This window comes from Lycium barbarum, chromosome 10 (genome assembly GCF_019175385.1).
Source record: "Lycium barbarum isolate Lr01 chromosome 10, ASM1917538v2, whole genome shotgun sequence".
Taxonomy (NCBI): Eukaryota; Viridiplantae; Streptophyta; class Magnoliopsida; order Solanales; family Solanaceae; genus Lycium; species Lycium barbarum.
In genome coordinates, this window is record NC_083346.1 from 121,350,256 (window position 1) to 121,422,344 (window position 72,089).

Here is a 72,089-nt window from a genome sequence, read left to right on the forward strand (position 1 = left end):
ACATTTTTCTAGAATCAAATAAACACAAATTATTCATGTAATAAAAAGCATACAACTTTTATACAATATATATACAGATTTTTTTCTTGAACCAAATCATGTGTTTTTTAACAGATTGTATACATAATATATTCACAATTCACATATATTTACATGTTAAGTCCCATCTTCCCTGTTGTTGTATATATAAAAATTGAATGGAAAATGCTATCCACCATTGATACTTGATGAAAGCTTCAATCCGTACTATTTTGAAATTTCATACAGTGGATGATTTTGAAGTTGAAATTGAATGATTTCAACGGCGTACAAGATTGTGTATAAAATCTGAATTCGCATATATTTACCTGTTAATTAGTCTCATCTTCCATAGTGTTGAATCAAAATTGACTGAAATATGGTTTCTGCCATTGCTGAACGATGAAAGCTTTAATCCGTTCTATTTTGAAGACGAAATTAAATGATTTCAATGAGCTTCTATTGTACATCGATTTTGAATCTGCGATTCTTCAATCACATTCAGTTCCTCGACAAAAAAGTCCAAAAGGGGGGGATTAAACAACCTACTATGCTCATTTTTTTACCCCACAATGAATAATTGTATATCTCTTCTGAATTTGAAATCTGCTTGATTGAGAATCAGAGTATGTAGAAATTGCTTGTGTATCGACTTTGATTCGCCAACGTATTTATTCAGTACAAAATCATGGAGAGATTAGGAAGAAGTGAGAGAATATCGTAAGTGACAAATTTTGGGAAGAAGATCACGTAGAAACCGTTACTTGCGTGATTTTTGGGTTTTTTTTTAACCATATTTTCATTTTTTTACTGGATTTGCATAGATTTTGTAACTATCCTAATGTTATGTTTTGTAAACTGAAAAGTATCGTTATGTTCTGTAAATATACCTCTTGTGATATATATATATATATATATATATATATATATGTTTTTTGCCCAAAAAATAAAGGTAATGGGCTGGGTCTGCGTAAATTTTGGGCTGGGGAATTGTTAATTGGGCTGAAGGAGAAGCTGCTTTGAGAATTAAAAAGTGGCTAAAAATTACTTTAAAAGGTAACCTTTTGTGTTTCAATTGTAAGAGATTAGGCCAATTTGAGACAAAATGAGACGAAATAACCACTCAATTAATTAATTAAGCTTTTTGATTTGAACAAAGTAAAGTACTTATTTTACACAAATACGGACTAATTATCGCAATTAAATTGTAAGTGACTTTGATTTTGACAATTTTAAATAAGTACTAAGTTAAACATTTATTTTGAACATAATTAATACTTAAAATTTACGTAAAATATACATAATATATATTAGGATATTTTTCCAAGTGAATGGCAAAATAACACCAAAACTAGTTTAAAAAAATATATATTTTTAACTTTTCTGAATACCTATTTCATTTTGTTTGAAATTCAAGAAGCTCGACTAATTAATTCAAAATGTGATGGGTCAAAATTGGGTGTCAACAGTCCTATTTCACAATCGTAGAGGTTACAAATCTCAATCCCCTAATGATTCTTTAATTGCTTTTACTTACTCTGCCGCAGATTTGTTAGTATTAGGTTTAATTTTTATACCATCAAGATTAATATATTTATTATATATTATCAACTTACTAAAATAAGTCAACTATAAATACTCCCTCCACGTCAAATTATTTGACCTTTTTTTAGACGCCCCTTAAGAAATATTAATTAGGAGGCAGGAGAGGTATTTTCTAAATTCACCCTTATTTATGTCTAAGTTATAATCTCTCTCCATTAAAACGTTTACTCTATTTATGTGTCATCTCCATTAATGACAAAATTCTACTACGGGTAAAATGGAGAAAAATAATTAATTGTGCATTGAACTTCTAAAACGACAAATAATTTGATACAACTATTTTTAGTAACCGTGATAAATATTTCGAGACGGAGGGAGTAATTGTCTATAAGTAAATAAATTATGTCTGAGATTTTGTCTTGTATGACAGATGTAATTTATTTTGATTTTCACGAGAAATATTTTCCTAAAAACTGTTAATCCGTGTTTAGTCGGTGAATGAAAAATACATATTACAAATTAATAATAATATTAGCACATCGGAGAGTTTCTTGATGAAATTTTTAATACTAATGATTAGTAAAAATGTCTCTGTGTTAGTTGGAGCAACTAATATGAAGTTAAATATAGTTTTATGGACAATGACTCACCCTTAAGTGAGGAAGTCATTTTCCCTATTTTGATGGAAGATGACTTCCTAGTGTCAAAGTTTTTCCTCGAAAGTGACGTTCTTCGTACCAAAAACAAATTGAGTTTTATTGGAAGACTATTATTTGGTTTCCACTTGATATTGCCCCGATAATATTAATCATTAATTTAGATAATTGATAAATTTGTTGTCTTTTATTGAATACTAATTTGTCACGACTTGTTTTCTAAACAAGCCATGACTGGCAATCAGTGCCTTGACCAAGCGAACCAGCTTCACTATTCTAACCTGTACTTTTTCATAACACATAACTCACGTGCATTTAAATAAATAAATTAACTCTAAAAACTCTAATGTAAACAATCCTTAAAATAATCAAAATGAATCTCGAAATCCATAAATACTGAAACGTACTGAAAATTACGCCAAGTACTGTTATCCACTAAAACACGTCTATAAAGCCTCTACTGAAGTACTAAAGGAAATGCACAGGACATAGGGTTTCTGGCTAATCCCAAAACACATGCTAAATAAAGGAATAAATGAATAAACATATACGAGTCCCCACCGAAAGCAAGAAGTGGAGCTACCAAAAGCACTGAGAGCGATGATCTCTAGCCTGAAGCCTGTTTGTCTGCAAAACTGGCACCTACGTTGTACCGCAGACCAACATAGGTTCCCAAAAGAGAACGTTAGTACAATCCACCGTACTCAGTGAGTCTCAAGATTCTTCTCACTAAAGTTCGAATAAAATCTAGGATCAAAATCTGTAGATAATGAAGACGTAAGAGAGGAAATAAGTCATAATTTATCATAAAGAATCATACAACACTGAAGCAGAAACATAATCACTTGAGACTTATAACTTGATTCATTAGGTCCTTCTTTCACTTTCTTTAAACTGTTCTAGTCGACCGAACGACACTTAGTAACTCTTTATACGGTTACTCGTAGCCCTTTATATGGCTATCAAATCATTTACATCATTATGAAAATATTAACAACCCTTTATACGGCTGCTCATAACCCTTTATGCGGTTACCATTCATGTTGCACCTCATTATTAAAAAAAAAATGTTAACCCTTTGTACGGTTACTCGGAGCCCTTTAGACGGCCACCTAATATGTTATGCCTCACTATGAAATTATTAGCAACCCTTTGTACGGTTACCATTAAATTAACGTTGGAATTAACTTCAAGCACATCATGACATTCTTCACCTTAAACCATAAAAAGAAATCAAATCCTTCCACATTTCACAAGAAGTATAAAGAAAACTCCAAACTTACATAATTGAGCATGACTTTCATGAGAAAAGAAAGACAAGTCTTATCTTAACTTTAGTAAGTTCACAAACATAAACCACCCCCTATAATTTCACATCACCTTCTGCTAGCTTTGTCACTGGTTGCTATAATTAGTGGCATATAAGTTACACTACATAAAACCATCCCAATTTCCTATATGCAAGCTATATGGAAGCTTTGTCATTGGTTGCTAAATTTAGTTGCATATAAATCACTTACTCCAAACTTTTTGTAAATTACAGATGCTCCTATTAAGAACTACTGTTGTTTTCCACTAAAAGCATAATAAAATATGGAATGTATTTAAGAAAATGGTACAACAGGAAACCCCAAAAGAAAAAAAGTTCTTTTTTACTTTTTGTTGTTGTTCAAGATGAACTGATTTTTTATTGTTGGTTTCTTTACTCGACGTGCATAGCGTCATGCCAGCTACAGAGGCTAATTTTTCCATACTGGGTAGAGTTGATCAGAATAAAATATGGATGGGCTCCCTTCTGCCTCATATCTAATTTGGGAATTAGAGGGCTGCTAATATGTTATTGTTTCCGTTTTTAGGTTACGTTTATTTCTCTTCTCTTTGATATGGATCACTCAATTGTTTTATCTGTCAGTAGGTAAAAAAATCAGCATTGCAGAAAACAATTGAATCGTCAAAAAAAATTGCTTGAGGAGAGGTAAAGCCCAAAAAACAAAAAAGTTGTTTGCATATTTGAAGAATGTACAGTCATGCCCTTAAGGAATGAAAAGCCAACGACAGCAAGAGGCGGGGGAACTGATAAGAACAGATACTACAGTTGATCTTAGCCAAAAGGCCGACAAAGGTATCCAACAAGAGTTAGAGAAATAAGTTTAAATGACAAATGCATGAGGAAAAGTGAGTTAAGGTATAGGATCAGAAGAAAAACACACCTTGAATATAAGGTTTCTGTTCGGGCAATCCCAGAGTGGTGACAACTGTGTGGTTAGGCAGAATCATTCCCGCAGAAGCTCTATATTGTATTCGTTACAGGGGCTATCAGTTTATTTTGTTTCGTTATTCATGGATTGAAAATGCTAGAACCACTGACATTGAGAGCAATTAGAACTGATATACTTGTAATAATCGCTAGCCAAAACAGGGCTGATTCTGCAAATAAGAATGTTATTTAGAGATGCAAGAAATGAGAAGAACTCTACGCATTTCCAGCAAAACAAAGAAACTGGGATTTGAACTATCTAGAACAATTCAATGTACTTTACCTCCAAAATTTTCAGGAAAAGTATCAGACTTTTGCTCTACAGATCTAGCAGGAGTATGTTGTCTTGATGTTGACACTCCAGTTTTAAACTCATCTACAAATTTACCATTGCCTGTTTCAGATGCCACAATCCCTTGGAATTCCTCGCTGACAATTAATGCTGCTAATAAATCCATAAATGATTCTTTATCTGTTCCACTTGACATACTCTTCCCAAGCTGCTCATAGACAGCAGTATCTCGTTCATCGAAGTCGGACAATTCATCATCTGAAGCATCCAAATCCATGGATCTTGCTTCAATCTTTTCATCCTCCTCATCTTCGACATAAGCTTTATATGTCAGTCGCATTATAATCTCTCCTACAGGCCTTGGTCCCAGTAGTCCCCAGCCTTCGTGGACCACAATTACGTCTGTTGGTACAGTATCTTCGAGAGATCCAAGATCGACCTAGAAGCAGTATTCATTAGCAGGATACCTTTTTATACAAATATCTACCCTGATCATCATTAATAATAATGTGCCTCATAGAAAAAAATAAAACGCCAAAAGTATCCTTTTCCAAGTGTAATCATTTGCATTATTAGAGGCCTAGCCTTGCCACTACGGTAGAGTTGCTCTTTGTGACACTAGATCGCTGGCTTGAGGCATGGAAACAACCTCTTTGCAGGAAAGAACGTGACAGGATATGTACAGTATAACCAGTCTCCTCCACCCCTGCACTAGTTGGGAGTACTTTGTGCACTGTATAAGCCCTTTATTCATTTCCATTTTCCATTTTGTGTAAGGCACATTACAAAACCAACAAACTTAGATGGATTGCCTTTCAGAAACAAATACAACAGATAATATTTTCATGTACCTCTCTTGAGCCGATACTCAAGTCTGTAAATCCAAGGGAATCCTTAGCTTCTATATATAGCTATTGTCTCGTGGGGTTTGTGACAAACATGTGAAAATCCTGTAAAAAAGGAAAAGAAACATGGGAAAAAGATGTATAAGTTACAGGCTTACAGCAGAAGATAAAGCAAGCCACCACCAAATAAATCCTATCAGCATATTAGGCCAACAGATTTATATTTAAATCACCTGATTCCATATAGGCTCTCCAGGAGGTCCAATAACAGTAGTTTGACTGTTTCTTTTGCTCCGTATTACCTTATCTCCAAGTTTTAGAATAACATATGGATCAGTTTTGCCTGAATGATAGAGGCCAGGAAAAATTCACAAAGATTAGACATGGGAAAATAAAAGAGGAAATTACATGCACAGCAAAGCAGTACTATCTATCATCCATAAAACAGAGCAATGAGGCCGAAAACCTTTCATTTAGAAAATAAACTTGCAGCTTAACAGGAGACTTATACCAACTAAACATCAATTTTACTACTCCTATTTAATACTCGACGGGGCCATAACATGGGGAGTTCCTTGGCCGTCCAAATTAATTTTAAATTTTCTGGGGAATATGTACGAACAATGAATAATACTGTAGTTGCTAATGTCAATCGCCATTTGTTGTTATTGTTTTACTTAATCAAAAAAGAAGAAACTAAACTAAAATATACTTAACTCTGTAGTAAACACTACACAAATACTCAACAAGAGGGAAGATGATTGTATTTAACAAACTGAAATAGGAAATTACAATCGGAAAACTAAGAAATGAAACAGTAAACAAAGAATGGGGATGACAAGCTCAGACTCGAAGAAAAGAGATAAGAAGTTCGCATAATCCCAATTGCTCCCACAAGGCACTATTTATCACCCTGGATCCCAATACACTGGCCCATTTACAAATACTGGTTCAGGCCCATTCATAACAAACTCTGCATCAAACTTATGCAACCTTTGATTTGACTTTCTCCTATAAAATCAAATGATTGTCTAGAAAGATGCTTTTCAGGTCTCCCACTCCAAACAAACCAATTATACTACTACTACTACTATTTAATACTCGATATATAGTGACGGACAATAACATGGAGTTAAATTAATTTCTGGGGGATGTGTACAAACAATGAATACAAATCCAGCTAATATTAATCCAAATTGGAAATTATTGTTTTATGTAGAATGATTACGATCAAAAGTAACATTCGTATCCAACAAACATCAATTATTGAGCGTGGATTGAAGTGGCTGGTCAAACTTGAAACAATTAAAATATAAGAGTAGTTAAATGACAACTAGCAACATATTAAAATATACTTACTTTGTATCAACTTCTTTCTGGTAGCAGTTGCAGCCAACTTGATTTAAAATATACTTACTTTGTATCATTTTGCCCATTATTTTCCAAACAGAATTATTAGGTGGTGGACCACTGTACAGCACATATTATTCTTACTTTTAACTTTTCCCCACATATTTTTCCACAAGCCCCCTGTTCATCTGTCGGATTTTTTATGCTTTAATCACTTTATTAATGGACCATCTTAAACACTCAATTCATTAACACAAAAACAGTATTCATCTCTTATCAAACTCACAATCAACGACTTCAGTTTCTTCAACTTGATCTTAGTTTTATCTCTACTGTTTCTCTTTCTCCAGCTTTCTTCCAATATTTTCCATACAGCCCCTTTTTTTTCCAGCTCGGAGTATACTAAATATCAAGACTTTTGAAAATGGTTGATGCCTTTGTGTCATTTGCAGTTGAAAGCCTGGGGAATTTCCTCATACAGGAAGTTAACCTGCGTTTAAGTCTGAGAGAGGAAGTGCAGTGGCTTCGAAATGAGCTTCTCTTCATGCAGTCTTTCCTCAAAGATGCAGAAGAAAAGCAAGTTGGAGATCATAGAGTTCAACAATGGGTGTTTGATATCAACTCTGTTGCTAATGATGCTGTCGCTATACTAGAGACTTACAGCTTTGAGGCTGGTAAACGCGATGACGATGGATTTGCTAGTCGTCTCAAGGCTTGCACTTGCATCTGTAGGAAGGAGGCCAAATTCTACGATGTCAGCAAGGAGATCCAATCCCTCAAGCAGCGAGTCATGGATATCTCTCGCAAACGAGAGACTTATGGTATTAGAAATATCGATAATATTGCAGGAGAAGGGCCAAGTAATCGGCCAAACAATCGGTCTGCCATGGTTACAACACTGAGGAGAACTACCTCCTATGTGGATGATCAAAATCAGATTTTTGTTGGCTTTCAGGATGTTGTAGAAAGATTGCTAGCCGAACTTCTCAAAGCAGAGCCTCACCGAAGCGCCATCTCCATTTATGGTATGGGCGGACTAGGCAAGACCACTCTTGCGAGAAACCTCTACAATAGTCCTAATATAGTCTCTAGGTTCCCAACACGCGCTTGGATTTGTGTTTCTCAAGAGTATAACACCATGGATCTCCTAAAGAATATCATCAAATCCATCAAAGGATGTGACAGGGAAACTCTAGATCTGTTGGAAAAGATGACGGACGTGACAGATCTAGAAAGACACCTTCGGAATCTACTGAAAGAGAAAAAATACCTTGTGGTGGTCGATGATGTATGGCATAGAGAAGCTTGGGAAAGTCTGAAAAGAGCATTTCCGGATAGCAAGAATGGCAGCAGAGTTATCATTACCACGCGGAAGGAGGATGTTGCCGAAAGAGCAGATAACAAAGGTTTTGTCCATAAACTCCGTTACCTTAAGCAAGAAGAGAGTTGGGACCTCTTTTGCAAGAAACTACTCGATGTTCAGGTAATGGTTCCAACAATGGAAAGGCTAGCTAAGGATATGGTGGACAAGTGTGGAGGCTTACCTCTTGCGATTGTTGTATTAAGTGGACTCCTTTCGCATAAAAGGGGGATAGAACAATGGCAAAAGGTGAAGGACCACCTTTGGCAGAATATTAAAGATGACTCTGTTGAAATCTCCTACATACTATCATTGAGCTACAATGATTTGCCAACTGGGCTCAAGCAGTGTTTTCTTTACTTCGGTATTTTTCCAGAAGATAGTGTGATCGATGCTGACAACATAATGCGGCTGTGGATGGCCGAAGGTTTCATACCAAATGGAGAAGAAAGAATGGAGGATGTCGCTGAAAGCTTCGTGAATGAGCTGATAAGACGAAGTTTGGTTCAAGTGGCAGGTACATATTGGGAAAAAGTTGCGAGATGCAGGATTCATGATCTACTTCGGGATCTTGCCGTAAAAAAGGCATTGGAGGTAAACTTCTTTGACATTTATGATCCAAGAAAGCACACCATATCCCCCTTATGTCTCAGACATGCCGTTCATGGTCAAGCACAAAGGTACCTCTCACTTGATCTTTCTAACTTGAAGTTAAGGTCAGTTATGTTCTTCGATAAGTTGGATATTATAAACTTCCGTAATGGTTTCCAACATATACATGTATTGTGCTTGGAGAATAGTTCTGCAGTACCTGATGGCATAGGAAGTTTGCACCATAGTTCTGCAGTACCTGATGCCATAGGAAGTTTGTACCACCTTAAGTTATTAAGATTGAGAGGTATCCGTGTTCTTCCCTCCTCCATAGGCAACCTCAAGAATTTACAGACACTTGATGTCCAAGACTATGGAAACCCGTGCCAACTACCTCCTGAGACAGCTAACCTAGTAAATCTAAGACATTTAGAGGTTCCATATTCAGAACCTCTGCAACATATAAACAAACTCACAAGTCTTCAAGTTCTTAGAGGCGTTGGTTGTGATCAGTGGCGAGATGTTAACCCTGTTGATTTAGTCAATGTTCGAGAATTAAGCATGTATGGTATTAAGAAATCTTACTCCCTAAACAACATTAGCAGCTTGCAAAACCTTAGCACTCTCCAATTGTGGTGTGAACCTAATGAATCATTCCCAGCCCTAGAATTTCTTAGTTCTTGTCAAAAGCTCCAGAAATTGGGGTTACATGGGAGAACAGAAAAACTGCCCCCATTTCCAAATTCAATCACAATGATGAACCTTTCTGGCTCACAACTCAAGGAAGATCCGATGCCTATTCTGGGAATGTTGCCAAACCTAAGGGATCTCCAATTAAGAAGAGGATCTTATTCAGGAAAAGAAATTACCTGCAGTGATAACAGCTTCAGTCAACTGGAGTTTCTTCATCTTGGACATCTTTATAACCTAGAAAGATGGGATTTAGCCACAAGTGCAATGCCTCTGATTAGAGGTCTTGGTATCCGTTACTGTGAAGAGCTAAACGAGATTCCCGAGAGAATGAAACACGTGGAGAGGTTCAAGCATATATGATATCCTCTTTGATAATAGGAGAGGTAACAAATCCCAATCCCTAATCACCATTTCTTTTAATTGCTTATACTCATTCTGCCGCTCATCTCTTACTATTAGGTTTAATTTTATTTATTTATTTTTTTTACATCACAATTACAAATAATTGGCTATAAGCAAATTAATTATGGCTGAGATTAAGTAAATTAATTATGGCTGAGATTTTGTCTTGTATGACAAAAGTAATTATTTTGATTTTCATAGGTATACTTTCCTGAAAATTGTTTGTTGGTGTTTAGTCGGTGAATGAAAATAACTTCAAAAACATATATCTTACAATTACAAATTAATCACAATAATAATAATAATAATAGCACATTGAAGAGTTTCTTGATAAAAATAAAAATAAATATAGCACATTGAAGAGTTTCTTGATTAAAATTTGATTAAATATAATTCTATAGAAAATGACTCTCACCGTTAATTGAATATTATAATTACTCTTTAATTTAGGTAATTGATAAATCTATTGCCTTTTATTGAATGCTAATTATTATTTATGTCTTACAATTTGGGTGAAACAGGAAAAGCAACTAGCTGTTAGTGGAAAATAAAAAGGCAGATGCGGGTACTGTTGCGAACCACTTGAAGACATTCACATTGTAGAAGCATTAATCAGATTTCAGGGTTGTCAATGAGAGTTTATCTCAAACTTGAATATTTTGCTTTGGTTTTCGAGTGTTTAATTTCCTTTTATTTTTGGTTTTAGTGAGTGTGTGGAATTGGTTTGAATAGAATTGTTTCTGAGATTCTATGCAAGAACGATTTCGTGATGTTTTAATTAACTGTTCTGCAAATTGTGATGTTTTAATTAATTGTTCTGCAAAAATGGTTTCATTTACTCTCTTTTACTGCTTAAATGCAGATTCTTCATCTAGCTTATGCTTTTTAATTCTTAGACTTTACTTATCATACTGTGTCTGGTAGAGATTCTTAGATGTTTCCATTACGGGTGATGTACTGGTTGAGGATTATGACTCAGCATGGGAAGATGATTAAGATATTGTTATCCTTATTAAACTTCCCCTGTTGTTTAGTTATCGATTGGCTAATGAAGTTAATTATGATGTATCCTATGGGTTCGCTCTATCTCAGGGTAGTTGGATGATGGTCACTGCCACTGTCTGCCTTCGTTTCAATTTATTTTAGGAGTCAACGAAGTAGTTCTTTGATCACGTTTTTCTTATATATTTTTTTAAAATTATTTGAATTATAAATTATCATGACTTATAGTATTTTTTTATGTAGTTTCTAAATACATAAATTTTACTTTTACAAACTTGAAAAATCTATGTCAAAATTTACGATCAAAGTTATAAAGTTTGACCCTTGTAATCCGAAAAGTTTCACATACATTGAAACGGAGGGAGTAATAGTTGACAGCATAATAAATAAATTCATTAAGATTAATTTCATAAGGCGTCGTTAAAAATAAGGGTATTTTAGAGCCAAAAGGTTGACGGCGAGGGCATTTTATTTATCTTTTTTCGATATACCAAAAAGGTATGAAATTATGCCATGACCTTTTTCTTTCTTTCACATTGTACTATTAATTTATCATTTCAGTTACATATATCACTCGTTTAGTATCGAGGAAGTTTCAATATTTTTGTAGACCCACTAACTTTTTCGATGGGGCCAATTCCAACCAACTTATAATAAAACAATCCTATGACATTGGCTCCGTACAGTTTCATTTAGCAACAAAAGTTTCCCTAATGATATTCACTGTTTGCTATATCTTTTTCCATATTTTGTACAGAAGACTTCTGTTACGGTCTTCTTTTTATATTAAGGGGGAACTTCAATTCAATGATTTAAGCTAAAGCTGGTGGGGACTGCAATTGATCTAATCCATTAATTAACAATTTTCCCTTTTTATCTTTTGGTTAGTGCTCTCTATATTATTCCTTTGATTGCTTTATTGTTAAGAAAGAATCTCTTTGCCTTGCCTTTTCGGCTTTTCCTACAATTTAAGTAGCATTTTCTCTTTAAACTAGAAATTTTTAAATTCGAATTAATCGAGTACTAAAGTTAATACTATACACTGAATGGGACCAAAAACACCAATAGGAACTTGGCACTCCGGATGTACTTTCCTTTGTCCTGTATAATATTTCTCTTTTCACTTGCTTCGGTACAAAGGAAGGTAGAAAGACGTAAAATAAATAAACAAACCAAAAGTTGGAGTTTCAATTACCTATCTAGGTTTAAGTAGATCAATTAAGGTGCATCTTCTTTTTTATATACTACTCTATCTGTCCCAATTTATGTGACACTTTTCGCTTCCCGAGATTCAAACTACATAAATTTTGATCAACATTTTAAGATGTATTTTTTACCAAATTGATATAGGAAAAGTTACAACTTATAGTACTTTTCATTTAGTTTTCAAATATATAAATTGTAATCTTAAAATATTGAGTTAATTAATCCAATTTAGCTTCAAAGTTTGGTCAAATTGACTCTCGAAAAAAGAAAAGTTCCACATAAATTGGGACAGAGGGAGTATCAAATTACTTTAACCTACAATGTAGTGGCAATTAGTTACTCTATGCTTATTAGAATATCACTAAATGTATATTATAATTATATCAATTGTGTAAATATATTTTACATTAAAGAGCATAAACTTCATATGTATTGTGGTAACCAAAATTTTTTCGTCAATCAAATTGGTACCACAGTCTAGGATGCATGCCACTCATGACTTAAAATAGTGGCGAAATCATAAATTTTGTCAATTTTTTTAAAGGAATAGTATGTTTTGATCTATATAACATTAATATATTTTGATCTATATATAGATATAATTTCTTTTCACCGAAAGTGTTTAAAGTGACCACCCTTTGATCTATGTGACTGCTCCTCTGGCTAAGGACAAGAATCAAAATCATGGTCTTTGTTAACAACCAAATATTTTAATAAGTTCTTCTAACAAAAAGATTCAATGAAATTTTCGCTAGGAGATAGAGTGTAAATCTTACCCTTCTCTCAAATCCACCACGATAAGTTAGGATTGGTGGCACTATGGGTGGAGACGTAGAAGTAACTGCAGATTCTTCAAAAATCGGGAAGACTGGTGGTGTTGTGGATAGAAATGTAAAAGTAACAGTAGATTCCTCAAAAGTAGGTATAAATAAGACCTAGATATGTCAGAATGATAAGAAGATGATGTAAAGAAAGGTTGAGACTCAAAAAATGTGACATCAGCTGATATAAGGTACCGACGAAGATCATGTGAGTAGCAACAATATCCCCTTTTAAATCCGAGAATAGCCAAGAAGACACATTTAAAGGCACGAGGGTTAATTTATCTTTCCCCAAAGACACGAAGGGAAAGAGAGTATAGAGGTGATTGAAGAAACACTATTGAATAAGGAATTTGATTCTGAATGGAAGATGAAGGCGTCCGATTAATTAAATAGCAAGATGTGAGAACTGCATCTGCCCAAAAAGCGTAGCATGAGACTAAATTAGAAGAGTGCGAGCAGTCTCAATGAGGTGCATGTTCTTCGACTCTGCTACTCAATCTGGCTGAGGAGTGTATAGACGGGATGTCCGATGAATAATTTCTTGGTGAGTCGTAAATTGCTGAAACTGGGAAGACAAACATTCTAAGGCATTATCACTACGAAATGTACTAATAGAGACACTAAATTGATTTTGTATTTCAGCACAACAACTTTGAAATATAGAAACAACTCAGAAGGATCTTTCATTGAGAAAATCCAAGTACATCTTGAATTTTTTTATCCTTTTTTATCCCTACTTGAAATTTTTATGACTTAACAAATTGTCACACAATTTTGGCAAATTTTAAGAACTTTCAGGCATTTTTATGCCACTAAAATGATGATGTCATGGAAAATGTTATGGTGGCCCCCACAAAGCAAACTCATACATATTTGAGTCTTTTATGTGGAAATATTATTAAACTTGTTTCAAATTATATTTTTCCTTAAGAATTTATTATAGACATGTAAATCATTAAGACATGTAAATAATTATCTTGTCATTCAAATTCTATCTTAATATAGGATTATTTATAAATTAAAATATTATTCTTATAATAATTTTATGTCGTGCATAATGACAAACACAAATAACTAAAAAAGATTTCACTAAAAAGAATAAACACAAATAATTTATATCATTGTTAAATACTTTTAAAATGTATAAAAATGTAAATTATAGTCCGTCCATTTTAATCGAAGATTGAATTCCAATGTACAACAACAACAACAACATACCCAGTTGAATCCCATCGTGTGGGGTCTGGGAAGGGTTAAATGTACGCAGACCTTACCCCCACCTTGGTAGGGAGGCTGTTTCTGAAAGACCGTCGGCTCAAAAGAAAACAAGAAAATAAGGGGAGAAAAGTCAGATACCGACAAGCAAATCAAAGCAATGCAAAAATGAGAAAAAAATAAGGGCAAAGAAGTCATGATAAAACAGCATGGAGAGACAAGACCCAACACATAAAAGCAGGAAAAAAAAAGGCCAATAAAAAGTAGAGCAAAACTACGCCTACTACAACAACAACAACAACAACAACAAGCCCAGTATAATCCCACTATGTGGGGTCTGGGGAGGGTAGAGTGTACGCAAACCTAACCCCCACCTTGAAAGGTAGAGCGGTTGTTTCCGCCTACTAGTGCTACAGAAAAACAAGACTACCTATTAGCCTTCTTTCCTAATCTAAGCCCTCCACAACCTCCTATCTAAGGTCATGTCCTCGGTAATCTGAAACTGCGTCATGTCCTGCCTAATCACCTCTCCCCAATATTTCTTTGGCCTTCCTTTACCTCTCCTAAAATCGTCCATAGCCAACCTCTCACACTTACGCACTGGGGCATCTATGCCTCTCCTTTTCACATGCCCAAACCATCTCAGCCTCGCTTCCCTCATTTTGTCCTCCACCAATGCCACTCCCACCTTGTCCCTGATGTCCTCATTCCTGATCCTATCTCTCCTAGTGTGCTCACACATCCACCACAACATTCTCATTTTCGCGACTTTCATCTTCTACACGTGAGGGTACTTGACTGGCCAACACTCTACCTCGTACAACAGAGTCGGTCTAACCACCACTTTGTAGAACTTGCCCTTAAGTTTTGGTGACACTTTCTTGTCACACAGCACTCCGAAAGCGAGCCTCCATTTCAACCAACACTGATTCTCCTCTGTGATCTACTACTTGAATTCTTGATTCTCCCCTTGTTATGTAGAGATTATGTTGTGTGCATTGTTGTAACAATGGGGTGCGATCATGGAATTCTGCCCATTTTTTTTCCAATTCGAATAATAAAGAATTGATGTTAGTACTTGTCCCCTGCTTTAGAGTGTTATGAAATTACATAATTGAGATTATAGAAGAACAACGAAAGCGTGCGGTGACGCTTTCTCAAAAAGAGTTTTAAGTTCTATGCACTAATGCTGCAGAACGAAAACTTCAAATCTCAATTTTGGACTTCTATAAAAATTTCAGAATCCAACACATATGTATACTTACTTTTACTAGTTAAATTTGGTGTCCTTATAGTAAAGTTTCTTATGTAATGTTCACCAAATGCCAAGACAGTTAGCAAACTTATTGTTGTCACTTCAATAACTAATCATAGAACTCAGATTGCTATTACTCCCTTGGCTTACGCTATTTTCTTATTAGTTTGTTCCAAAAAGAATGACAGATTCCTATATTTCCTTCAAGTAACATATTGAAGTTAAAAAGTTTAACACTCACCACAACTGCAAAAATCTAACAAGTCGTCGTATAAATGAACAAATATATTTTCAGGGAGGAGCACAGACCATTATGTCGCTGCCGTTAACTAATCATCCATATCATCATCTATAGCTTCCATGTCATATCATCTGCCATGTATTCAGCATCATCCCCTGGTTGGTGGGACAAATTTTATTCCTATTAATTGGCCTACAATATCATTGGTGAAAGTTAAATACACCAGAATTGAGATATTGTGCAAGGATATGTATATCCAAATCTTACATTATCTGACACACATTGTGCCTAAAAAAAATTACAGAAAAAATGGAAGATACAAAGAACCAAGGAGGCATGTAACAATACATCATCTTCTTCTCTCTATCCAGGCATCTAACAAAAAGGAGCTACTTGTCAAATTCAATTTCATCCAGAGGAAGATTATAAGAAAGGTGAGCATTGGGAATATAAATACTTAATCCAATTTGCATAAAGGATCATAACAAGTAAACTACAATTGCTGAAATAAAATATTCAACTCTATTTTAATATGGTTCAAAAGGTAGAGAAGCCTTTTAGCCTAAATCAAAATAGCGACTAAATTCCCTAGACAAACTCCAGTGCCCAAACTCAGTACATCTTCAGCAACAAACAAGTTGATTTTCACTCACTAACTTGCAGCAATCACGAATCTTGATCTAAAACTGGAAATTTTGGACAGAAACAATTTGCTGAAGTTGCACATTTTTTTGGTATTTCTGGTAGCTATTGGATCAAGCTAGACAGTAATACGGTTAAGAAACTGGGCAGGATAGTCACATGTATTAGAGATTGTGTAAGAAAGTTGAAATTGTGCAATGCTGAAGTTACTCTGCTCAGTTCAGTTTCTACTAGCTTGATGATTCTAGTTTAACCCAAAGCAGCCCCAACTGATTTTCAGAAAGATATGAACAAATTCTTACACCCAATTCAGATGCAGCTCTTAAGTTTACGCTTCAGATAATACTCATCTTTCTTGTTAAATAATAAAAAGCTATTTGATCGGGAAAGGTCTTGTTCGTGGTGGCAAGAGAGCGGGGATTTAGTAAAAAGGGATAATGGCCCTATCTTGTTCCACAAATTTTCAAACAAGTTGCAGGTTTCACATATCGAAAATCAAAACAGTGAACAATTCTCAATAGCTTTTAACATTAAACGACAATCCAAACTGAAGCTATTAATCAATTCGTAGCTCTTAATTTCAGCTCAATTGCCTAGTCACGTTAAGACACTTAAATAAACTTTAGACCATGTGGTCTTGCCAGTTTGCCATAAAAAAGTGGTTATTTATGCAAATCAAAGAACACATAAAAACTGAATTGTGAGTGCATTTACTGATGATTTGTCTATGAATTATTGCTTAATTGTGTGGCTCTCTGTTGATTGTGCAGGAAGTTTACTTACAATCACTTAGCGCAGATGAAGTTTCTTTTACCCGATGTGATTGAGATAAAAGAGATGCTTGTGTTCGATGAACGAACAAGCTGAGCCTGATCTTCATATTACGTTAAATGCTAACAGAGTTGAAGTTGATGAGAAGCTGAAATCCTCTAGCGGCAATGTACAACTGTGGGACATCGTCCGCGATCGGATTTTGGATTTCTTTAAAACCCACCCTGAGGTAAGACATATTTTTTAATTTGAAGCATACCAATAACCCTCTAGACATTCTGATATCTCTTTTCATGCAATACATTCTTGATTGGCAAAACCTAGTGTTGTTAACAAAAGGGCTCTAGCCAAATTATTTTAGTGAAATTCGTCCCTGATTTCTTCATTCAAATTGATAATTTCTGTCCTCAAACTGTTTTTCGCTACTTCTCACGGGTTCACGATTTTTCGATTTTGGTGAGTTATTTTGGATAATTTTTGTATTTTGGTTCTTTGGGTTCGTCATGCTGTGCGATTGAGTTTGGATTTTGTGATTCACGAAGCTGATTTTCATGGTAAGGGCGTAGATCAGACGTTTTGGGAAGAAGAGCTTATGTGATATTCACTTTAGACACCGTAAACGGGAACGAGCTGTTTTAATATAGTTCAGGCAGCTTCTAGGAGCATTTGCTTGAAAGTCGTAAGTTTACTTTCCTCAATTTTATTTTCCTGAAGTTCAGCTATGCTTGTATGTGTGTCATTTTATTTGGTAGTTTCTTTCTTCGACTCACTATTTTAGACTTGATTTAATTTCTCAAATTTCTATTTTAGACATGCTGGGTTTTGCTATTAATGCTTTTGGGTTTCACTTCATTTCATTTAAGGACGCAATGAGTGATTTTGGGTATTTATTTTCATCATTGCACTTCATTTTGTTGATGGATATATGTTATTCCTGTTTCTGCTGGGGTTATTGGGGGCTTATTTTATAATGATTATTATACTCATATCAAATATGATTATTAACCACCCCTTTATGTACTAAAAGAAAGATTTAATCAGCAGGCCTGTACCTATAACCAATTGATATTGATGAGGTGCTTAACTGAGTTTGCTAACATAAATCAAACATGTCTTTATTAAACTGTGACAATTTCATGTAGTGGAGAAAATTGTTTGTTGCTCGCGCAGTAGTAGACAGATTGAAGTTATACAAAAAGTAGAAGATTCATTTGTGGACAGTTTTTGTGAAAATGTAGAATTGGAGTTGGTAAGTTTAGTTTTTGGTTAATGGTTCTAAGACATATTTTTGGGGAAATATTGGAATCTCTTTCTTGTGCGCGCTTTGGGAATGTGGTATATTATAGTTGAACACGTTGAAAGAGATACTAAATGTTGTTGGTTTCTCCTCAAGTATGTTTCTTGAGTAAGTGCATCTGTTGTATTTGTGGTTCTAATAGAGTTTATGAAGATATCTGACTTTGATGCAGTGGTTGTCAAGGTTATCTTGTGATGAAAGTGGTGGTTGCTTCATGAGGGATGTTGCCCCATTGAAATGATATTCTTTTTATAATCTAGATCAATCTTTATATTTTCATTTTTCTTTTTATCCACTTATAGTAATTTCTATGCTGATTTCACGTTTTCACAAAGACTGTCCACAAATAAATCTTCTACTTTTTGTATAACTTCAATTTGTCTACTACAGTGCTAGCAACAAACAATTTTCTCCACTACATGAAATTGTCACAGTTTAATAAAGATATGTTTGATTTATGTTAGCAAACTCAGTTAAGCACCTCATTCCCAACTTCTTTACTTTTCCCCCATTTAGGGTGAGGGCTGGGACGATTTAAGGGAGATACTAGATCATGAATAGTGTATAAATTGTCTAGTTATGCGTTGTTCCTGTTGAGTTTGGTTTTCTGGGATGTGAATTGAAATTCATCTTTGTCCTTCCGTTGTGAATCGAATTTAGTTGGAATGTGAGGTGAAGTTAAATTCTCATTGTTGATGATACTTGGAGCTTAATCTTGAGTTGGGAAAAACTGAACTAGGAGTTGACTGAACATAGCTCTCTAATTGCTATTGAAGTTCTAATTTGCTGCTTATATATAGTGGATTGAGGAATTTGAATTGAAAATCTGGAAAAAACATAGGAACATTGATAATTTCGAAAGAATTGATAATTGGCTGTTGGATTACTTGTAAAATTGGCAGATTTTTGCTGTCGAAGAATGATTTAGTGATTTGTCTAATCACGATGTGGCTCAAAAGGTATGCAACTATTCTTGCTAATCTAAATATATTTTTTGTCTCCTAATATCATATTTTATCTTGATTTTATTATGTTAATATTCTTATACGAGCAACTTTGCTGACAACCAAACCCCATAAAATAACTTATTTTCTCAAAATAAATTTTATCACACCAAACACACCCTAAATGAAAATTAGTAAATTGGACAATAGGGCCCAACCTAAATGCTAATCCAAACATGCCTTTCTACAAATAAATAAATAAAAACCATAATAGGTGTGTTGCCACACATGGAAACCTCTTTCTCTCTTTTTTTTGTTTTTTGTTTTTCCTCCTTTCATATTTCCCTTTCCAAATGTAGCAACACCTTATACCTTCTTAAATACTACGTGTCTAATATATTTAAAATACTTACATGCATTTGTTAGAGTTTGCAAATTCAATTTTGAATTTTAAGAAAAAAACATATTTTTCAAAAGCAAATACTTTCTCCGATAATTATCTGTGGCTTTGTGATAACAAAAGGAAAGGGGAAGGAAAAAAGAAATACATAAATCATAAATAAAAATGACTGATTTTATTCTTCGTTTGCGCGATCAAACTTGATTTTGAACTAAAGAGGTTAATTATAATTGTTTTTATAGCATTTTCATTTATTAAGGCTCAATTTTATTGTGTTTTTGTGAAGCATAGAACACGTATTGGCAAGGTATAACAGGGCTCCAGAATCAATTGAAAATGTTGCAGCAAAGGTAGTAATTAAACACTTGTTTCTCAATTTATTGATTGTTTTTATTGTTTATTTATAAAAAAAAAACATTTCCAATTTAATTATTTTCAATTAGTTAAGTTAAAGATCTTGATTTTGTTAAACAATCATGAGTTGCAGCCTGAAGTGAATGTTTTCTGAGCTGAAATTGTAATGCTACGTCAGTGCAACGGTAAGTCTTTATTTTAATTTTTGTCAAAAAATAAATAAATCGGGGATCTACGCTTTTAGTCTCTAAAATTTCAATAAAATCTGATTTTAATTTTTATAATATCTGATTAAACACATATAACTTTAAATTAATTAAAATGTACAGTTTTGATCACAAGAGATGGATATATTTTGAACCTTACACACACATACAAACCCTTCTAAACACAAGCCCAACCTATTATTGATAATGGTCACCTTGGTTCTAGGCTCGAGCTATGGCTCATTTTCCAGCTTCTTTAACTAAAAAAATAGCCACTGAAAAATTTATACTCCAAAACATTATCATGGAGACCTCCATGAGTAATTATTTTTCAATTATAGGGTCAAAAGTGGTGGGTGCACGATATTTCTACCTTTAAAACATAGAAATAACTCGCAAATTACTTTTCAGCTCGGTCTTTAGAATATAGCCATTGTCCCGGAGCATCAGATTTCATGGGTGAAACTCCATGGCATTATCCTGTTTCACTTGTAGAATTTGGAATCCAAGATAATGATTTTTTTATTAGCTAAAAGTGGCTCTTTGTGACAATTGTTTCTTAAAACGCTTCCTAATGTCTGAAAGCTTGCTTTCATATATATATATATATATATATATATATATATATTCAGCATCTTTCCTGTATTTACTCAATATGAATTTGCTATGTTTAATTTTTCATATTGGCATTTTAAAGAACCTTTATGCTATTGGACTTACTTTTAAACTATATTTACTAAAATATCTATAAGAATTATTGATAAGATTTATTATTGATGATATCAATAATTAATATAATGATATTTTATATTATTTTGCATAGGGCGGACTTACATTGTAGGTTCCAGTGCTCGAGCACCCATTAACGCCGACATGCAACGTGTATAGGTAGATAGAAAATATTGAAAAACTGATATAATGAACTGTTGAGTCATAAACAAAAAGGCTGGATGCGTGCTTTGGTTCTGTAGCTCATAGTTAGGTGCCAGCATAGTTGAATTGAGGGTTCGACACTACTATAAAAAAAAAAGGATTTTTCGACCTAAAAAAAATGGCTATTTCCGACCTCATGAGGTCGGTTTTGGTCAAAAACCGACCTCAAAATTAGGTCGGAAAACAGTGGGTCGGTATTCTTACCGACCTCGCAAAAAATCGACCTCACGAGGTCGGTATAATTTTTTACGTCGGGTATTAATTACATAAAGTACCGACCTCATGAGGTCGGTAAATTATATTAATAATATAATGATATGAGTTTACCGACCTCCTGAGGTTGGTAATTTATATGAATATATAATGTATTGTTTTAGATTTTCGTCATCGTGAGATCGGTATTTTACAATTTTTGCAAAATATTTGTCGAAACCCGACCTCATCAAGTCGTAATTTGTAATTTCTGGGAAAACTTTGCATAAATCCGACCTCATGAGGTCGTTAATTTTCAATTTCTTGAAAATATTTGCAGAAAACCGACCTCATGAGGTCGGTAATTTGCAGTTTCTGGGTAAATTTTGCAGAAAACTGACCTCATGAGGTCGGTATTTTGCAAAAAAAATGGTAGGACCTAGCTGCTATTCCATGCCCCCCTATCAAGATGAAAACAATTTTAGATTCAACTAAAACCAGATCAAATAGCTGCCAACAATTCACCAAACTACTACAAATACATAAAACATTAAGCTATTTCAATAAACACATATATTATAATCACCAATACATCAAATTCAATTCGAAACTACTTCAAAGTTAAATCAAAATGTCATTCAAACATTCACAAGAGACATTAAACTACTTCAACCTTTGCAAACATCCACAAAACATTAAACAAGTATAAGCACCTGGCCTTCAGAAAGAAAATGAAGAAGAAGATATCAAGGTCATAAGGTACTTCAGAAGTAGCAGGTCAACGGACAAACAAATACATCTATTACTCTACAAATTTCTCACCCTTTATATGAACACTCAAAAATGGGTGCCTTATTTGTTAAGTAATGATTCAACTTTAAACTTCTCATTTTACCCTTAATAAGATGATTTATAGCCGCATAAATATCTTTGGTTTGTTTTAGATCACAAGTTTCAAAAGTCTTCCTTTGATTCTTAAATTTCGTGTCCAGTCAAACACCTTCACATAAACTGGGACGGAGGGAATATTTATTTTGGAAGAAGAGATATCATAGACTTATCAAAACTGATGATATTTTCTGGAGGAACTAGAATAGGAAAGATTCTTACTTAAAGCAAGAGATCAGCCAAAGCCAGGAATGACTGGGGAAAGCTATGAACACACAAACTGCAACAGTTAACCAAGCAACACACACGATCCCAATGGAAGTCCTTGAGACCTTCTGGTTTCCACGCTGTAAAGAAAGAAATCAGTGCCAAAGTGAGTATAAAGGCATTGATAAGGGTCTCAATCAGCCTCAAATAAAATATACAGTCTCCATGAACTACCTTTCAGATATAGAAAAAAGAAAAGGAACAACCTTTACTAGAACGCATTCACCTCATTTGAACTGAAAAGGGTAAATAAGAACGGTCCACTTACATCATAAATAACAATCTGAAACAGGGTAAATGCTGTCAATAGAACAGCATGGATTGAGAAAGCAACGTCATTGGCAGCCACAGGTATCATCTGCAGTAAAATAATAAAACAGAATAAGCAAGAAAGTCACTAAACTACACGGAGGCTGCTTCCTCACATAATATCAATCAAGTTAACAATAGATAAGACGCTAACAGTTCTTAAGAAAAGGAGACTAGACAAAAGTATTAGTATTATGACCGGTTAGTTATGAAAAAGACGCTGGTTTTCTTTCCAAAATAAGTATTTCGTTTTCAGAGCAGCTGTCATACTTCTTATTTCTTTCCTTTTTTGGAAGATAACGGTGTCTGATCAGCTTGCCTGCCTCGATCAATCAACGGACAGCTAACTACAAGTATACAACTCAAAAGCATAGGTGCCAGCTAAATCTGTCCACAAAGATGGGCTTACACTAGTGTTTTAGTACTCCCTCCGGTCCATTTTAGTTGTCATGCTGACTAAAAATAACTGGTCCGATATAGTTATCATTTTAGAAAATCAGGATATAATTAATTATTAGTTTTCACCTTTACCCTTACTCACTGATCAATTTAGAAAATCAAGATAAAATAGCCAGATAAAATAGCCAAACTCCTCTACGTTTCTTATTGATCAATTTAAGCTACATATCAGTTTAATTTTTAAACGGGCTGAGCCAATAAGTTTGGCTGGTCATGTTTTCATGGGAATATTGCCACTCCTAGCCTCAATCACTCAACCATCCACTGCGGAGTTTGTTCTAACCCCAAAATCAACTGAAGATTACCAGGGCATCCACTATTTCTTGGTCACCATATGTACAAATTTAAAATGAGTATCTATCTTAATTTTCTTTCACATATATGTGACTGTATACAGCTTACACAAGGCTAGATTCGCTCATGATTCAAATAGAAGCAGTGAACAATGAGAAATTAAAATAGAAAACCACAAAAAACAAAAATGCTAACCTCATTAAGGCCATATTTCTCAAGGTACTGCTTCTGAACAGCAGAACTAAAGAACGTGGAACCATTATAGGTGAGATAAGACGAGTGTTTGGTCAAATTTAACAGCACGAAATCGAAATTCAACCTCACCACACTGCATTTCAATACACAAAACGAAAAGGGTCAGCAAGAAAATCCAAAAACACACAAGCTTTGATGAAAACAAACAGAGAAAAAGGATGTAACCGAAATCAACCCACACTGCATTTCAACACACAAACGAAAAGAGACAGCAAGAAAATCCAAAAAGATACGCACTTTGATGAAAACAAACAGAAAAAAGGATGAATCGGAAACCTTTGAATCTCTTATTCATATCTACATATAGTTCATTAAGATTTCAATATTTCCCCTTTCGATATCGGGGAATCGCTCTTATAGTACATCTAACCACACAAACGTCCATAAATACTTATGTGCACCTGATGTTTACACTAGTCTAATAAATATATCAAACATGTCTTCAGATGCACTATCCTCACTATACTATAGCTAATTAATACATATCTCTTACATTTATTTATCACTTCATCTTGACAAATTAGTATAATTTAGTGTAAACATCAAGTAAAGATAACTTTCAACCCCACCACACTACATTTCTATACACAAACCAAAAAAGGTAAGCAAGAAAATCCATAGAGATACCAACTTTGATGAAAACAAACAGAAAAAAAGGGAAGAAATCGAAATTCAACCCCACTATACTGCGTTTCAATACACAAACCAAAAAAGGTAAGCAAGAAAATCCATAGAGATACAAACTTTGATGAAAACAAACAGAAAAAACCAAGAATCGGAAACCTTTGAATCTCTTATTCATATCTATATCTATTTCACAATAGCTAATGAATAAACATTTCTTACACTAATTTATCACTTAATCATAATAAATTAGGAGTATAATTTAGTGTAAACACCAAGTGGAGATAACTTTCGACCCTACCACATTACATTTCAGCTGGGTAGGGACGGCGGCAGGGTGACCGGCAGGAATGAGGGGGGGCGGAGAAGGTGATGAGAGGAAAAGAGATTGAAATGGGAAAGAGGCGGTTAAGTGGATCTGTTTTGATTTTAGTAGACTGAGTAATTTTACCATCTCAAGTGGTCGGTATATTTAATAATTTTATTTTTAATTTAAAATAATACAGACCTCGTGAGGTGGGTATTTTTTTAAATTAATAATAAAATTATAATATGTTTAGCATTAAATAAATTTCTGATCTAGTGAGGTCGGTACATTATTTTTTTAAATTTTGATACAATATTACCGACCTCACCAGGTCGGTTTATTTTTAAAAAAATTAAAAAATAAATATTATGACTTTACCGACCTCATGAGGTCGGTTTTTTCCGACCTCAATTGAGATCCATTTTTTAAGGTCGAAAAATCCTGTTTTTTTTAGTAGCGCGAGCGTCGGCTGAACCAGTTTTTAGTAGTTTTACTGAGGTCGGTTTTTTCCGATCTCAATTGAGATCCATTTTTTAAGGTCGAAAAATCCTGTTTTTTTAGTAGCGCGAGCGTCGGCTGAACCAGTTTTTAGTAGTTTTACGACTACTTCATATACTTCACTTTTGCTTCTTCTTTCTTTCTTTCTTTTCAATCATATACTTCACTTTTGCTTCTGCTTTCTTTCTTTCTTTTCAATCATATACTTCACTTTCTCTTCTTTTTCCTTTCTTTTCATTCTTGACTCTTTTTTAACCGGTAACATTTCAATCTTGACCTTTTCCTGACCATTTCTTTTAGTTTACTTTTTTCCCTTTTTCTATTTCCTATATTTCATTAATTACGACAAAAAAACTTTAGCTTCTAAAATAATTTAGAGCGTAAAATATTTTGCAATTGTAAGCAATGATACAACTGTTTAGCGTCTTCAAAATATGAAAAGTTGTCGAGTCTTAATGACTAGAAGACTTCTTTTTTTCTAAAAAGGTAATAATATTAACTTTTTAATGACTAGAAGGCTTTTTTGTAATAATAGTATTTAATCGTAATTTTCCCGTCAGCATTTCATGCTTCCATGTTTAAATAATTGTCCATTTATATCGAAGAAGTGAGCACCCAAAATCTTAAAATTCTTGGTCCGCCACCGAGTCTATAATATAACGTAAAGTCGGTTGATGGGGATGGAACTTGAAGACTTGAACTTCGAAGAGTTACAACTATTGGGCATCAGTTAACTGAATGCATTTTAGTTGTGAAGGAGACAAAGGTATATATTAACTTTACTTATTAGTTATTGGTACATATATTTTAAAAAACACTCCTATTTAAAATTTAGAAAGAAAAAAAGGATGCATTTTGCTGATCTTTATTGATTTTTTCTTTATATTTTAGGAACAAGCACTGTTGGAGAAACTTGAAAAATCACAGCTGCAGGTATACTAATTAATTTTGTGCCCCACCCCGCTTTTATTTTGGTTGTGTATTGACTTATTTCACTTTCTTTTGTACTGAAAATTTAGTAATATTCTTTACCAATTTACTACAAAAGGGTGGATAAAGAAAGGCCGATTCCTCTGAGAAAAATATATTTCAAAGATAATTTGTATTTTCATTAAAAACGGAAGAAAATTTAGTTGTTTAACATCATTTAATGTTTTATTACACTTGATTTTAATTTTAATATTTTCTAAAGTGAATTTTAGAGCATTCAGTGAAGATTCATATAATCGACTTTAACTTATTTGATATTGGACATAGTGATTTGTGGTGTTATATCCTAATTTGTTTTTGTTTTTTTCCTTTTCTACATGATAGGAGGAAAAAGTTATGACAGAGAATGCAGTCCTGCGTGAAGAAGTGGTCTTAAGTCTAATAGTATTGATTCCCTCTCCTAACCCTTAATTTTGGTATAATATCTACCTTACTATTTACAAAAATATGCAAAATTATTTTTGTTTATTCAGATTGAGGAACTAAAACAAAGGATTAATCACGAGAGTGTTTTGGCTTTGAAGAAGAATTCAGTTAGTGATTCAGACACCTGCTTGCGCTTAGGGTGATTATAAACTATGTTACTTTTTTTCTCATTGAATTACATTACTAGTATTATTTACTCTTTTTTATTTTATGTCTAAATTCATATTAATAGCCTTTGTCTCTTAAAATAAAACAAAAAACACTCCTCTATGGCTCTAATATTATTCGAAGACTAGATTTGGGAAATTATCTTAAAAGACCGTATTGAAATACATGCAGAATTAGCGAAAAATATAGAATAACAAAAAGAAAAAAAAATTATAAAGGCGACATTGATTAGTTGGGGATATTTTTTAGTCATGTTAGATATTCACTTTGTATCAGTACAAAAAATAGGAAACTTCTACTGCGAGTTTTGTATAATATTGACTTCAAACGAGTTTAAATAGAGCGATACAATTAGTGATGATTTTATATAATCGACTCAACTTATTTGAGATTGAGGTACAAAAGTTGTTTTTACTGACAGAGAGATCTTCTTCTTCTTCTTCTTCTTCTTTTTTTTTTTTTTTTTTTTTTGTGATATGGACTCCATATACTTAAATGAACCGATATTATTGCAATGATTCATATAGTCAACTTGTATATGAACAACTACTTTAGGCGCCATTTTTTTTTTTTTGAATGTCTTACAGGCTACCAATTGATACAAGTGAGAAGCTGATAACACCCAAAGTGGAAAATGATTCTCAAAATTCAGTGTTGTTAGAATAATATATCTTCTTGCATAAGATATATTACAATTTGAAATTAAGACTCTTTTTTGTTTTTACATCATATTAATGTCTGCTTAGCTTATGATTAGCTACGTTTTTATCAAGTCAAAAGGATGATTTTGTTTTTTCTTATGCTAAGTCAATGTATGGCTAATCGTATCCATGGTAATGTCTTGAAGTATAAATTTTTGGCAATGTCAATTTTTCAGTTATAGAAGCTAAAGATGAGCTATCTAGATCAAAGACGGACAATACCAATAATAGGTTGGGTTCAAAATATATCTGTTTCTTGTGATCAAAATTGTGCATTTTTATTAATTTAAAGTTATATATGTTTAATCAAATATTATATAAATTAAAATCATAATTTAACGATATTTTAGAGACTAAAAGCATAAATCCCCTATTTTTTTTTTCTTTTGACAAAAAATAAAATAAAGACTTACCATTGTGACTGACATAGTATTGCAATTTCGTCTTTTGAAGGCGTAATAACTTCTGGATCAAATCAGGATAAGTTACATGCTCATCATATCAGAAGCAGCTTCAATCTCAAATATTCTTTATATATATATATATATATATATATATATATATAAAATTGACATAATACATAAACGGACTCATAAACTTTGGGTGTGCACAAGTAGGCACCTCAACTTGTATAAAGTTGAACGTGTAAACAAAAATATTGAAGTGCACTAACGTGACACATAAGTTTTGGAGGTGTCTAGATGATCATTTTGTAAGTTGGAGTGTTCAACTGATTATCTTTGAGGTGAGGTACCTACTTGTGCATACCCAAAATTGGAGGACATATTTGTCAGCTGATGTTAAGTTTGAAGGCCTAAATTTGTATTATGCAAAAAAAAATAACTTTTATCAAAAGTGAAAAGGGATCTTTTCCATTTTTAGCATTGATTTGTGTATGTAACATGTTTCCTCTTTCCAAAAATATTAGTGATCATGTACAAAATATTTATCATAAAAACATTAATGATCTTTTTCTAGTTTCAACTTTATTATTTCAAGAATGCATATATACACTAATTAATCATGTAAAATTCGAACACAAATTCATACTCCACTAGTTAGAAGGAAAAATGGGTTTTTAGTAAGTAAGCCGTTACAAATAATAAGGGCACTCGTGTCATAAATAAGGAGATAACTCTAATGTGACACACTACGTTCTTTTCTAACTGTATGATTAACGAGGTCAGTAAATTAGAGAGTGGTGTAATTTGAACCATTACGTTAATTTTAAGAGAAATGTTAATATTATCACTGTGGAAGATAAAGACAATTCTTGTAATTGAACAAATCTTCTACTACCAATTAGTATAATCTACATTTAATCTCCATGTTTGACCATGAAGTGATTGTTAGGTGTGGAATTGGCCAAACAAGTCAATTCTTTTGTTCACATAGTCGTGATGTAAGCGCTTACCTCATCATAGGAAATTCATTCCTATAAATAGGTAGCTTATGGTTCATTTGTAAGATATCATTAAGATCATTTGCTATACACATCCCAAGAGAGAAAAAATCTAAGAGAAATACTCTTAGTGAAAGGCCTAAGTAAGAGAAGGTCTTTGAGAGAATTTTTTGTGGTAAAATTCTTGAGTGTAATTGGGATTGGGGTTGTGAGGTTGAGTGTTGTAAACACTTGTAATATTTCTTCTTTAATAAGATCTGCAGCAGCAACGTGGACGTAGCTCTCACATTGAGGGTGAACCACTATAAATCTGTGTGTGCTATTTATTCTTCGCTTACATCACGGCGTAAGTAGGTTCTGTCTAAGGAGGTTGGTATTTAAGTGGTCCAGCTGTGACCCTCCAATCTTTCCTGGGAACCTGCTTACAAAGGTCGGATTTGGGATTCAAATCCTAACAACTGGTATCAGAGCAACAGGTTGTGTTGTGATTTAGAAACGATGGGAGGCGAAGATGGTACGACGCACGGCATCGGTAAATTCGATGGTACAGACTTTGCGTTCTGGAGAATGCAAATTGAAGATTATTTATATGGCAGAAAGCTTCATGAACCTCTGAGTCCGAAACCAGAGGAGATGAAGCAAGCAGATTGGAATCTCCTCGACAGACAAGTTCTGGGAGTCATTCGGCTGACGCTGTCAAAGAACGTTGCTCACAATGTGGCAAAGGAGAAGACCACTGCAGATATGATGAAGGTATTGTCTGACATGTATGAGAAACCTTCGGCAAATAATAAGGTATTTCTCATGAAGAAACTATTTCATCTAAAGATGATGGAAAATGCTCATGTTGCTGCACACATAAATGAATTCAATACCATTGTAAATCAATTGTCATCGGTAAAAATTGACTTCGATGATGAAGTGCAAGCTCTAATTTTGTTGGCATCCCTACCAAATAGCTGGGAGCCAATGAGAGCAGCGGTTAGTAATTCTGTCGGCAGTGACAAACTAAAGTTCAACGATGTTAGGGATCGTATCCTTGCTGAGGAGGTGCGCAGGACAGATTCGGGAGAGGCATCGACGAGTTCTGCTTTTAATGTTGAAAACAGAAGCAGAAATTATGACAGAAACTACAACCGAAATAGGGGCAGATCGAAGTCAAGGAATGGCAGGGGTCAATCCAGACCAGGACGAACACATGAGTGTTGGAACTGTGGAAAACCAGGTCACTTCAAGAAGAACTGCAGGGCGCCAAAGAAGGAGGACAACAAGGGGGATGGAATCAACGCTGCTACGGAAGACATTGGCGATGCGTTGTTGCTATCGGTTGACAGCCCGATAGACTCTTGGGTGCTTGACTCAGGAGCGTCCTTTCATACCACCCCACATCATGATATAATGACAAACTACGTGGCTGGGAATCTCGGCAAAGTTTATTTAGCCGATGGAGAGCCGCTAGACGTTGTTGGCATGGGAGACATTAATTTGAAGATGTCAAATGGATCCTCGTGGAAGATTACAAAAGTTAGACATGTTCCAAAGCTGATGCGAAACCTGATTTCAGTAGGTCAGCTTGATGATGAGGGATATGATCTCAACTTTGGTAATGGGTCTTGGAAGGTGGCGAAAGGTGCTATGGTAGTTGGCCGAGGAAAGAAGATTGACACTCTCTACATGACGGCTAGCTGTCGTGATACTGTTGCTGTGATTGACAACACAAAGAAGACAGATTTGTGGCATTGTCGGCTGGGGCATATCAGCCAGAAGGGGATGAAGCTGTTGGTGACAAATGGTTTAATTCCGGAGCTGAAGACGGTGGACCTTCATACGTGTGAGAGCTGCATTCTCGGAAATCAAAAGCGAGTAAGCTTCTCAAGTGCAGGCAGAGAGTTGAAGGTCAAAAAGCTGGAATTGGTGCACACAGACGTGTGGGGACCTACCACTGTACCCTCCCTTGGAGGATCACACTACTACGTGACCTTCATTGATGATTCAACCAGGAAGGTATGGGTTTATTTTATGAAAAATAAATCCGATGTGTTTAGTGTATTCAAAAGATGGAAAGCCATGGTCGAGAATGAAACAAACCTCAAGTTGAAGTGTTTGAGGTTCGACAACGGCGGAGAATACACTGATGGTGATTTCAAACGGTACTGTGCCGATAATGGGATCAAGATGATGAAGACTATTCCTGGAACGCCGCAACAGAATGGAGTAGCCGAAAGAATGAACCGAACGTTGAACGAGCGTGCTCGGAGTATGAGAATACACTCTGGACTGCCCAAGACATTCTGGGCAGATGCAGTCAATACCGCGACCTTCTTAATTAACCGAGGACCGTCAGTTCCCTTGGATTTCAGAATTCCAGAAGAAGTCTGGAGTGGCAAGAAGGTAAATCTTTCATTTCTGAAAGTGTTCGGTTGCTTATCATATGTTCATAATGATGATATGGCTAGAAGCAAGCTTGATCCAAAATCAAAGAAGTGTTACTTTATTGGCTATGGTGACACCGAGCTTGGGTACCGATTTTGGGATGAACAAAATCGGAAGATCATCCGAAGTAGCAATGTTGTCTTTAACGAAGAGGTACTGTACAAAGACAAGCTGCAAAAGAATTCAGAATGTCAGGACAAGGAATCGGAAATAGTCGATTTGAGGGACTTTCCGGCACCTGAGCCGCAGCCAGGTACAACCGAGGCAGAGGAACAAACAATCCGAGAAGGTGCTGATGAAAGTGCTGATTCTGAAACAAATGAACAGACGCCAATCACAGAGCTGCGTAGATCATCCAGGATCAGGAAGCCGCTTCACAGGTACTATTCATCCCTCAACTACATTCTACTCACTGATAGAGGGGAGCCGGAATGTTATGAAGAAGCAATGCAAGTCGATGAATCGACTAAGTGGGAGCTGGCAATGAAGGATGAGATGGATTCACTATCGGCAAATCATACATGGGAATTAGCCGAGTTGCCAAAGGATAAGAAGGCATTGCAAAACAAATGGGTTTATCGGATAAAGGAAGAACCCAATGGAACCAAGCCAGTCAGCACTCCCTTGGCTGGACACTTTCGGTTGTCAAAGGATCAGTCGCCGACAACCGAGGATGAGAAGAAGCAGATGGACAAGATACCTTATGCATCTGCAATCGGTAGTCTTATGTATGCAATGATATGTACAAGGCCAGACATTGCACATGCAGTGGGAGTTGTCAGCCGATTTATGAGCAATCCGGGAAAGCAACACTGGGAGGCTGTGAAGTGGATATTCAGATATCTGAAAGGCAGCTCGAGTTCAGCTCTGTATTTCCGAAAATCAAAAACAGGATTGCAAGGGTATGTTGATGCTGACAACGGTGGTGATATTGATAGCAGAAAGAGCACATCCGGGTATGTTTACACCTTCGGAGGTACTGCAATCTCTTGGGTTTCCAAGTTGCAAAAGATAGTAGCTCTCTCTAGTTGTGAGGCTGAGTACGTTGCTGTGACGGAGGCCACAAAGGAAATGATGTGGCTACAATCTTTTCTGCGGGAATTGGATCAGGACCATGAGGGAAGTGTGATATATTGTGATAGCCAAAGCGCCATTCATTTGGCAAAGAACCCGGTTTACCATGCTCGAACGAAGCACATACAACTCCGGTACCATTTCATTAGATAAGCTTTGGAAGATGGAGCGCTGGTGCTTGAGAAGATCGCAGGGAGTCAGAATCCAGCAGACATGCTGACAAAGGCAGTGACGATAGACAAACTGAAGCTATGCTCAACTTCAGTTGGCCTGCACGAAGTATGAAAGTAGGAAAGAGCTGCTGCATCGATCAAAGTGTGAAGACAAATTAAAATTAGTCTTCAAGTGGGAGATTTGTTAGGTGTGGAATTGGCCAAACAAGTCAATTCTTTTGTTCACATAGTCGTGATGTAAGCGCTTACCTCATAATAGTCGTGATGTAAGCGCTTACCTCATCATAGGAAATTCATTCCTATAAATAGGTAGCTTATGGTTCATTTGTAAGATATCATTAAGATCATTTGCTATACACATCCCAAGAGAGAAAAAATCTAAGAGAAATACTCTTAGTGAAAGGCCTAAGTAAGAGAAGGTCTTTGAGAGAATTTTCTGTGGTAAAATTCTTGAGTGTAATTGGGATTGGGGTTGTGAGGTTGAGTGTTGTAAACACTTGTAATATTTCTTCTTTAATAAGATCTGCAGCAGCAACGTGGACGTAGCTCTCACATTGAGGGTGAACCACTATAAATCTGTGTGTGCTATTTATTCTTCGCTTACATCACGGCGTAAGTAGGTTCTGTCTAAGGAGGTTGGTATTTAAGTGGTCCAGCTGTGACCCTCCAATCTTTCCTGGGAACCTGCTTACAAAGGTCGGATTTGGGATTCAAATCCTAACAGTGATCACATCCACTTTTACTGGAGGGAATTTGGTGTATGACTGGGGAAGCACCCTGATAATAAAACATTAAATCAATTTTATCTTATCACAAAACGAAAAATGAAAATTAATTATAGCTAGTTTTCTTGTCTTTTTTATGTATTCGGGATTCAAAATACAGTTAATCTGACTAATTCAAAATCGCGCCAAATTTCTTTCTCAAAAAAGACTTATGTCAATCAATCTCTTTTGTCTTTTCGAAAAATATTATATAGTTAAAATCTCGATCTCAGCTATAATAAATGACCTTACTAATAATTAGGCAAAATGCAGTTTCATTATAGATTAACTCTTCTACTTAGTTCAATTGACTCATTTGAGTTATCAAACCGAACAAATTTGGGTCTACGATAAAATTACATTAAATTAGTTGGAACAAATATCATTTGAATACTTCACGTGTTTTGATTGGCCTTCAGTTTGGCTATACGTATCACATTAACTAACCATGCAGCATCATCTAATTAATTTGGATTCGGCTTGGCACATTACGTCACTTTAACATAATATTTTTAGGTCCGAAATAGCGACGCTAAAATAAATCTCGGGCTTAGAAGATTAATAGCATTTTTGGTCCTTCAATTATTGGTAACTTCTAATTTCGATCTTTGTGATATCTTACTAAGCACATTTAACCTTCAAATAATTTAAATGCGCACTTTTGATCCCTTCTGCTTGTGAATATTCACAAATTTACCATAATTATTAATCGTTCCATCACTTAGTTACCCAAATATTATGTTGAGCTTAACAAATGACCTCAAATAGGAGGTTATGGGGGACATGGATTAAGGTAGAAGATTAATAGGTAGTTAAGGGTTGTCTATCCTTCCATACTAATGTCGTAGTAATACTCTTGTGGTTTCTTGTTCTTCGATTTCTGTTACTATTTATTAATTCTTGTACTTCGATTATTGTATTATTTTGTTGTAGCTACTATTCCTTTTCAAAATATTTCATCATGCTTTCTTCACTTCTTTTATTTTCCTTTTCTGAATTGCTTTGACATGCCTTTCCTTGAGCCGAAGGTTTATCGGAATCAATGTAAAAGTAGTTCATTACAATGTAATTCTAATATAAAAGGACTAAATACACACATTTCAATTAATTAAAGATTAAATGTACTTCATCATATATCACAAGGATAAAAATCAGAATATACCTATAACTTAGGGACCAAAATTTAAAAATTAAACTACCTAAATACCATTTTAAATAACCTAGATATCATTCTTTAATAAAACCTAATACTCAAACCTTATAAGCGACGCTTTCATTAACATATTCAATAATTGCCGTCTATCTTGATATGCATCAACGAGAAAGAAACCAATCTAATTCAAATCAATATTGTTTAGTCGTATTTGATAGATTCTAGAGTATCAAATGGTACGTTTCTATATTTATGCATTATTTTGTTATTTTAGATCCTACTATTTTACTACTGTTTTTGCGATAGAATCACTTTGTAGTATATTCGGGTTTTAGTATGCGTGCCTTAATTATTCTGTCTTGCTTTATTGTTGAGTCTAAACATCATATACCACTCAAATTTTGTCGATCGACATAGTCATTTTACATTTGATGATTCACAATTTTTTTTTTCAAACTTTTCTTTTTGATAGGTTAACATTTGTACTTTATTCATATTTTATTTTGTGTGCTTTTAGTCTTTCTTTCATAAATTTTAGGTCCAATTAACATACAACAACAACATACCTAGTGTAATTCACAAAGTGAGATTTGGGAGGTTAGATTGTATGCAAACCTTACCCCAAGATAGAGAGGTTGTTTCTGATAGATCATCGGCTCGAGGAATTGAGTCGATAGAGTTCTGTTTTACTTTTAATTAAGTGAGTCAAATAGTTATTTTCCTTGATTATTATTTTTCTAATTCTTTTAAGTATTAACGTTATAATACATCTTTATGGAGTTTAAATAGGAGTGATTTTTTAAATACATGTACTAATAACTAATATGTAAAATTAATATATCCCTTTTTCTCTTTCACAGCTAAATTGCATTCAGTTAATTGATGTTCCAATTGCTGCAACTCTTTGAAGTTCATTGGAGAAGATAGTTCTTTATTTGTTATTGATTCACTAAGATCCTCAAAAGATGAAAATTTTCCCATTCAACAATATTTTCAGTCCAAGTGCCACTCAAAGTAAGAGTTGCAACAGCTGGAGCTTCACTTAACTGAAGGCGTTTAGCTACGAAGGAGAAACATATTAAGATATTAATTTTACTAAATAGTTTTTAAAAATCGCCCTTATTCAAAATTTTAAAAGAAACAAAGGAAGCATTTTCTTGATCTTTATTAAAAAATGTTCCATATTTCCTTCCAAATGAGGCAATACTTTCCATTTCAAGACCCTTTAACAAGTGATGAATCCTTGCTCCTCCATTACCAATCACCCCTTTTTAGAGATAAAGAAAGTGACGAAAAGAAAAGAAAAGAAAAGAAAGGAAGAGAAAATGGAGAGAGGAAAATTCGAGATCAAAGAATAGCTAAGGTTTCTCGTTATTGCAACAAAATTACTAAATTTATTTTTTGCAATGTAAAATCAGTCAAATTTACCAATATATCAAGAAAGTCACTAAATATTTTTTGGCAAACTATGTTGCTAGGATTTTCTAAAAATGATGTCGCACTCATATTGGATCCTCACAAAATGAACTACTTTTGAAGGATCCGACACGTAACTAATGATATTTTTTAGAAGTCCGAGCTATAAGAAAAATGGGGTTACATTATTAAGAATATTTTATTTATATCTTAAACGTTCTTTTTATTTACATCTTAAACGTTCTGGTTTGATGAAAGTGCATTAACCTGAGGCTAATTATAAGTGTGACAATTGGTTATTGGGTTGTGCATTTTATGTGTTTTGTGGGTCTAGTGTGGCGGCAGGCTCAACAGTCAACCTGATGAGGCTCATAATGAGACGACCCAGCAGGTCTTCATTGATTGTGGCTAGGTTCCTCTATTGTCCATGTATAAACACACTATTAAGGTTATTTCACATCATCTGTTATGTGTGGTAGTTGTCTCATTGATGCCGGCATTTTATGAAATAGTAATGGAGAGAAAATCCTATCTTCATCGATCCACAATATGACTCGAAAGGTACGCAACTATCCTTGCTAATCTAAATATATTTTTGTGTCCTAATATCGTATTTGATCCTAATTTTATTATTTTTATACGAGCAACTTTGCTGACAATCAAACCCCAGAAAATAAAAATATTTAATATTTTCATTATTATAGAACAATGCTCCGTGTAAAAATACAATTCTTTATGTTTTCTCTTCTTGCTTCTCTACGTGATCAGGCAGTGGCTTCATTATATAGCAATGCCTTCTCTATTTAGATTGGGATTGGACTCTTACAATCTCAATTACTTTAGTAATACAAATAATCCTAGGCTATATCAATGTTTAAATCCTAAACAATATATGAAATTGGAATTGGACTCTACACATGTGTCTACACATGCTTTATATCACACTCGATGTTTATACCAATCCAATTAAGATATGACACATGTTTAACTTATACTTTTATTGTTAGACCATAGTAAATTAATACACATACCTTAACCATGACAGAAAAATATGATCTGGTGCAGACACTGAACGCCAAAAGTTTTTATTGTCCAACCTAAATGTGAATATCCAAACATACATTTTTATAGAAAGCTCCATACTAAGATTACCTTGCAACAAAGGAAAAACCATTATTTTCTTTCCATAGTTCCCTTCCCAATGTAGTAATACTTTCCATCCTCAAGAATTCACCATGACTATATATAACACATAACTCCTTACTCCTTCCTCCATTATCAATCATCCCCTTTTAGAGATTGAGAGGAAAGGAAAAGAGGGCAAAATGGGTAAACGAAAAATTGAGATCGAGAGAATTGAGAACACAAATAGTAGGCAAGTTACTTTTTCTAAAAGGAGGCAAGGGTTAATAAGGAAAGCTAATGCATTAGCTATTCTATGTGATGTTGAGGTAGGCATTATTGTTTTCTCAACAACCGGAAAACTATATGAATTTGCTAGTTCCAGGTAAAATTTATTATTTCATCGTCTTTTTTTTTTTTAATAAATAAGATTTGTTTACCTCTATGTGTATTTGTTCTTGTTTAATTTTCTTTTAGAGTGGTTATTTATTTTGTTGTCAATATATTCCTTGCTATCTTGCTTTGATTTCACTGCTTTTGAACCGAGGGTCTATCGAAAACAACCTCTCTACCCCATAAAGGTAGGATAAGGTCTGCGCAGTGGCGGAGCCACACTAGGCCGAGGGTGTTCATCCGAACCCCCTCGGCGGAAAAAAACACTGTTTTTACGAGGTTAAAATTATTTTTTATGTATATATAGCAGATGATGAACCCCCTTAGGCTTCTTCGTATGTTTACTTTTTTATATTTTAAACCCCTCGGTGAAAATCCTGGCTCCGCCACTGGGTCTGCGTACATCCTACCCTCCGTATTCCCCACTTGCATGTGGGATTATATTTGGTATGTTGTTACTGTTGTTGTTGGATTGTTTGTTTATGTGTATCTGCATACTCCTTTGGTCTTTGTGTTGTTTTCAAGTGTGTGTATGATTGATTGTGTGTGTAAAATCTTGTTAGTAGATAGATCCACTACAAGAAAGTATAGAAATCGCAACAAAAAAATTTATATTGGGTAACAACTTAGTTTTATTGTTGGCAAATGATTTTTTTGTGGCCAAATAATTTAATTTTGTTGCCATAGTATTGATTGTTGTTGCAAAAAGTACTTTTGGTAACAAAAAAAAAGTTGTTGCACGTTGTTGCAATAACAACCATTGGGAAAAGTTCATGCAACAAAATATTTTTTTTTTGTTGCCAAAAGTACTTTTTGCAACAATAATCAGTCTATGGCAACAAAATAAAAATTTGTTGCCAAATATATTTTTTCTTGTAGTGATCCTTCGGGTTTGAACCCCAAGAATATTGAAGATTTTTCTTATAAGGAGCGTGTTTCTGTTGAATAAGCCCTATGCGGCGCGAATTTCTATTGTTCTCATGCATATGTGACTGTGTTTGTAAAATTTTGTTAGTAGACACCTTCTAGATCGAATAACGGGAATAGAGAAATTTCTCATATGAACTATTTTTTCCTTAAATAGGCCCTATGCCGCGATGCGATATATCTAAAATAGTCGGGGCAAATGAGTTCTGAATACTAAATGGTAGAAAAGCATAGGTAGATTATTTACCAAATGGTAGAAAAGCATAGGTAGATTCTTTGTCCCTTTTTTTCTTTCTTTTTTTCCTTTGATTTCTTTTGTTTTTTTACTTGTTGTATGGCATGTTCGATTAATTTGAAGGTCTTTAATGATTTATTTAATAAAAACGAAGTTGAGAATTGAGAAAGATTAAGGTTTTAGTGGATGTTCACACTTAATTAGATGAAGTGGTTGTGTCATTTCTTATTTGTGCTTGCCATTTTTTTATTACTAGGTGTCTAATAACATAAAAATATTTAAGCGAGTTTGTTTGGGTTTGCTAATATAGTTTTTGAATTTTTAGAAAAAACATATTTTCAAAAGTAAATACTTTTCCAATATTTATTTGTAGCTTTATGAAAAACAAGGAAAAGGGAAGGATCAAAAAAATACATAGATTATGAACCAAAAGGATTAATTTTATTCATCCTTTTGCGTGATCAAATTTGATGAACTTAAAAGGTTGATTATAATTGAATAATAGAAAGTGTTTTAGGAGTGGAATAGTCTAAAAATGTTTAACAAGTAGTATATTTATCGTGATGCTTTGTTATAGAGTTAAAAAATGGAATGAAATACTTACATTCCTATGTATTAAAATCTGTAAAAAGTAGTTAGTCTATTCCATTAAAAGAATGAAATTGTTGCTCAGATGGGCCACAAACAATAGGTGGGGTTTACAAAAGTAAAGTAATGAAATAGCCCAGCAAAGATATGGGCCAAGAATCATTTTCATGAGGGACAGTTACATATTTAGTTGTTCGCCTAAAAAAATTTACTTTGCTAGTCAATATGTATAAATATATTCATTTGCCGGTTATTTTTTTGAGGGGCGACTATTTTTGTCAATTTTCCTTTGGAAATCGGCCCAAATCAATCTACATATGGGCTTTTACGCAGAATTGCCCTTCTTTTGGGGTGGTCTTTAACTTTTATCCCTCAAATTGGTAGTCTTTAATTTTTGTCCTTCACCTAAAACCCATGGGTTCCGGGTTCAAACCCCGCTCAGTCAATTTTTTTTTAAAAAAATCACAAGGCAGAGTTTGAATTTCGCTTTGCCTTCTCCGACAGCTTTTAGTTATGCTTAACTAAAAGTCTGCCGGAGGGTTGGAGACTTTGCCTTGATGCATATATTTTATTTTTTTACTTCTCAAGGCAAACTTTTAGTTATGCCTTAAAGAAAAGTTTCACCTTGTGAGGCATACTTTTAATTATGCCTTAACTAAAAGTGTGCCCCATAAGACATAACTAAAAGTATGCCTCATAAGGCAGAACTTTTCCTTAAGGCATAACTAAAAGTTTACCTTATAAGGCAAAGTCTATGCCTTAAGGAAAAGTTATGTCTTATGGGCATACTTTTGATTATGCCTTAATTAAAAGTCTATCCTATAAGACATAACTAAAATATGCATTAAGGAAAAGTTCTGCCTTATAGGGCAGACTTTTAGTTATGCCGGATCCGGCATAACTTTAGTTTTTCGTTAAGGCGTGTATGCCGGATTAGGCATACATGTCCCCCAGCCTTGCCTTGAGAAATTATTTTTTTATTTTATGCCTGAGCGGGGGTTCGAACCCAGAACCTCAGGTATTCGCCACCTTTTTAAGTGAAGGGCAAAACTTAAAGATCACAAATATGAGGGGCAAAATTTAAAGACCACCCCAAAAGAAAAACAATCTACGCAAAAAAAATACTTTTACGATCACCAACTATAGAATAGAAATGAAGCATTAATATTTATCAGCTTGGCTTTGTTGCTCCTACCAAGAAACATACCTGAATCATTCCACGAAGTATGTGCCCGAATAGTCAAAAGCTTCGATAAGCCTTCGGCAAAAAAAAATAAAAAATAACCCTGATGAAGGTGGTGTAACTTTTGAAGAATATAGGGTTTGAATCAAGCTACTAGTTTATATCGATCCCTAATTTAAAGCCTACTTCCACCCTTGATTATCAATTGTTACCCGTAATTATTTCTTAGATGATCTGATAGAATAACTTTTTTTTTCCTTGAGTTATCAATAAATAGAAGTTAAATTCTTTTAGTATTATTGTTTTTATAGCATCTTCAGTTATTAAATCTCAATTTTTTTGTGAAGCATGGAACACATTTTGGCAAGGTACAATAGGGCTTCAGAATCAATCGAAGATGTTGATGCAGAGGTAGTAATTCAACACTTGTTTTTAAAGTAAAACATTTCCCATTAATTATTGTCAGTTAATTAATTTAAAGATCTTGATTTAGTTAAACGATCATGAGTTGCAGCCTGAAGTGAATGCTTTTCGAGCTGAAATTGTAATGCTACGTCATTTGCAACGGTAAGTTTTTATTTTACTCTATGTCAAAAGAAAAATGAATAGGAGATTACGCTTTTAGTCTAAAAAATATCGATAAATTGTGATTTTGATTTATATAATATTTGAATAAACATATTTTGAACTTCACACGCACATACTTACCCTTCTAAACACAAGCCCTGCCTATTATTGACATTGTCCGCCTTTGGTCTAGGCTCTAAATATGGCTCATTTTTCACTTCAATAATTGAAAATAGTCACTGTCAAGAATTTATACTCCAAGACATTATCATGGAGACGATTAGTTGTTTTTCAATTATAGAGTCAAAAGTGGCTTGTGCGTGCTATTTCTAACTTTAAAACATAGAAATAGGGTCCACTAACTACTTTCCAGTCCGGTCTTTAAAATATAGCCATTGTCCAAGAGTATCAAATTCCACGTAGAGGCGGATTTAGGATTTGAAGGTAACGGGGTGCCATAATTTTCGATTTAAGGGATTCTGCAAATTTGAGATTAAGATAAATGCCCTAGTTTTTCAATATAAATACTCACAGATTTGTGATTAAGATAAATGCTTAATTTAAGGGATTTTGAAGTTTCTTTGTGTGTTCTCGCTAGAGATCACAAATAAAATAATAGAAAAGAGGAAAGGTAATATAAATAATAAAAAGATAAATTGAAAATTGGAAGGGCTAAAAAGAGAATTACTAGTACCAAGGAAGTAAAAAGCGCAAAGAAAAATGGGAGTCGGAAAATGTTCAAGTTAGATTTAAACTTTTGTTTACCAGCCGTAACACCTTTGTCTAATTTACGACTGGGGTTGGCAGAATCAAATATTTAACCTAATTTAAGCAAATTACAACATAAGTATATAAAAAAATTATTAATCGAGGGGCTGCCATGCCACTCCCACCTTAAAGAGTGGATCCGCCCTGATTCCACAAGTGATATTTCATGGCATTATCCTGGAATTTCACTTTAGTATTTGAATATCTTGAACTTGTATTTGAATCTCCAAGATAGTGATTATTTTTCAGTTACATGAGCAAAAACTTAAACGTGGCTCTTTGTGAAAATATTTCCTTGTAAACCGCGTCATTAAGGCCTGAAGCTTGCTTTAATATATATTCAACATCTCTTCCGTGTTTAACCGATATGGCATTCGCTTTTAATTTTTCATACTAACATTTTAAAGAACTTTTATGTTTTTCATACTAACATTTTAAAGAACTTTTATGCTATTGAATTTACTTATAAACCATATTTACTAAAATATCTATTAAGTATTGTTGATAAGATTTATTATTAATGATATTGATAATGAATTTAATGGTATTTTTTATGTTTTTACATACTATACTATAATGTAAAGTCGGATAATGAGGATGGAACTTGAAGGCTTGAACTTCAAAGAGTTGCAGCTAGTGGAGCATCAGTTAACTGAATGCATTTTAGCTGTGAATAAGACAAAGGTATATATTAACTTTACTAATTAGTTATTAGTACATGTATTTAAAATCACTCATGTTTAAAATTTAGAAAGAAAAAAAGGAAGCATTTTCCTGATCTTTATTAAAATTTTCTTTATATTTTAGGAACAAGCACTATTGGAGAAACTTGAAAAATCATTGCTGCAGGTATACTAATTAATTTTGTGTTAAAGCCCCCACTTTTATCTTGATTGTATATTGACTTATTTCATCTTCTGTTATATATAATGAAATTTTTAGTAATACTTTTTACCGATTTACTACTTAATGGTGGATAAAGAAAGAAAGATTTCATAGGGAGAAAAAATTTCAAAGATCAATTATTTTGTCCTTTAAAACCAGAGGATCACAATTTAGTCGTTTAGAAAAAGTTTCGGAGCCTGTTACATTATGTTTAACGTCGTTTAATGCTTTATTACACTTGATTTTAATCTTAACATTTCTAAAGTGACCTCTAGAGTATTCAGTGAAGATTCATATAGTCAATCTTAACTGGCTGCTATTGGAAATAGTCATTTTTGTTGTTATATTCTCTTAATTAAGTGAGTTTTTTTTTCCCTGCATGGCAGACGGAAAAGGTTATGGTAGAAAATGCAGCCATGCGTGAAGAAGTAAGTAGTCTGAAGTCTATTTATAAAAAAAAAAAATCTTAATTTTGGCATAGTGTTTACCTTTTTATTTATTTAAAATTTGCAATTTTTTTTATTCAGATTGAGGAACTGAAACGCAGCTCAAGGATTAATCATGAGAGTGTTTTGGTTCTGAAGAATTCAGTTGGTGATTCAGACGCTTGCGTTTAGGGTAAGTTATAAACTATAATTACTTTTTTATTTAATTACATTACTATTATTTATTTTTGTCTTTCTAAATTCCTATTAATAGCTATTCACTTTTAGAACAAAACAGAAAACACATCCCTATGAGCCTAGTGTTGTTTGAAGACTAAATATGGGAACTTGTCTTAAAAGATCTACAATCTTTTGAAACATGCACAGATTTAGACTATATAGAGAGAGAATAAAAAAGCAGCTTATTTTTATATAATATTGACCTGTAAATAGAGGGATACGATCAATGATTTCATATAGTCGACTTGACTTATTTGATATTGATGTACAACTGTTGTTATTAATACATAGAGAACTTCTCATATTGACTTCAGATGAGTTTAAATGAACCGATATGATTAGTAATGATTTCGTAAAGTCAACTTGATTTATTTGAGATTGAGGCACGATTATTATTTTTGTATATGAAAAACTAATTTAGATGACAATTTTAACACTTTTTTTTTTATTTCTTACAGGAAACCAGTTGATACAAGTGAGAAGATGATAACACCCAAAGTGGGAAATGATGCTCAAAATCCAATACTATTGGAGTAATAATATCTTGCATAAGAAGATATTTCTTTATCACAATTTGAAATTAAGACTCTCTTTAGTTTTTACATTATATTTATGTTTGCTTAGCTTAGATTTAGCTAAGTTTTTATCAAGTCAAAAGATGATTTTTGTTTTATTTTTCACCATATTTCTTCTCTTATGCTAAGTCAATTTATGACTACATCTTATTGTTGAAGCTGGTATTGCGAACCTATCAAAAATTGAAAGAACTTAATTTAATCTTCTTGTTTCTAATTTTTTTGACACTTTCATGTCAATTTTTTTGTTTGTTATGTTTGAAATGATTTTTATGGTTGTGCAATGGCTATGTCTTTTGTTTTTTCATTTGATGTTCGATATCCATATTAGAGTTCGGACTAATTTGAATTTCACTGCATAAGATCCGTTAATGAAAAAGACATTCTCTCTCAAGACTTTTTCCATACGCAGAACTCGGACCCGAAACAATGGTTAAGGCCACTTGTCGGAAATGAACAGTTTTTTGGTAGAGACCTCGTTATTCCCTTACTAGGCCATAATTTTTTTCACTTTTTGTCAAAATTATTTTGAAAACATTGTTGGTTATAAAAAATGACCAATTTTGGGGCAGTTTTTTAAGATGAATTTTTCAAGTCTCAAAAAAATGGTTTTGAGTAGTTTTTTCAAGTTTCTGAAGTTTTCTATTCACAAAACTTCAACTTCTTTTCAAGTAAAATGCATATTCAAACATAATTTTAACTTCTAAAAATTATTTTTCATCTCATTTTAAAATACTCCTTTTTTTTTCCAACCAAATCCATGTTCAAACACTAGCTAAATGAAAAAGGAATCACCATTTAATTTCATAGGATTTTTAGCACAAAATCCAATCTTGTTAGAGTAATATATCTTATGCGAGAAGAAATGAGGGTGAAAGTTATCGAATTTTTACCCTACGCTTTAGGTTTGGATCCGAACCTAAGGCTCCGGAATCGTACCATTACTTCCGCGTTTGAATTCAATCGGTGTGGTCTTTGATCTAGGCTGTTCATTGAATTGGAGTTCATTGAGAAACTAACTTCTTTTTGACTAATGTACTGGGATCTTCATTTTTCACATTTAGATAAATAACTTTCAAACTTCAAAGGTCACATCAATCATAAGTGAAAAGGAATATTTTCCATTTTTAGCATAGATTTGTGTTTGTAACATGCTTTTTTCTTTCCAAATATATTAGTAACCATGTATAGATTATTTATCCTGAAAACATTAATTATCTTTTTCTAGTTTCAACTTTCAATATGAATTGCTCGTGCAAAATTTGAACACTTCTCCAACTAATTATGTTCTTTCTCAAAATGACTTATCTTAATCGATCTCTTCTATCTTTTCGAAAAATATTACATAGGAGTTAAAGTCTTGATCTCAGCCATGGTGAAAGTGTTGAGCTAAAACGGCCTAAAGATACTCTTAACATGATGTGATATTATCCCATTTGGGCCAAACCCACACGATTTTCCCCAAAAGACCTCACATCATTAAGAGTATTCAACACCTTATAAGTAACTCTTTTTTCTTTTCAGCTACCAATGTGGTACTTAGGTCGCACACCCAAACAATCTCCTCCTCAAACTAAGTTTCACATGGCTCATTACCATAATTCACGGGTCAGAGATTCAACATGTTTGTGTGCTATCCACATCATCAGAGTATTTACGGTCATCGAAGCCCAAAGGCCATGTATGCGTCTTCAAAGCTATTGGTAAAGGTCGTAAACAGGCCCATAGAAGGGCAAAGGCACTAAGCCGGGCCCTACGCCACACTCTGCCATCTTCATACTCGTCCCGCCAAACTATTGGCTCTGACACCAGTTGTTGGGCTAAAAGGTCCAAAGATATTCTTAACATGTTGTGATATTGTCCGCTTTGAGCCAAGCCCGTACGGTTTCTCCAAAAGGCCTCACATCATTAAGAGTATCCAACACCTTATAAGTAACTCATATTTCTTTTCAGCTACTAATGTGGTACTTTGTTCGCACACCCAAACAATCTTCTCCTCGAACTAAGTTCCACATGGCTCATTACCATAATTCATAGGTCAGAGGTTCAATATGTCTGTGTGCTACCCACATCGTCAGAGTGTTTTACGGTCACCGAAGCCTAAAGGTTGTGTATGCGTCTTCAAAGCTACGGGTAAAGGTCGTTAACCAGCCCTAGACGAGCAAAGACATTAAGCCTGGCCCCACGCCACACTCCGCCATCTTTATACTCATGCCGCTAAACCATTGGCTGTGATATCAGTTGTTGGGCTAAAACGGCTCAAAGATACTCTTAAGATGATGTAATATTGTCTGCTTTGGGCAAGCCCGCACGGTTTTCCCCAAAAGGCCTCACATGATCAAGGTATCCAACACCTTATAAGTAACTCCTTTTTCTTTTCAACTCCTTACTAATATTGTAAAATGCGGTTACATTGTAGGTGAACTCTTCTACTTAGTTCAATTGGCTTATTTGAGTTATCAAGCCGAACAAATGAACAAATTTGGGTGTACCATAAAGTTACATTAAATTAACTGGAACATATGTCATTTATACTTCACAAGTTTTGATTGGCTTTAAGTTCAACTAGACATATCGCATTAACTAACCATGTAGCATGATCTAATTAATTTGGATTTGGCTTGGCACATTCGTCAATTTAGAAATAGTATATTTACGTCTGAAATAACGACGTTAAAAGAAACCTCGGGCTTAGAGGATTAATTGCATTTTGGTCCTTCAATTATTGGTAACTTCTAATTTGATCTTTGTGATATCTTGATAAGCATATTTAACCTACAATTGATTGAAATGTGCACTTTTGATTCCTTTAGGCTTTTGCTTGTTAACATTTACAAATTTGCCATAATTATTAGCCGTTTCATCACTTAATTACCCATGTAAGATGTTAAGTTTATATGGTTATTCCATATTTGACGGCAATATAGTCCTAAAAGTAGTTCAAACACGACCTAATTCTTACATAAAAGGACAAAAAACATAGTTCAATTAATTACAGATTAAATGTGCTTCGTCAGATACTACAAGGACAAAAATCAAAATATACCTATAATTTAGGGACCAAAAATACTACTCCCTCCGGTAAAAAATAATTGAGGTTTTCAGCTTGGGCACATGGATTAAGGAATTCATTAACTCCTAAAAATTAACAGATGCTATGACTAAAATACCATTAATTATGATTTTCTTTACTTTTTAGGTTGACATAATTATTATAGGGATATGAGAATGTATTAAGGGCAAATTAGGAAAGAAAAACTAAATACTTTATTGATTTCGTGAAATCTCAATTTTTTGTACCAACTTTTAGAGGTTAAATCCTCAATTATTTTGCACCGGAGGAAATATTAAAGCGGGAACCTGAAAGTTACAAAATTCAACTACCTAAATGCCCTTTTTAAATAACCTAAATATCATTCTTTAATAAAACCTAACACCCAAACCTAATAAGCGACGCTTTATTAACATTTTCAATAATTGCCGTCTATCTTGATATATGCATCAACGACAAAGAAACCAATCTAATTCAAATCAATATTTTTTTGGTTCCTATTTGATAGATTCAAGTGTATCAAACGGTACGTTTCTATATTTATGCATTACTTTTGTTTTAGATTCTTACTATTTTACTGTTATTGTAATAGAATCACTTTTGTAATTTATTCGCAGTTTAGTTTATGTGCCTTAATTATTCTGTCTTGCTTTATATGTTGAGTCTAAACATCATACGCCAAACAAATTTTGTCGATCGAAATAGTTCTATTTTACATTTTATGATTTAAATAAGAATTTTATTTGACAATTTTTTTTTTTCAAATTTTTTTGATAGGTTCACATTTGTACTTTATTACTCTCTCCGTCCCAAGTTATGTGATACTTTTCGCTTTTCGAGAGTCAATTTGACTAACCTTTGAAACTAAATTTGATTAGGTTAACTCAATATCTTAGATACACATATCAAACAAATATCAAGTTGTGTAAGCATAACATAGATGATGATGAAGCAAAAGTTGACTCCCAGGAAATTGACAGTACATTCTATTGGTTTAACCAAGACATTCACTTGTATGGATATGATAGTATCCAGAAAACATGGATCAAATCACAATTTCTTGAAGACCGTTTCCCTAAACCCGACTACCAAGATTTCGACCAGATGACCATTTTGCTTGGCCTCACCAAACTAAAATGTTGGTGATCCTTCCTACTTGTTCTCCTTGTTACGTATTAATCATCACCTCCCTCTTGCTGGTAGAGAAAACGCACAACAACTTATGTGTGGAAGTTATCATATCCCTCGTCTTAGGATTGATGGGTATCTTGGTTGAAGAATCCCTAGTATGTACCGTGCCCGGATGAGGCAGATCTGTAATGGAGACCTAGTGGCATCTCGTACAAAGGGTTGTGTCAGTTTCATTGAGGAAATTAGTTAAAAGGGGTCTTTACAATAATAAATAAAGGTATATGACCTGTGTATACATAGGCAATCGTGACATAACACATAGACGACGGGATCTATTATATTTTGTAGAGGGTCATTTAATCAATTCACCCGTTTCATAAGTTAACAGAAGTCATTTTAGTTGTGAAGGAGAAAAAGGTATATATTAGTTTTACTAACTGATTATTAGTACATGTATTTAAAAAAACACTCCTATTGAATATTTAGAAAGAAAAAAAGAAGCATTTTCTTGATCTTTGTTAAAAGAAATTCTTTATATTGTAGGATTATTTTCCTTATATTTTAGGATTATTTGCTTCCAAATGAGGTAACACTTTCCATCCCAAGACCCTTCAATAAGTTATGAATCCTTCCTCCATTACATTACCCCTTTTTAGAGATAAAGAAAGAGTCAGGAAAAAATGGAAGGGAAAATGGAGGGAGGAAAATTTGAGATCAAAGGATGATTAAGGTTTTTCTTTATTGCACTAGAATTACTAAACTACTTTTTTGCAACGTAAAATCAGTCAACTTCATCTAGGTATCAAGAAAAGTCATTAAATATTTTCTGGCGACAAATTTTGCTCAGACTTTCTGATAAAGTTGGCGCATCCGTCTTCGGTCCCCCAAAATGAACTGCATTTGGAGGATCCAACTCGCTCTCAATAGTATTTTTGAAAAGTCCAAGCTGTAAGAAAAACGGGCTTACATTATTAAGAATATTTTATATATATATTTTAAACGTTTTGGTGTGATGATAGTGCATAAACATTTGCGTAATTATAAGTATGATGATAGTGCATAAACATTTGCGTAATTATAAGTGTGATAATTGGTTATTGGGTTGTGCACTTTAAGTGCTTTGTGGGTCTAGAGTGACGGTAAGTGCAGGTTCAACCCGGTGAGGCTTATAATGAGATGATCTATCAAGTTTTCATTAATTGCAGCTAGGTCCCTCTATAGCCCTTGTATAAGCACACTATCAGGGTTATTTCACATCATCTATTGTGTGTGGTAGCTGTCTCATTGATGCTGGCATCTTATGAAATGATGATAGAGAGGAAAACCTATCCTCTATCGATCTGCCGATATAACTCAAAAGGTGCGCTACTATCCTTGCTAATCTAAATATATTTTATGTGTCCTAATATCATATTTGAACCTGATTTTATTACGTTAATATTCTTATACAAGCAACTTAGTTAACAATCAAATTTTCGAAAAAGAAAATATTTCGCCCACACCAAACACGCCCTAAATGATAATTACCAAATTTGAAAAATAGAGGGCCAACCTAAATGCTAACCCAAACATGCCTTTTTATAGAAAAATCCATATTAAGAGTACCTTGCCAAAAACCTCCCTTTTTTCATGTTTCCATTTCCAAATATAGCAACACTTTCCATCCTTATACTCTTCAAGAATTCAACACAATTACACCCCGTAAATCCGGATTAGGTGTGAACGTGTTAAATGAGTATTAATGTGACATTACACATGTGAAGTCCTATCGGGATGAGTTTGGGTGGAAATAGTTGTTTTGAAATCAAGACGAATGGTGAGGTGCATAAAACTCGGTAGAATCGACTAAATACCCGTTGGGAATGAGAAAACTTAAAACATGAAAGTTGTATCCTTTGAAATACCTTTCCATCGATATATGGTGGAGGTCAAATGGACGTATGTACACAAAGTTATGACTGTTTTACCGAAGGGTCACAGAGCAGTCCGCCGGACATGCATTTGTGATGCATTTCCCAACACATTTTGGGTCAAATTTTCGTCCCGAAGTTTCCAGCATTCTGTTTCGATATATGGTGGTTGTCAAATGGACGTCTGTATACAAAGTTATGACCGTTTTACCGAAGGGTCACAGAGCAGTCCGCTGGAGATACATCTGTGATGCATTTCCCAACGCATTTTGGGTCAAATTTTAGTCCCAAAGTTTCCAACATTCTGTTTTGATATGTGTTAGCACCAAATGGAGATGCACCCGAGATTCGTTTAAAGTCGCGTTTTCTGAATTCTTATTCCATTTTTTCAGTTATCCAAGCCCTAACATGACTTTTCTCCCCTCTCCTCATCTTCCCACATCAAGGTAAATCTCTATCATGTATTCCTAAGTTATTCTAACACTTATATATGGATTATTAACAAGATTCTATGCTACAATCATAGGGTTTTCAAGAAAACCATATTAAGATTTCAAGTTCAGACTTTTGGGTTTCTTCTTCAAAAGTTCAGACCATTTTCTTCAAGGTTTGGAGCGATTAAGGTAGGTAAGGCTAACTCTCTACGTATTGTAATGTTATTGGTCTTCCCCATGCTGCGTTGTTTTACAATTACTACTGATTGCTTCAGAAATAGAGTTAAGCCCTAATTTCATGAAAAACTTCAGAACTTCTATTCTCTAAACGATATAGTTTCGTAATTCGTTCATGATTGCCATTCCGAATATCGTGAACTCAGTACATAATCATTATAGACTCATGTTTGATATCTCATGAGTCTCAGTCATGAAAACTCAATATGCTTATGAATAGTTAATGTTTTAAACTCCATAATCAATTCATCAATACATGTCTTAACATAGTAATGCTCAGTATTCCAGTTCTATGCATTATAGTATGATTCTCAGTTTCTTAATATAATTATTGAATATTGAACACTTGTATCTGGGCCCGAGGCCACAGTTTATGTATACGTATACTTGGGCCTGAGGCCATAGATTTGTGCCCTTACTTTTGGATTTGAGGCCATAGAATATAACTTAGTTAAAACAGGTGATTTCACATTCAGAACATGGAATACTTGTGACTATACTTCTCTTGTTCAGTTTAACTATCAATATGTTTCAATTTCAGTTTCAGCATGTTCATCTTTAGTGATTTGGGCTGCCATTTCCCAAGCACCCCAAAACTAATTGCTTCTTCCAATTGGTTTTACATACAAGTATAATTCAAATGTATTTACGTCTCTTTTGCTTGGGGCCTGCATTTCATGATGCAAGTACTGATTTACAGGATGACGTATCTGCTCGCTAGGATTCTCGTATCAGCTGCTTGGTGAGCTTCAGTTTTCTCCGAGCAATTAACTATCTTTAAGTCATTCACTTATAATAGACGGTTAGGTATGCGGAGGCCCTGTCCCGGTAATCAGTCAGTACTTCATTATTCATTAGAGGTTTCATAGACTAGAGTGGTATTCAGTTAAAGTTTTGCAGATTATTATGTTGGCTACGTCTTCCTACTTTCAGGCTTATCTCAGTATTCCGCATTAATGATTATTTCAGTAAGACATTTTGGTAGATCAACATGTATTAAGTTATATTTCCGCATTCGGTATATATCTCATGTTGATTCAGCCAGCCAATTGGTTCACTCGCTCACATACAGCCAGACACTGAGTGTCATATTACGCCCAATCCATGATTCGAGGCGTGACAAAGCTTGGTCTCAGAGCAATAGGTTCAAGTGTCCGGAGGAGTCTATGAAGGCGTGTCCAATAGGGTCAATTTTATGTGTGTGTACGCGCCATACATGTGAACAGTTGACCACTAAGACATTCAGGATTGTCTCACTTCTTTCATACTCTAGATCGCACAGTTAGAGCAGTACCTTTAGGAATTCTTCTAAGTCATGCGTATTACGGATTTTAGAAAATGCCTAGAAAAAAAAGTACACCAAGAGAACGTCAGCCACTAGCAAAAGGGCTACTGTTGATGCTGCCTGAGAAGTAGACTCTCAGACTCAGGGAGTTCACGCCAGTGCTCAGAGACTTGTGTTGGATTTAGTGCCCCCGTAGTTACAACCAGGACAATCATTCGAGGACGAATGATCCCAATGGTAGATAATGTAACACTCCATTAATCTGGATTAGGTGTGAATGTTTTAAATGAGTATTAATGTGACATTAGATATGTGAATTCCTATCGGGATAAGTTTTGGTGGAAATAGTTGTTTTGAAATTAAGACGAATAGTGAGGTGCATAAGATTCTATAGAATCGACTAAGTTTATGGCAGGTCTGCTTTCCAGCCTATTTACATGAAAATCCATTGGGAAATTAGAAGACTTAAAATATGAAAGTTGTGTACCTTTGGAATACCTTTCTATCGACATATAGTGGAGGTCAAACAGACATCTGTACACAACGTTATGACCTTTTACTCAACGAGCGAAGAGCAGTCCGTCAGACAAGCATCTGTGACACAGAAGGCATTCTGCGATATATTTCCTAAAGTACTTTGGGCCAAATATCCGTCTCCGAAGTTTCCAGGATTCTGTCTTGATAAGCATTAGCATCTACGGCGCAAGCGCCAAACGCAGATGCACCCGATATTCATTTAAAGTCGCTTTTTCGAATTTTTATTCCATTTTTCACTTCTCCAAGCCCTTTCATGACTTTTCTCTCCTCTCTTCTTCTTTTCACATCAAGGTAAGTCTCTCCCATGTATTCCTAAGTTATTCTAACACTTATATATGGATTCTTAACAAGATTCTACACTACAATCATAGGGTTTTCAAGAATACCCTTATCAAGATTTCAAGTTCAAGCTTTTGGGTTTCTTCTTCAAATGTTCAAACCCTTTTATTTAAATTTTAGAGTGATTAGGGTATGTAAGGCTAACTTTCTACGTGCAGGAATGTTATTGGTCTTCCCCATACCATGTTCTTTTACGATTACTACAGATTGCTTTAGAAATAGAGTTAAGCCCTAGTTTCATGAAAAGCTTTAGAACTTCTATTCTCTAAACGATATAGTTTCGTAATTCGTTCATGATTGCCATTTCGAATATCGGGAACTCAGTACGTAATCAGTATAGACTCGTGTTTGATATCCCATGAGTCTCAGTCATGAAAACTCAGTTTGCTTATGAACAGTTAATGCTTTAACTCCATAATCAATTCATGAATACATGTATCAACATAGTAATGTTCAGTATTCCAGTGTTATGCATTACGCCCCAGGCCATGATCCGAGGCGTGAAAACAACTATATAAAAAATGACCCCCTCCTCAATTACCAAACACCCCTTATAGATAACAGGAATTAAGAGGTGAAGAAAACAAAACAAAAGAAAGGAAGTGAAAATGGAGAGAGTGAAATTTGAGATCAAACAACAACTAGGGTTAGGTTGTCTAATCACACTCTTTGGGGTGCGTTCCTTCTTAAGACTCTGCTAATGCTTGTTTTGTGCACTGGATTGTCATTTTTATTTTTGCATTGAAAAAGTCAGTCAACTCCATCTAAGTATCACGAAAGTCACAAACTATTTTCCGACAATCAAATAATAGAAAATGAATTATTTTTCAGAAAATATTTTTCGTCATACTAAACACATCCTAAAATCAATTTAGAAAAATAAATGAAAATGTACCAAATTGGACAACAGAGGTCTAACCTAGGTAAAAACGTATCCATTGAAAAAAAATTATAGAATAATATTGAGTGTAAAAATATAATTCTATATGTTTTCTCTTCTTGCTTCTCTACGTGAGGCAATGACTATGTAGCTATATCTTCTCTCTATATATTGGGATTAGACTCTTGCAATCCCACTTCTTAGTAATACAAATAATCCTAGGCTATGTCAATGTTTAAATCCTAAACAATATGGAATTGGAATTGGACTCTACGCACATGTGTCTACACGTGCTCTCTATCAAATTCAGTGTTTACACCAATCCAATTAAGATATGACACGTGTTTAACTTATATTTATTGCTAAACCATAGTAAATTAATATACATACCTTAACCATGACAAAATAGTATGATCTGGTGTAGACACCGAATGAGAAAAGTTTTTATTTTCCAACCTAAATGCTAATATCCAAACATACCTTTTTATAGAAAACTCCATACCAAGAGTACCTTGCAACATATGGAAATCCTTTTATTTTCTTTCCATTGTTCCCTTCCCAATGTAGTAATACTTTCCATCCTCAAGAATCCAACATGACTATATATAACACATGACTCCTGACTCCTTCCTCCATTACCAATTACCCCATTTTTAGAGATTGAGAGGAACGGAAAAGAGGGGAAAATGGGGAGAGGAAAAGTTGAGATCAAGAGAATTGAGAACACAAATAGTAGGCAAGTTACATTTTCAAAGAGAAGGCACGGATTGTTTAAGAAAGCCAATGAATTGGCTATCCTCTGTGATGCAGAGGTTGGAGTTATTGTGTTCTCCAACAACGGCAAGCAATATGAATTTGCTAGTAACAGGTAAAATTTAATTATTTCATCTTTTTATTATTATTTTCAATAAATAAGACTTGTTTTACCTCTATGTGTATTTGTTCTTGTTTAATTTTCTTTTAGATTGGTTAGTTATTTTGTTGTCGCTATCTTGCTTTAAGTTCACTGCTTTTAAGTCGTGGGTCTATCGAAAACAATCTGTCTACCCCATGAAGATAGGGGTAAGGTCTGCGTACATCCTGCTCTCACATACCCCACTTGTGAGATTATACTATATATGTTGTTGTTGTTGTTATAAGATTGGTTATTGATGTGTACGTGTATACACTTTTTGCCTTTGTGTTGTTTTGATGTGTGTATTCTTTTTTGTTTAAAATCTTGTTAGTAGATAGATAAATTCTTTGGGTTTGAACCCCGAAAATGAATAATTTTCTTTAAAGGAGCGCTTTTCTCTTGAATAAATCCTATGGGGCAGAAATTTCTATTGTTCTAATTTATGTAAGACTGTGTTTGTAAAATTTTGTTAGTAGATGGATAGATCCTTCTGGATCGAATGATTGGAATGGAGAAATTTCTAGTATGAAGTAGTTTTTTCCTTAAATTGCCCCTACGCTGCCATGTCATTCATTTAAATTAGTCGGACAAATAGGTTTGAATACTTGATGGTAGAAATAGATAGATGGATTCTAATTTGTTATTTTGTTTCTTTTCTTTGATTTCTTTTGTTTTTTTCTCTGTTGTATGGTATGTTTGATTAATTTGAAGGGTTTTCATGATTTGTTTAATAAAAGAAGTTGAGAATTGAGAAAGATTAAGGTTTTAGTGGATGTTCCCTGTTAGATGAATTTGCTTGTATCATTTCTAATTTGTGTTTGTCATTCTTAATTACTAGGTGTCTAATAACTTAAAATTATTTAAGTGCGTTTATTAGTCCAAAGCTTCGATAAATAGCTCTCGGCCTTTCGTAAAAAGAAAAAAAAACAACGCCGATGAAGGTGTGTAACTTTTCAAGAATATATCTTTGAGCTAAAACTACTGGTTTATGTCGAACTCGTAATTTAAAGCCTACCTTCGCCCCTGATTATCAATGGTTAGTCATAGTTATTTCTTAAATGATCTAATAGGGTTAACTTTTTTTTTTCTTTTTCTTCTTGCGTTATCAATGCATAGAAGTTAAATTATTTTAGTATTATTGATTTTATTGCATCTTCATTTATTAAAGTTCATTTTTTTTAATGAAGCATGGAACACACATTGGCAAGGTACAATGGGGCTCCAGAATCAATCGAAAATGGTGCAGCAGCGGTAGTAATTAAACACTTGTTTCACATAAATCAATTGATTGCATTAATTATTTATTTAAGTAAGACATTTCCAATTTATTTAATTTTAATTAACTAATTTAAAGATCTTGATTTTGTTAAACATTCATGAGTTGCAGCTTGAAGTGAATGCTTTCAGAGTTGAAATTGCAATGCTACGTCAGTTGCAACGGTAAGTCTTTATTTTAATTCTTGTCAAAACAAAAATAAATAGATGATGTACGCTTTTACTCTAAAATATTAAATACATATAAGCTTAAATTAATCTAAATGTACAGATTTGATAATAGAAACGGATATGTTTTGAACAGTAGACACATACACGAGCCTAACCTATTATTTATATTGTACATCCGCCTTGGGTCTAGGCTCAATATATGGCTTATTTCAGCTTCCATAATTGAAAAATTGTCACTGTCCAGAATTTGTACTCCAAGACTTTATCACAGAGATGATTAGTTTTTTTTTTTTTTTTTTGCGCGGATTGGCCTTCATGTGGGGTGGTCTTTAATTTTGCCCTTCAAATTGGTGGTCTTTAAGTTTTGCCCTTCGCCTAGTACCTCGAGATTGTGGGTTCGAATCCCAGCTCAGTAAAAAAAAAACAAATCGCAAAGCAGAATTTAATCCTTAAGGCAAAAATTTACAAATTCTATCCATGTGCAAATTCTGCACGTAAGGCCCAAATTCTGCCTTAAAATTTTAGCGACATTCGGTCGGAAGGGCAAAAGTTAAAGACCACCATTTTGAGGAACAAAAAGGCTACCCAGCGAAGGGCAATCCTGCAAATTGCTCGTTATTTTTCAATTATAGGGCCGAAAAGTGGCCGGTGAATGCTATTTCTACCATTAAAACATAGAAATAGTAATTACTTTTCAGCCCGCTCTTCAATAGCCATAGTCATTCCCCAAGTGAAACTCCATGGCATTATCCTTGAGTATCACTTGTGTAATTTGAAATTTCAAGATAGTGACTATTGTTCAATTAGTTAAAAATGGCTCTTGGTGAAAAAAATTCTGTTTAAAACACGTCAGGCTCTGAAGCTTCCTTCTTATATATTGAACATCTCCTAAGTTTACTGGTATAAAATTTTCTTGCTTAGGGTGTTATAGAAGGAGAGCAAGCATATATTCTTAAATGTGCTTTCCTAATCCTAACAAAAAGGGTTAATTATACACACTGACATTTTAAAGAATTTATATGTTATCGAATTTACTTATAAACCATATTTACTAAAACATCCAATAAGTATTATTGATAAGGTTTATTATTGATGATATTGTTAAAGAATTTAATGATATGTTATGTTTTTGCATGCTATAATATAATGTGAAGTCGATTGATGGGGGAGGAACTTAAAGGCTTGAACTTCAAAGAGTTGCAGCACTTAGAACATCAATTGAGTGAAGCCATTTTAGCTGTGAAGGACAGAAAGGTATATATTAATTTTGCTAATTAGTTATTAGTACATGTAGTTAAACACCTATTTAAAATTTAGAAAGAAAATGGGAAGCATTTTCCTGATCTTTATGACTAAGCTGTTTTTTTTTTTCTTTTTTAATTTTAGGAACAAGAACTGATGCAAAAACTTAAAAAATCACTGCTGCAGGTATATTATTAATTTTTTGTTAATAATCCCCTTTTTTATTGTTATAAAAATCCTTTATTACCAATATAAGTGTATTTTTCACAAATAGTTTTCACTAATTTTCTATGAAAGGCAGAAAGGTTCAAGTCCGCTTATCTATAGATTGTGAGCTTTACTATCGCAAAGCCATGAATTTCGCTAAGAATATTTTATACAACATTATTTTCTTGATATTTAGTTGATCATCCTTTGTTGGCTGTAATACGCCCCTAGCCTCTGAGAGGAAAATTCTTTCAAAGGTATCTAAACTCTAAAGTGAGTTTTGTGGAAATGAATGGAAATTCTCATTTGCTTCTTGACTAATAACAAATGTTTTTCTAATCTAGTGAAAGAAATAGTTCTCCATTGAAATAAAGAAACCTAAATTTTGTCAATTAAAGCTTGTGCTTTGTTTTTTTTTTTTTTTTTTGGCAGGCGGAAAAGGTTATGCTTGAAAATGAAGCCCTGCGTGAACAAGTAAGTAGCCTTAAATCCAATTCTTTAATAATTGTATTCCAGTATTATAATTTGTTTCCTAATTTTATTTTTGTTTGTTCAGATTGACGAACTAAAACGCAGCTCCGCTTTGAAGAAGAATTCAGTTGGCGATCCTGATTCAGACGCTTGCGCTTAGGGTAAGAAATTATAAACTGCAATTAATTTTTTTATTTAATTGAATTATTATCTTTCAAAATTTTCACCTTTTCCTCCTTCCTCCCCACCCCCCCCCCCCCCCCCCCCCCCAAAAAAAAAAAAAAAACGTTTGGTTATTTATTGAACTGACTTGTTTTTATTGAAGATGAGTTTCAAATTTAAAAATATGATCTTGACTAGTTTTTCAAGTGATGTTTTTTTTTTTCCGCTCACAGAATTTCAACACTTTTTCAAGTTAAATACATGTTCAAACCCAACCCGATTTCCAAATACACTTATTCATATTTTTTTTTTCAAATTATCTTTTCTAATTATGTCCAAAAGCCTACTAAAAACACGCCCCTTTTTTCCTAAACCCCCATTTTAAATTCAAGAAGTGTTAAACTTTTCTACTTTGTTCCGTGGTCATTTATGTTATGTTGCTCGGACTATTAAAAAATGAAGATGGATGCGTGTCGGATCTTCCAAATGTACTGCATTTTTGGAGGATTCGACTCAGGAGTGGTAGTATTTTCAGAGAATCGGAGCAACATAGCATCATATTGTTTCCAGTATAATTACTATTTGTATAACTTATATACCACAACCTAGTTATATGTACGGGTTAATCTTCGTCTAGCAATTACTGTAGTAATTTCTGTATAACTAAGTCTATGAACTAAACGACCCTTAATGTTACTCATTTCTAAATTTTCTACACCAAATTATCACGTTGAACTAAAATTTGTAAAAACTTCATAAAATATGATTTCCTCCTTAAATGAAAATTAACTTAGAGGACAAATTTAATATTTCTTATTTTTTTTCCCCTTACAGCTGCCAGTTGATACAAGTCAGGGAATGATAATACCAAAAGCGAAAATCACTTCCAATGATGCTCAAAATCCAGTGGTTTTGGAGTGATATATTTTCTTGCATAAGACATTTCGTTATCAGATTTTGAAATCGAGACTCTTTAATTTTTACATTATATTAATGTTTGCTTAGCTTAGATTTAGCTAACTTTTTATCAAGTCAAACGATGATTTTATTTTGTCTTTCACTCATTTCTTCTTATGCAAGGTCACTGTATGTCTTCATCTTGTTGTAGAAGCTGGTTTGGTTTCAAACCTATCAAGAATTGAAAGGACTTAAATTGGACTTAAATTAATCTTCTTGTTTTTAATTTTTTGACTCTTTCAAGTCAACTTTTTTGCCTTATGTTTGAAATGATCTTTGTGGTTGTGCAATGGTCACTTTTTTTGTTCCTATCGGAGTTCTGTCAATGAGTTTTGAATACCGAATGGTCAAGTGAGAAAAAAAAAAAAAAAGAATCACCGTTTAATTTCATAGGATTTCTAGTTTATAAAGGTATAATCCACCAATTAAGGTCTTTCTTGCTAAGAGAATTTACTTTTCAATTGAGGCAGCTTATCCATTTTATAATTTCAAGTTAATTGAAAGTATTGTAAAAGTAATGGATAAAATAAGTTTATATTTTGTTTTGTAGATTGTGTACTTTCTACATATTATTAGTCATCATTTAAGCAAATATGGAACTTAATAAATAATATGTGGATTCCAAATAAAATTGCTCCATCTCTTACCAATCAAATCCCATTTTTACACGGAAATAAATTCATAAAACAAATATAAAATAACAAAAGGACGTCATTTTATTAACTAATCTACAATTTATGTCATCCTTAGATGGCTTAAATATTGTGAGTTGGTCTAGTAAGTGTCATCTTTCTCCTATTAGCTTGACGTTGTATTTATAAACTTTTTTTTAGAAAAAAGAACACCCCCAAAACAATGTTATTTTTGCGGTCTCCCGTTCTTTTTAAGACACATCAGCCTTTAGTAACTGATTATTTTCTAAATTAAGGATTAGCATGCATTAGTCTAATCATAACTTTGATGGTCAAACAAATGACGAAGCGTTCCATACAATTGTTCACTAATTTAATAATAATTCTCTTATGATGGTTGCATGCCCACTTTATTATATTGATCCCTATTTTTTTCTTTTTCACAAAAACTTTGCAATTCAAATATATCCAAGTTTTTTTTTAATTACATTACTTATGATAGTATTATTTTGAATAAACAGAGACTGAATTAATTCAATCGGAGATTACCACTCTTTTTAGAGTCTCATTTCTTGGGCCACATACTTTTTGCAGTACAAATTGTAATATAAAATTCCTCATGAATAAAACATGGCAAAATAATTTTCATCAAATACTTTTTTTTTTGGTCCGGGATAATGATATTTTCATCCTTAAAAATTGCTATTTGTACAATTCAATATGTGGATCAGAATATCCTAATGATTGTGCTCTAACTTTGCGTGTTTAATATATAACAATATCTAAAATGCGGGACAAACAAAAAGTATAAAGGTGAAGGAACAAAATTATGTCTAAAATCGACCAACTGTGTAACTTTTTCCTTTTCATAACCTTTCTATTTTTCAACCAAAAAAAAAAAAAATTCCTTTCTATTTTTCCTTTCAAAATCAAATGAAATCGCAAATTATTAAGATCACAAAGTGTTCACTACTACATGAATTCATCCTAAATTCGCTTATCGAAAATGTTTTCAACATACTTTTCATCAAAAATCTCATATTTTTTATGGCATAAGAAAAACATCTATCGAAATTTACATTTTTTCGGTAGGGTGTGAACCTGACCTTGGACTAAGGAAGCAAAGAATTTTTATTAGAATTTTGTGGAGTATATTTACTACGTAGGAGGTGAACAATATATATTTCCTAGCATCGTTTAGCTTAGATTTTTTTTCCCTTAAACAACTTTGAGTTGATATACCAAAATCTCAACAATCTTTGTGATCCATAACTTAATTTATAATTTAGTAATAATAGTATTGCAGCCGAGTAATAATAACAATTAAAGCATGTAAAATGATCATTGATATTAATTAATAAAATGATAAAGCTAAAATTTTCTGAAAATAACAGATTAAATAATTAATGAACCCTTAAAAGTCCACTTAAAATGCAAATTACTCTTGGGGCCTCTTATCATTTGAGAATGCCGCACGAACCCAAATACTTTTGAATTTTCTTTCTCCTTTCAAGATAATTTCCTTAGTATTTTTATATTATTAGTTAGTTGACGTACAGTTATTGTGTAATTATTTATATTATTAAAGTAATTTAATACGTTATAGGTGAGTTGCCTAGCTTATTTTCCAAGTAATTCACCACTAAAAAGCCTTAAATTTCCATTTTTGTCGAGACGCTATTGGAAATATGGAACTTTCATCGGAAACGTTTTTGCATGAAATCAGCATGTTTTAGTAGTGTGTTATTTCACTTATAATTACTTAAAATATTTGTTTAAACATCTTAATAGTGTAAAAATTTGTTATACTGTCATTTTATATGTATGAATGTTAAAACTCTTTTATATATATATATATATATATATATATATATATATATATAACAAAGATGGTGATGCAAAGGAGGATGTCACATGCCTATGGAAAATAAAATTATTAATTTCTGGTTGGTAATTAAAGAGTCATCGTGTCAAGATTAAAACAAGGTCAATTTAATCCTGGCCGTCTCATTGAGGTTAGGCCACCAATCCGATTAGCCACAGCACCCCAAAATAATAACACTTAGGTTTGGAACCGTCCCATTTTAAATAGATAAATTTAAGAATTTAAGCTTTGTCTTATATAAAATAGACAAATAAATCTAATTTAACTAGTATCAAATTAATGAATTCTTTGGTTTAGGGAGTTATATTTCACTTTGAGTTCAAATGCTAAAAAGGAAGAATATTTTGAAGGGAAAAACTCCGATAGGAAGTATTTTTTTTTTTCCTATAATTGATTTTATGCAGTGCGAATTTAAATTAATCAGGATCGTAACGAATAATATCTGGTGAAAAAAAAAATAATACCTCGTTAATAACGTTCGAAATCAACTTTTATCAATTGGATCACTACTATGGAATTGAAAAATATTAATTTGATACTTTGCAATAGTTGGCCAAGATAGTGTAATATTAATTTATATTTGATCATCATAATAAGAGACGTGTTGGTTTGTGCCGTCCATATGTATTGCATGAATATCCTTGTATTTTGATTAAATCAACCACATATATATATATATATATATATATATATATATATATATATATATATATATATATATATATATATATATATATATAAAAGCATATTTTATTTAGTTGCTACTTATATTATTTCAAATAAATAATAAGGATGCTGATATTGCTATGTAGAACTCACTACAAAATAGAGTTTTTTTTTTTTTTTTAGTAGGGAGCGTTAAAATCTGCTAGGCCGCCTTAGAGATTGAACAATATTCAACAATATTAAGTTTATTAAATGTTCAATTGATCAAGACAACGCTCAATGATTTTTAGTGAAAATCTCCATTATAAAATCAATTGAAAGAAGCCTTTGGTACTTGAGTAATTAAAATTTGAAATTGTTGCAACAATGACGATAGAAAGTCATTTGCTTGTTGCCAAACTCCTTATCTTCTTTTGAATAGAAGTAGGCCGGTATTAATGTATTCTGTTAGTAGTCAGATTTAAAGTTTATGAGTTCGTATAATAATCTAAAATTTAAATATAATTTACATAAAGGAAGAGACCGATAAGGCCTGCGTACATCCTGCCTTCTCTAAATGCCACTTGTGAGATTATATTTGGTATGTTGCTATTGTTATTGCTTCGCAATCATATATTTATAAATGTTTAATGAACTTTTACATACATCATGATATTAGCTAAAGTTATTGAGTTCACGTGAATCCGTAACTTTCATGCTACATCACCCCTATTGGAAGCGGTAGCTCTATGCTCCCGTTTCTGCTATTCTCTCTCTTGCTTGCATTGGCTTTCTATAGCGCAAATCCGACTTAGAGCCCGTTTGGATTGGCTTATAAGTTGGCTTATAAGCTGTTTTCAGCTTTTTTGAGTGTTTGGCTGGCCAGCTTAAAGTCATTTTATGCTTAAAATAAGCTCATAAAAATAATTGGACCCATTTGACTTAGTTTATCTAAAGCAGCTTATAAGCCAAAAAAAATAAGTTGGACTACCCCAACTTATTTTTTTCAGCTTATAAGCTGCAAACAGCTTTAAGCGGTAAGCCAATCCAAACGGGCTCTTAGTTGGACCAATCTCGATACTAGATGGTTATAAGAAAAATGTTCATATAACATCTAGTTTTCATCAGCCAATCCGGACCGTCAAATTCATCATTCAATATCTATTAGAATCACGCTTGAGAAAATCACAATCAAACAACGGCTGCACGTGTCATCTTTAATTATGTCATGCAGGACCACTATATCATCACCCCTCCTTATACCTTTAATTAAAAAAAATAACACAACTTTTTGTATATAAATAGGAGAGTGACATGAATGCAAAGAAATGATCAGAATCATTTCACAAAACAGCACAAACCTCCATAATTTTTCCTTTATATTTTAACCACCTTCAAAACATTCATCATCACCTTGTCCCCCCCTTTCTTTCTCGCTCAATTTTCTTTAAAAAAAAATCTTCATTTTTTATACTATTAACAACCAAATATCCCCTATACTTTCCGTTTTGCCTTTTTCATAGCAAAAAGGATCAAATACTCCTCATTATTCTTGTGTTTCTTGTGACCAAAACCATCCCAACCACTAAGGCTCATAACTTAAACCATCAAACCACCAAATTCCTCTCTCATTTCTGACTCTCCTTCCCTGCCAAAAACACTTAAGAGAGAAAAAAGAAAAGGAAAAGAATCACCCCACCTGACTCTTAAAACATCATTTCTTTTTCTTTCTTTTTGCCCTTTCTTGGTAACTTTGCTTTTGATCATAGCTAAAACATACATGCCCACAACTATATCCTTTTCACTAGCCAAAATACCTCAAAAACTTCTCTTCTTTTCTTGATAGTTGAGTACTCCCCTTCTCCCCCTAACCCTCCCCCCCAACCCCAAACCCCACCCACCACACCATTTTGGATTTGGAGTAGTAGTAGAAAACAAGTTACTACTCCATATTTTGATTATAGAATCAAAATCTCTTTTTTCCACTACCTACAAAGCCTATAGAGAATTCCAATTTGGTCTCATTTTTTGTTTGTTCATTCATACAATGAAACAAGCACAACAACAACCTTTTGATGCTCTTCCAAGAACAAGCAGCTACAACAAAAGCTCCAAAAAAATTATACCTGCTAATAATACTTATCCAAGATCAAATTCTTCAATCACACATGAATATTCTTCCGACAACATTTCAGATAAAACCCTCGTACCTAAAAGTAGAAGCTCATCGTCATCAAACCACAGTTGCAACAGATTAACCAAAACTCGTATAGGAGTTTCAGCATTGATCAAATCACTAATCAACATTATCTCATTTCCAACTATAGTACTCCCTGCATGCAAATGGCTTAACCTCCCTACACAATTTTCCGTCACGTCTTCGTCGTCGCTCGGCAGAAAAGTCACCGGAACCCTATTCGGTCACCGGAGAGGACACGTCAGCTTCGCCGTACAAGACGACACGAAATCCGAACCGGTGTTACTAATCGAGCTCGCAATCTCCACGTCATCTTTAGTGAAGGAGATGTCATCCGGTCTCGTGAGGATCGCGTTGGAGTGCGAGAAAACGGCTGCGCGTGGGGGAGAAAACCGGCGGCGCGTGGGGAAGTTACAGGATACGGAGGGGCTTGTTCGGCGAGTGGGGCTGTTTCAGGAGCCGGTGTGGACGATGTACTGTAACGGGAGGAAGTGTGGGTACGCGCTGTCGAGAGCGTGCACGGATTCGGATTGGCACGTGCTGAGTACGGTGCAGAGTGTGTCGGTCGGGGCGGGTGTGATTCCGGTGGTGGATGATGCACGGAAAATTAGCGCGGCGGAAGGTGAGTTATTGTACATGAGAGCTAAATTTGAACGAGTTGTAGGGAGTCGTGACTCGGAAGCTTTTTATATGATGAATCCTGATGGTAATGGAGGACCTGAACTCAGTATTTTTCTTCTTAGGATATGAAAAAGGGCAGGTCGGTGCATAAAGCATCCTGCGTTAGCAGGGTTCGGGAAAGGGTCACAATTCAAAGGGTGTGATGTATCTACCTGCTTTCACGACTTGAACGCGTGACCTATAGAAGAAAAAAGAAAAAAATGATATGGAAATTAAAGAAGAGAAAAAGGGAAATGATATATATCTATAATGTTTTGAGTATTTTATTTTGATTTCATAGTGTGTTTAGTTAGGCATATTGTAATGTTGTTTAGTGATTTTAGTACGTTGTGTAATTTCTCTATGTATATTGCATGATCATATACATGATTTCTTCTTCTTTACTTCTGTCTTTATTTTTATTAATGTCGAGTATAGATCCACTAACGATCAAGAGTTTGGTTCAATGGATAGAATTTTTCCACCATTAATCAAATGTCTCGAATTTGTAAAGAGCGCCTTCCTCCTTTATTGTACTTTCCATCGTGCAGATCCAAATTAATTGAGAATTGACCTCAGAGAGTTAGTTTGAAACTATTCTTTGTTATTTGAACATTGAAGATGTGTAGTACTGCATATCTAGTTTGAGTAATTCGGAAGCTTTTGATGTTTATGCATTAAACCCACAAATACCATGTGAGTCCTTTTACTTTATAGGTCCATGATTGTGAAAACGCTAGGTAGTATTAATGTGAAAAGTGGGGTGTTTCAACATGGATGGTCCGATCTGGAAAACACGCACTCAGTGTTTATATCAAATTAAATATTTTTTGTTTGTACTGAGTACATTCAAAGTATTTTTTTGTACATTCTTTGATTTCTCGATCTCCTAAATTTTGGTTCTTATTCCCGAAATGGAATAAGGAGATTTCATGTTCATACTGATGCATCACTCTATGCCATTGAATGTATATTGGCGCAAGAAAGGGTGTAGATCACTCCATCAATTTTTAAACTATAAGACTTTCTACTTGAGAATTATATCCAACTACCAAACACTGTTTATCATGATTTGATCGGCCATCTCAAAATGAAAATCGAGCACTAGAGCTGCTCATAACAACATACTAAAAGCTTTTCACGGATGGAAGCAAGCGCTCAAAGTTTTTCTTGAAAACTATATTATTCTACAAAGGATGGTGTAAGATCGATGTGTAGATTGGGAATTTGAAACAGCACTTTAATTTCGATGGATTATATTCAAAGTTACAGTTAGACAAACCTATGTTATAAGTGAAGATTAATGATCATTATATGTGGGGTTTATACAAGCCAAGAAAATGTTATAATTAGATACAGGCATCACCAATAGAGTTACCAGTAGTATATACTCTGAATAAGCCATCAAGCTTAGCTTTTTACTTGGTTTCCCGTTCGATATTTGGTTCCCGCTCTGAAATCTTAAGTAGCTCAATTCCATTTTTACCCTCTGTTCAAGTACCCCTTCAGGGTCAATGCTAAAACTCTAAAGGGGTCATTTGGTTGGGAAACTAGTTATTCCAGAATTATTTATCCTGGGATTAATTATCCTCGGCTTAGTCTCACAGGAATAAAATGATACTACAATCTCTATCAGATATATCGTGATTTTATCCTAACCAAACATGAAATAAATTTATCTCAAATTTAATTTCAAAATTATTTATTTCTTATGCATCGTAACAAATTAGCCGAAGTGTTAATTATTGTAAAAAGTATTACTGTATCATGTTGCTTATCCACATGGGGTACAAGTGTTACCGTTTTTTACTGCTTAACATCATCAACAGCTATAATAACACTTCTATTGATAATTACACTAAGACAAACATGTTTATTAGTGTTCAAATTATTAATGTGAGCTTCTCATTAGTAGGATGTACAGTATAAGAACTATTCCCTGTGTCCCAATTTGTTTGACATTTTTCATTTTTCGAGAGTCAAACTTCTTAATTTTGATCGTGTGTTTGAACACATAACCTTTAATTTTTTCAAAATAAAATTTAAATATTTAGAAACTGCGTAAGAAGTACTATAAGTCATCTAATCAATAATTTAAAATATTTAAACGATATAGAAAATATTATGATAAAAAAATAACTTATTTGACTCACGAAAACTGAAAAATATCAAACAAATTGAGACCGAAGGAGTAGTAAAAAACTAACCACCACAAGAAAAAGTGAGTGGCTAAAAAACAGAAAAAGGGCTTGATATGATGTTTCTTTTTCATGTTTGATAAGACCAATTTAAGGTTAAACTAATAAAGCTGTAACTGTGGACTTTTTCTTGGTAATTAATATCTATCTTTAAATATTGGACTTTTTATTCCTCAAAGTATGACTTAAAAGCCGTAAAACACTGCTTTTACTTGCAAGTGAGACACATATAATGATGATTTTTTGTCAACAATGAATAATATAAACGTTGTGGAAGATCCTCTCTCCAAAGAAAAGAGAAAGAAAAAAAAAACAATAAAAAATTATTATCCTCCATAACCAATTTGTTAGTGATCTTTCTAGTGCAAAGCCAGAGTTATAAGTACAAATTATCCAGCCATTTCGTCAAGAGCAAAATTGAAAAGTTTCATAATTTGATACAACATCCAGATGTAGATACAGTTTTAAATCAAATATATATATATATATATATATATATATATATATATATATATATATATATATATAAAAGCAAGAATGGAGATTTTTTGTAGTCCTCACTGGGTCATTTTTGTAATTTCTTAGAGTTTTTTTGTAGAGGTGACATGTGTTACTCTTTATGATTTTGTTTCATTCCTCTTTTATGTTGTCCTTAATTTAGTTTAATATTACTTTAATTGTCATCACATAGATGAATATCACTAATATAGATATTTTACAAGTCTACTTATAGATCTTATTCTTCTACTTTAAGTTCAAAAACTATATATAGATTCCACCTACAATATTGTTTGTGGCACCCTTTAGAGATTTTAGAATTTAACATTATTATGAATAATTTATTGAATTCTAATATGATGACCTTGCTATTCAAAGTAGTGCCTTTAGGATAGCTAATAAAATCAATGAATATAATTTTGTGTTGTTTATTAATTTAAGCAAATCGACCGTCGTGTTTGTTCTTTCTTCTTAGAATGTTTTGTAGAAAAATGCACCGGCCTATTTGATGTTGAATTTCAACAATAAATATTGAAATACCCAATACGATTAAAGAAAATAAAAAAGGAAAACATTTGCAAACAAATTATTAGCTTCGTCAATAGACAGTTGCTTTGTAATGCATAATTTCTTTTCCCATCATATAACGTCACTTACTCACTATTAATAAACCCTGGTTTCTTTATTCATTTGAGGTTGAAAATCATGCCAACATGTCTTGAACACTCAAATATCTTTTTATAATAGTTGGTTAGTGAACATTGATTTAATTCAGAAAAAAAATGATTGAAATTAATCCAACAAATGATAAAGTTCTAACTCTCAAAAGCATTAAATGAAATTTATAAAAAAAAAAAATTAAAAAAAAAAAGAGGAAATCTTGTATCATGAATTTATTTGGAAATAAAAAGAAATTCTTATTTAACTTTCAAATACTTTTATATTATAATTTAGTTTTTAGGAGCTTCTCATAAAATGTCGAACTACTCCTTCAATAACTTAATGTCACAAAGAGCTGGAAAAAATAAAAAGTAATTAGAAATTTAATTTTACTACAGTATTGGGCCCGTGCTAAGCTCGGGCCAAGTGACACTAGTGTATATATATATATATATATATTTTTTTTTTTCATTATATATAAGTGCGGTGGGGTACGAACACAGCTGCCCCCACTTGTACAATGAGCTTCACAAATTGTACACGCAATGAATACTTGTATCATGAGCTATATAACTTGTATATTTTATCCAACTATTTTTATATCCCACGTAGACATATTTCATAGTACTTAATATTTATTCCTTTCTCATGTATAGACGTATGCACTTCAAATTTAATTCTCCGACACATTTATTTCCTCCGTGCACTTTTACTTGTTCACTTTTGACTTTTTATATTCTAGGTGAATATTTATTCTCTTATCATGTATAGACATATGCAGTTCAATTTTAATTTTCCTACACAAATTTATTTCGTCCGTGCACTTTAATATGTTCACTTTTGACTTTTAACATTCTTTAAGAATTAATAAATCCCACGTGGATATATGTCATAGTACTGAATATTTATTCTCTTCTCATGTATACACGTGTGCACTTCTATTTTAATTCTCCGACACATATTTATTCCTTCCGTGCACTTTTACTTGTTCACTTTTGATTTTTCACGTTTTCACGCAATGAATGCTTGTATCATGAGCTATATAACTTGTACACTTTAGCCAACTATTTTTTATCCCACACAGACATATGTCATAGTACTTAGTATTTATTCCCTTCTCATGTATAGACGTATGCACTTCAAATTTAATTTTCCGACACATTTATCTCCTCCGTGCACTTTTACTTGTTCACTTTTGATTTTTAATATTCTAGGAGAATATTTATTCTCTTCTCATGTATATACATATGCAGTTCAATTTTAATTCTTCTACACAAATTTATTTCGTCCGTGCACTTTAATATGTTCACTTTTGACTTTTCACATTTTTTAAGAATTAATAAATCCCACGTGGATATATGTCATAGTACTGAATATTTATTTTCTTCTCATGTATACACGTGTGCACTTCTATTTTAATTCTCCGACACATATTTATTCCTTCCGTGCACTTTTACTTGTTCACTTTTGATTTTTCACATTTTTGCTGAATATTTATTTTCTTCCCATTAGCTTGACAACTTGTACACGCAATGCATACTTGTACCACGAGCTATATAACTTGTACACTTTATCCAACTATTTTTATATCTCACGTAGACATACGTCATAATACTTAATATTTATTCGCTTCTCATGTATAGACGTATGCACTTCAAATTTTAATTCTCCTACACAAATTTATTTCGTCGTTGCACTTTAATATGTTCACTTTTGACTTTTCACATTCTTTAAGAATTAATAAATCTCATGTGGATATATGCCATAGTATTGAATATTTATTCTCTTCTCGTGTATACACGTATGCACTTCTATTTTAATTCTCCCTCACATATTTATTTCCTCCGTGCACTTTTACTGGTTCACTTTTGACTTTTCACGTTTTTGCTGAATATTTATTTTCTTCCCATGTTTCTAATATATATATAAGTGACTTGGGGGTACGAACACAGTTGCCCAAACTTGTATCAAAAGCTTCACAAATTGTATACTTTTGACTTTTCACATTTTTTAAGAATTAATAAATCTCACGTGGTATATGCTATATTATTGAATATTTATTCTCTTCGCATGTGTACACGTGTGCACTTCTATTTTAATTCTCCGACACATTTATTTTCTCCGTGCACTTTTACTTGTTCACTTTTGACTTTTTACGTTTTTGCTGAATATTTATTTTCTTCCCATGAGCTTCACAAATTGTACACGCAATGAATGCTTGTACCATGAGCTATATAACTTGTACACTTTATCCAACTATTTTTATATCCCACGTAGACATATGTCATAGTACTTAATATTTATTCTCTTCTCATGTATACACGTGTGCACTTCTATTTTAATTCTCCGACACATATTTATTTCCTCCGTGCACTTTTACTTGTTCACTTTTGACTTTTCATGTTTTTGCTGAATATTTATTTTCTTCCAATATGTCTAATATACATAAGTGGCTTGGGGGTACGAACACAGCTGCCCAAACTTGTACCAAAAGCTTAACAAATTGTACACGCAATGAGTGCTTGTACCATAAGTTATATAACTTGTACACATTACCCAACAATTTTTTAATCCCTCGTGGACATTTCTAATATGTCATAGTACTTAATATTTATTCCATAGACGTATGCACTTCAATTTTAATTCTCGGATATATTTATTTCCTCCGTGCACTTTTACTTGTTCACTCTTGACTTTTCGCGTTCTTGAAAAATATAATATGTGTGTGTGTCCAAATTACTTGTTCATTTATAAAACCAAAACAAAATTAATTCTTTCTAATAAATATTCTTGAAAATAGTCTATTGGAGAGAGACTATGACAAATGTCTAAGTGGATAAAAAAGTAGTTGGTTAAAGTGTGCAATTTATATAACTTTTGGTACAAATTTGCATTGCTATTGTTCGTCCTCTTTTCACGTTTAAAGTATTAAGAAAGAAGGAAAACGGGTTTTCCTTCTTTGTCAATACTTTACTTATCTTACTCTCTTTTGCATTCTCTGATTTTTGTTTCTTTATATTTATAAAATGTATTACTTTATATTTTCATTTCGGAATTAAAATTTGGTGATTTACGATATAACATATCGCATTTCTAATATGTCATAATATTTAATATTTATTCCATAGACGTATGCATTTCAATTTTAATTATCTGACACATTTATTTTCTCATATTTTTTAATTAATTTAATAAAAATATTTTATTAGTTTTGCTTTTAAAAAAACCAATATACAACAATGGTTCTTATGTTTGGATTTGAACAGTTAATTCATTGAGATGTATATCACCTTGTCAGTATACATATAAGATATTAAACAATTTAAAAGAAATAAATCTAAAATCAAAATATTAATTTTCCCTCAATTTCTTACTAATTTTCTTTTTCACATTGATGAACAACTTTCATTGTTATGACTATGACAAATTTTTAAAAATTATTTACAAAATACAAAACTTAAAGATAACCTAATTAAAGTGAATAAACATGTTCGGCCCGTGCATCGTACGGGCATATATGGCTAGTATA

The 72,089-nt window shown here is 33.4% G+C and overlaps 6 protein-coding genes and 1 pseudogene across 11 annotated transcripts; 4 read left to right on the plus strand and 3 right to left on the minus strand.

Annotated features, from left to right (window-relative positions):
- Positions 1–2,584: 2,584 nt before the first annotated feature.
- LOC132615729 (uncharacterized) lies at positions 2,585–7,004 on the minus strand. Of its 2 annotated transcripts, none has more exons than XR_009572811.1 (5): positions 5,847–7,004; positions 5,620–5,718; positions 4,760–5,207; positions 4,430–4,646; positions 2,585–2,979 (listed from the first exon to the last, which is right to left on the minus strand). XR_009572811.1 is itself a non-coding variant. In XM_060330340.1 (5 exons), exons 3-4 carry the CDS (start codon positions 5,106–5,108, stop codon positions 4,558–4,560), a joined length of 438 nt encoding a protein of 145 aa, XP_060186323.1. In that variant the 5' UTR covers positions 5,109–5,207; positions 5,620–5,718; positions 5,847–5,956; the 3' UTR covers positions 2,585–2,861; positions 4,430–4,557. The 2 variants fall into 2 exon arrangements, 1 of the variants encoding a protein (XP_060186323.1); XM_060330340.1 differs by having other exon boundaries at positions 2,585–2,861; positions 5,847–5,956.
- On the minus strand, positions 4,190–4,345 carry LOC132616267 (U2 spliceosomal RNA; annotated as a pseudogene).
- Positions 7,005–7,142: 138 nt separating the features above from the next.
- On the plus strand, positions 7,143–10,835 carry LOC132615727 (putative disease resistance RPP13-like protein 3). Its single transcript, XM_060330334.1, has 2 exons — positions 7,143–9,990; positions 10,531–10,835. The coding sequence occupies exon 1, from the start codon at positions 7,388–7,390 to the stop codon at positions 9,965–9,967; it is 2,580 nt and encodes an 859-aa protein (XP_060186317.1). The 5' UTR covers positions 7,143–7,387; the 3' UTR covers positions 9,968–9,990; positions 10,531–10,835.
- Positions 10,805–25,012, minus strand: LOC132615728 (cystinosin homolog). 5 transcript variants are annotated; one of them, XR_009572810.1, is made up of 6 exons: positions 24,889–25,012; positions 23,904–24,036; positions 22,915–23,004; positions 22,602–22,726; positions 15,821–15,944; positions 10,805–15,286 (listed from the first exon to the last, which is right to left on the minus strand). XR_009572810.1 is itself a non-coding variant. In XM_060330335.1 (5 exons), exons 1-5 carry the CDS (start codon positions 24,891–24,893, stop codon positions 16,016–16,018), a joined length of 465 nt encoding a protein of 154 aa, XP_060186318.1. In that variant the 5' UTR covers positions 24,894–25,012; the 3' UTR covers positions 15,989–16,015. The 5 variants fall into 5 exon arrangements, 4 of the variants coding, with proteins under 4 accessions (XP_060186318.1, XP_060186320.1, XP_060186322.1 ...); XM_060330335.1 differs by lacking the exons at positions 10,805–15,286; positions 15,821–15,944 and adding an exon at positions 15,989–16,127; XM_060330337.1 differs by lacking the exons at positions 10,805–15,286; positions 15,821–15,944 and adding an exon at positions 20,798–20,846.
- Positions 25,013–37,361: 12,349 nt separating this feature from the next.
- LOC132614903 (agamous-like MADS-box protein AGL15) lies at positions 37,362–44,167 on the plus strand. Its single transcript, XM_060329462.1, has 8 exons — positions 37,362–37,599; positions 40,888–40,951; positions 41,055–41,107; positions 42,460–42,559; positions 42,683–42,724; positions 43,147–43,188; positions 43,288–43,378; positions 43,884–44,167. Exons 1-7 carry the CDS (start codon positions 37,418–37,420, stop codon positions 43,375–43,377), a joined length of 573 nt encoding a protein of 190 aa, XP_060185445.1. The 5' UTR covers positions 37,362–37,417; the 3' UTR covers position 43,378; positions 43,884–44,167.
- Positions 44,168–54,127: 9,960 nt separating this feature from the next.
- Positions 54,128–59,274, plus strand: LOC132614592 (agamous-like MADS-box protein AGL15). The gene is made up of 8 exons (XM_060329076.1): positions 54,128–54,673; positions 55,888–55,951; positions 56,088–56,140; positions 57,301–57,400; positions 57,533–57,574; positions 58,028–58,069; positions 58,152–58,227; positions 59,063–59,274. Exons 1-7 carry the CDS (start codon positions 54,492–54,494, stop codon positions 58,224–58,226), a joined length of 558 nt encoding a protein of 185 aa, XP_060185059.1. The 5' UTR covers positions 54,128–54,491; the 3' UTR covers position 58,227; positions 59,063–59,274.
- Positions 59,275–63,673: 4,399 nt separating this feature from the next.
- Positions 63,674–65,608, plus strand: LOC132615968 (protein MIZU-KUSSEI 1-like). The gene has a single exon (XM_060330565.1). The coding sequence runs from the start codon at positions 64,395–64,397 to the stop codon at positions 65,292–65,294; it is 900 nt and encodes a 299-aa protein (XP_060186548.1). The 5' UTR covers positions 63,674–64,394; the 3' UTR covers positions 65,295–65,608.
- The last annotated feature ends 6,481 nt before the right edge of the window (positions 65,609–72,089 follow it).

Excerpts from the sequence above, each read along its gene's own strand:
- LOC132615729 (XM_060330340.1), bottom strand. The coding sequence starts at position 5,108 with ATGCGACTGACATATAAAGCTTATGTCGAAGATGAGGAGGATGAAAAG. Across the intron at positions 4,647-4,759 it reads TTTTCCTGAAAATTTTGGAG|AATCAGCCCTGTTTTGGCTA; the intron begins GTAAAGTACATT and ends TCTTATTTGCAG.
- LOC132615727 (XM_060330334.1), top strand. The coding sequence starts at position 7,388 with ATGGTTGATGCCTTTGTGTCATTTGCAGTTGAAAGCCTGGGGAATTTC.
- LOC132615728 (XM_060330335.1), bottom strand. Across the intron at positions 23,005-23,903 it reads AGAAATATGGCCTTAATGAG|ATGATACCTGTGGCTGCCAA; the intron begins GTTAGCATTTTT and ends ATTTTACTGCAG. Across the intron at positions 16,128-22,601 it reads TGGCTGATCTCTTGCTTTAA|ATGCCTGGATAGAGAGAAGA; the intron begins GTAAGAATCTTT and ends CCTTTTTGTTAG.
- LOC132614903 (XM_060329462.1), top strand. The coding sequence starts at position 37,418 with ATGGGTAAACGAAAAATTGAGATCGAGAGAATTGAGAACACAAATAGT. Across the intron at positions 40,952-41,054 it reads TCGAAGATGTTGATGCAGAG|CCTGAAGTGAATGCTTTTCG; the intron begins GTAGTAATTCAA and ends CATGAGTTGCAG. Across the intron at positions 42,560-42,682 it reads TAGCTGTGAATAAGACAAAG|GAACAAGCACTATTGGAGAA; the intron begins GTATATATTAAC and ends TTTATATTTTAG.
- LOC132614592 (XM_060329076.1), top strand. The coding sequence starts at position 54,492 with ATGGGGAGAGGAAAAGTTGAGATCAAGAGAATTGAGAACACAAATAGT. Across the intron at positions 56,141-57,300 it reads ATGCTACGTCAGTTGCAACG|TCGATTGATGGGGGAGGAAC; the intron begins GTAAGTCTTTAT and ends TATAATGTGAAG. Across the intron at positions 57,401-57,532 it reads TAGCTGTGAAGGACAGAAAG|GAACAAGAACTGATGCAAAA; the intron begins GTATATATTAAT and ends TTTTAATTTTAG.
- LOC132615968 (XM_060330565.1), top strand. The coding sequence starts at position 64,395 with ATGAAACAAGCACAACAACAACCTTTTGATGCTCTTCCAAGAACAAGC.